The 72,089-nt window shown below is 34.9% G+C and overlaps 2 protein-coding genes across 2 annotated transcripts; both read right to left on the bottom strand.

Moving 5' to 3' along the window:
• Window positions 1-33,301: 33,301 nt before the first annotated feature.
• On the bottom strand, window positions 33,302-34,206 carry LOC139859995 (uncharacterized). The gene is made up of 2 exons (XM_071848766.1): window positions 33,850-34,206; window positions 33,302-33,598 (listed from the first exon to the last, which is right to left on the bottom strand). Exons 1-2 carry the CDS (start codon window positions 34,204-34,206, stop codon window positions 33,302-33,304), a joined length of 654 nt encoding a protein of 217 aa, XP_071704867.1.
• Window positions 34,207-54,536: 20,330 nt separating this feature from the next.
• Window positions 54,537-55,904, bottom strand: LOC139859994 (uncharacterized). Its single transcript, XM_071848765.1, has one exon. The coding sequence runs from the start codon at window positions 55,902-55,904 to the stop codon at window positions 54,537-54,539; it is 1,368 nt and encodes a 455-aa protein (XP_071704866.1).
• Window positions 55,905-72,089: the final 16,185 nt, after the last annotated feature.

Raw genomic sequence — 72,089 nt, 5'->3', positions numbered from 1 at the left:
TAAATTAAGCTATCATGGCAATATCGGAACACATTATTAAACATAAAAGGTAAGCATACATGTTTAATACAAAAGACAAGCGTTTCGGATAAAAACCTGAAAAGGCCGAACAAATCTGCCCGAGATCGCAGGGACTCGCCGGGATATCCTCCGGAAAATAAAAGCTAAGCTAACTACTACTAAAACTAACTAAAAGATTGAAAATATAAATTGAATTGCAAGTTGAGTGTGTGTTGGAATGGATGGAGAAGGCCCTTTAAATAGACTAGGAATTTGCCAAAACACGGCTGGCAGGCCGTTTGGCAGCCCGTTTGGTGGCCCGTATTTGGCAGGCCATTTTCATGGCAAGCCATTTGGCAGCCCGTTTGATGAGCCGTATTTGGCAGGCCGTTTACATACTGGCAGGCCGTATGGCAGGCCATTTTTGGTGCCTGGTCAGTCGGATTCACTGGATCGTAACTTGATTTCTTGTCTTTCACCGTTTTCGCTCTAGAATCTTCGTTTTAGCTCCGTTTTGCTTGATTCTTTTTGCATCGCCTTTGTAATTACTTGATCAACAAAATCAACCGAAAAAGCAATAATTTTGCTGACAAAGTTTTAATCTTTATTGTTTTAGGGCTCAATTTAGGGGGTAAAAACGTGACTTTTTGCCCGATATCATTATGTTACAACCGTTGAAAATCCCGAAGTGGAAATGGGAGCACATTACCATGGATTTCATTACTAAGTTACCAAAGACAGCGAGAACCCAATTTGATACGATTTGGGTAATAGTTGATAGGTTGACGAAGAGTGCTTTGTTTCTTCCCATTCAGGAAACTATATCGTCAGAGACTTTGTCAAAGTTGTTTATCAAGGAGGTGATATCGAGGCATGGGGTTCCTATATCTATTGTTTCAGATCGAGATACTCGTTTCACGTCTCAGTTTTGGAATAAGTTTCATGAATATATGGGTACACAATTGAAAATGAGCACGGCGTATCATCCTCAAACGGACGGTCAAACCGAACGTACGAATCAAACGTTAGAGGATATGTTACGGGCGTGTGTTATTGATTTCGGTGGTAGTTGGGATGAGCACTTACCGTTAGTGGAATTCTCGTACAACAATAGCTATCATGCTAGTATTGGAATGCCACCGTATGAGATGCTTTATGGGCGAAGGTGTTGAACTCTAATTTGTTGGGGTGAATTGGGACAAAGGAAAATCGGGAGTACCGATTTGGTTTTGGAGACGAATGGCAAGATTGAGGTGATTCGGGCTCGATTAAAGGTGGTGCAAGATAGACAAAAATCCTATGCGGATAAACGTAGGTGACCAATTGAGTTCCAAGAAGGTGACATGGTGATGCTTAAGGTTTCGCCATGGAAGGGTATTATTCGGTTTCGAAAATGGGGAAAGTTAGCTCGTCGGTTTTTTGGGCCCTTTATGATTTTAGCTCGTGTTGGTGAAGTTGCGTATCGTTTGGAACTACCCGAAGAGCTTGCAGGGATCCATAATACATTTCATGTTTTCCATCTCCGTAAGTGTCTCGTGGATGATTCTTCATGGGTGCCATTAGACGAGATTGAGCTAAACAATAAGTTAGAGTATATTGAGGAGCCGATTGCTATACTCGATGAGAAGGTTAAAAGGTTGAGAAATAAAGAGGTAAGAACTTTTAAAGTTCAATGGCGTCGTAGTAAAGGTTCCGAGTTTACATGGGAGCCCGAAGAGTTTGTGTTAGTTTATCTTCCCTCATGTCATGCGGCTTGGATTGCAAGGACGCAATCCGATTCAAGTGGGGGAGAGTTATAAGACCCGGAACTAATTTGTACCTTTTGTATAAAATTAAATGCTGGCGGCATCAGTTTCGGCTTTGGGCCGCGGCGCGGCTGCGGCATGGTGAAGATACCTTGTTTTATTTATAATTTAAGAGAGAGGGTAGTTTGGGCTTTTCACTTAAGGTCGGATTTAACGCCACTAAAAGGCTGGTTGGAGTCATTACTTCACATCCACCAACCTTATCATCTTCCACTTTAAGTAGAGAGCGAGAGAGAGAGAGAGAGAGAGTAGTGAGAGAAAGTAGATCTTGAAGCTTTTCAAGCGGGTGTTGCTAGAGCGGGTCCAATTCTTCGTGTTTCTACCTTCTAGCTTCTTATCGAGTGTTGTGGTAAGTCTCTAAACCGAATTTTGTAAGTAATTGTGTTTAGAGTTCATATTTGGGTCTTGCAAGTAATCAACCCTAATTTTGGGTAAAATTTGGGGGTTTTGGTATGGGTGAAAGAGTAAGTAACCTAAAATTGGTGATTTTGTGTTAGTTGTGGAAATTTATGATAATATGAGTAAATCTTGGTTAAGGTTCACTAATGAACTTGATTTACTAGTGTATAACACCCCGCCAAATTTCCATCTGACGGCGTGTTAATCCAGGTCTCACAGTTAACAGTTACGCCCTCTATATGAGACGTTTAAAGCAATTGCATTTAATTTTATTAAAAGTTGACTTTCAAAATATAAGTCAATAATCCCAAAATAGAAACACTGTTGTTATCGTAACCACAAGCCAACAGTATTTAAATTGTTATAAAAGTTTCAAATGCGAAAGTAAATAATGTTCTTTAAAAGTATGCTGACTCCAAGGCCAGACCATGCAGCAAACACAGCGGAAGTCTACCTCTTAAGGACCTGAGAATAAAACACGCAAAAACAGGTCAACAAATAATGTTGGTGAATCTACATGTTTAAATAATGTGACAGTATCTAAAAAACAGTTATAAAAAAAATAGTTTAGTTTCCTTGACCACGAGATTTTACAAGTACAACTCCAAGTTGCGAAACGTTTGCATAATCTATGAGCACCTGAATACTAGCAATGACCCGAGTATAGAAATCACTATACCCGCCTTTACCTTATAAAATGTTATACACTTGTTCGAGTGTATCCAATGTTCAAAGTAAATGCACCACAGTTAATATTGTAGGGTGAGGTTGTCAACCTAACGGATCCATCCATCTAAATTGTGCTTACACCGATGGTATAAAAAGTATTCAAGCTAGAGGCTTTGTGAACAAACTCAATATGCATATATAGTACTCGTGCCAATACAAAAGCATTTGATAATGTAAGTATAACAGCGTGTATTCTCATCCCTGAAAACATGTAAAAAGCGGGACTGTAGACTCACCTTTGAATAAAGCTTGGATGACAGACAAAACTTGTACGGATTATAGCCGAGTAATGTAACCTAAGTATACGTATTTAGGTTGGTCAATAAATATGTCTTAAACAAATGTGGTTTCATTGTATAAGTTGTCTTATTGCTCGAATCGACGCGTTTCAAAGTAAAAGTCAACATACAATCAACTAGTTCATGCAAGTCAAACAAAGTCAACTGAAGTCAAACCGAAAGTCAAACTTGGTCAAAGTAGTCAACTAAAGTCAACATCAGTAGGTACATGTCAAATGTTGGTCAACATGTCAAAACTAAGTCAAACAACACGTTTTGGATCATAAATAGTCAATTTCACAATTTCAGTGTATCGTTGTGCACAAAGTTCATGTACATGTAGCAAACTTAGCATATTATCTCATAGTACAAAATTCAAGTAAACATGGAAAACTCCAGATCATAAGTATACTCAAAATCGGAGCTAGGGACATGAAATTGACATAAGACCAGTGGACATGGTTCTAGGACAAGTCAAACTAACACATATCAAAAGTTGAGCAATTTTTGTTTAGCCAATTTGTACAGTTTATTCGTGCAAGTTGAATGTTCAGTTTTCAGCTCAATTCAGAAGTTACACAAAGTATGACACTAGTGTGCCCAATGCATAAGGTTTCGGAGGTTGCAATAAACTGAGCATATACCACATAACATATAAAGATTCATATTCCAGATGCATACATGCTATTTCAATAAACATAAACCACAGAGTATAACACAGAGAGCAAGTTGCAGATTCGATTCTAGTTTAGCTAGTCACATTCGCACGCAATTATCCGAAGATCTAGATACAATTACACTATAATATCTACATGAAAGGTGAAGTAATTTTTGTGTAAATTTCAAATATGTAAAGCTTTAAACACAGAAGTTAACACATTTTATCATACAAGGCTGTTTTCATGCAAGTGCTGTATAATTCCACTTTTACACTAAATCAATCATATCTCGAGTTATACATAATAAAATGACATGATATCCTAGTGTAACTTGAGTGTTTTTAATTATATTTCTAGTGGTATAAGTTTCACAATCCAATTCGTGGTATATCAACCCAGATTTCTGATCAATTACAAAAACACAACGTTAATTTCAATTGGCCATAACTTGATCATCCGGAAACGAAATCAAGCGAATCCAAAGCCTAAAATCAATAGTTTTTCGCAAGGAATCTAATTAACACATAATATCATGCATTTGAAAAATTAAAATTCACTAATCATGCAATAAACAATTCGGTTTTAAACCCTAACACATTAAACGATCAAATTAACGATAACGATTAACATGTATGCGTATAGACTTGAGCAATTGAAAACATAACTATGAAACATTAATAAAAATCAGATTTTTAAGATTAGGGTTTAGCTAATTATACCTTTGATCACAAAATTGTTTATACAAATGGATAGAGAAAAATAAGATGAACGCGATTCGTGTAGAACACTTTTGCTAATTTTGAAAGATGAAGATGTGATGGTGATGGTGATGGTCGACGATCAAATAGGGAGGGAGAGGGATCGGCTGGAAGCTTTTTTTGGTGAGGGTTTGTGCCAAAATTAGGTTTACACTCTAAATTATATTAAGCCCTAATTCCACAATTAACACTTAAGTCCCTAAAGTTAGAAAAATTAAAATATAAGGGGGGAGGGGAGTGGGGTTGGCCGAATGGACCATGGGGGTGACTCCCGGGCTCGTGTTTTGCAAAAGCTTGTACTCGTGGCTCGTTTCAAGTGCCGTTTAGTCGTACTGAAGGCCCGGAACGCTAAATCGATCGTTAAAATGCAACCAAATATTAATTTATTAAAACCCAATAAATTAATTATTTTTAAAAGGTTAATAAGTACTAATAAATTAATTACTAAAATAAACCCGAGCATTTCGTTGCTCAAAAAACAGTTATCAAAACCGTATCGTTTTTATCGTATCATTATCCGAAATATTTATTCGTATTAATATCAACCCATATTAATTATTGTAACTCTCCAAGGATCAAGTATGTATTTATTACACATAAACACATAAAAGTCAAGTAATCGTCGTTAAATAAACTAACAGAAGGTTAACGAAAGTAACGGAAAAAGCAGGGTTTTACATAGTGATTTGGAGAATGAGACTACAAGTTTAGGGTTTGACCCATTATTAGGTCAAAATGGTTTTTTGGGTCAAAAGTGCACTAGCACGAATTTAATGACCTAGTGATGTGTGGATGGGTGGTTTAATGCAATGGTCACTAGCTTTAGTGATTAGTGGTGATCCGGACCTATGATTGGTGTTGTGGGTGCTAATGGTGGACATTTGCACTAGGTGTCTAATTGGGCAGGTCGAAAACTCTCTTATATAAGTGATGATTTTATGCTAATGTAATAGGTAATTTTTCATTGACGGTTGAAGAGCTTGTTGACTTACCTTCGTTTTGGATACAAGGTGAGTGGAATAATTATATGCGTAGGTATATAATGTATTTATTTGTTTGCTATGGTATGAACCAAAGAGCCGGTAGTGCCATAGTATGTGTGAGTGTGCTACGATGTGATCCAAAGAGCCGGTAGCATCGTAGTACGTGTGTTGTTAGTGTGAACCAAAGAGCCGGTAGCACTTAAGCGCGAGTTTGACTCGAGTTGTAATGTGAACCAAAGAGCCGGTAGCATCATGGCTAATGCGTATGGTGTGAACCAAAGAGCCGCTAGCACCATGACGCGGGTATGGTTAACCATATGGTTTGTGTATGCGTTGTAGTGTAACATATTGTATTGTTCGATTATATGCTCTTGATTATACTAGTTGCGGTATTGGAGGTTATTAGCTTCGTACTTGCGATGGTATGCTAATTATATTGCTAGCGTGTATGCGGTATGTGAGTAAGTGTTTGCAAGTAGGTATATTATATATGTATGTGTATAATTATTGTATTCACTAAGCGTTTTGCTTACCCTCTAGTTATTTACCTTTTTAGGCTCCGACGTGGATAAAGGCAAGGGCATACATTTGGACTAGCGGGCTCCCTATATGATTACGCTAGAGATTTGCTTTTGAAGTTCGACCTAGGATTTGGCCCAAACACCATGCTCGGGTTATTGTTTGGTATTTAAACTTGTCGATCGAAACTTATATTTTGAAGTGTAAATGGGCGTATGAAGCTTGGTGGCCAAATACTTGAATTAGAGTCTTTAAAACCTGTAAACTTTATTTAGTTATGTGGCGGGAAGCCTTGTGAAAGGACCCGTTCATATACATTATAAACGATTCATAATAGTTGATTACATCGCGAGGTATTTGACCTCTATATGATACATTTTACAAACATTGCATTCGTTTTTAAAAGACAAAGTTTCTTTACAACGAAAGTTGACGACATGCACACCATTTCATAATACATCCAACTATAATTGGCTTAATAATAATCTTGATGAACTCAATGACTCGAATGCAACGTCTTTCAAAATTTGCCATGAATGACTCCAAGTAATATCCTTAAAATGAGCTAATGCACAGCAGAAGATTTCTTTAATACATGAGAATAGACATGCTTTAAAGTGTCAACCAAAAAGTTGGTGAGTTCATAGGTTTATCATAACAATCATTTCAATATATTAATAGACCACAAGATTTCCGTTTATAAATATATGTACACTCGCAAGTGTATAAAAGTATTCTATAAGTTGTAGGCACCCGATAACAAGCCTTAACATTCATGTTTTACCCTCTGAAGTACACCAGATCAGGTGTGTTTAAAATAACCTCGAAGTACTAAAGCATCCCATAGTCAGGATGGGGTTTGTCAGGCCCAATAGATCTATCTTTAGGATTCGCGCCTACCGTACATAGACAAGTAGTTTAATGTTACCAAGCTAAGGGTATATTTCTGGTTTAAACCCACATAGAATTAGTTTTAGTACTTGTGCCTACTTCGTAAAACATTTATAAAACAGCGCATGTATTCTCAGCCCAAAAATATATATTGCAAAAGCAATTAAAAAGGGAGCAAATGAAACTCACAATACTGTATTTTGTAGTAAAAATACATATAACGTCATTTAACAAGTGCAAGGTTGGCCTCGGATTCACGAACGTATCAATATTGAGATTCAATATTGCAGGAAAGTACGTAGACGCAACGGAGATGAAAAACACTAGATTGACCTCACGAGCATAACCATGAACCATACCCATCACCTCCATAGCTATAACCCATAATTTCCTTATTTTCGACTCATTCAAAAAAACTATTTTGAAATCACTCGGACAGCACTCCGTCGTAATATTTTATGTATACTAATAATATCTTGAAATAATACAGAGCAAATATATATATATATATATATATATAAATCGATTGAGAGAGTTTAGAGAAATATATTTTCAAGTTTCTATGAAATAATGAAACCTATTGAATTCTATTTATAATAGATTTTTAAATTATTAAAGTATGAATTATTAAAGTGAATTATTAAAGTATGAATTATTAAAGTGAATTATTAAAGTATGAATTATTTAAAGTGAATTATTAAAGTATGAATGATTAAAGTATGAATTATTAAAGTGAATTATTAAAGTATGAATTATTAAAGTGAATTATTAAAGTATGAATTATTAAAGTTAAAGTGAAGTAAAAGTAAAGTAAAGGTAAAGTTAAAGTATAGTAAAAGTATAAAAACTATGTATGTATAACACGTGTATAAAAATATATAATAATAATTTAAATCGTTATATATATTTAATGAAATAAAATATAAATATCGTTATATTTATTATACTGGTTAAGTAATGAGTTGTAAAAAGTGATTCTAGATATTTATAAAAGTTATATACGTTTTAATAATAAAGTTCTTTTTAAACTGAAAACATCTTTGTACGTTTGAAAATAGATTAATAGAATATTATGGAAACCAATTCTCCACTAACTTTTGTCTAACTTTCGTAAATGACATTTTTTGTTTTTATTTATAAATAGCTTTACAAATTATTCTGAATATCGTTAAGAGGAATAGATTTTCTCAAATCATAGTGGACCTCTCAACAGAGACTTGTAATCATAATTCAATATTTCTGATAATTCAATCATTTAATATATTTTTTAATTTCGTCGAAAATCATATTGAAACAAATACATTCGTGTAAAGTATTATACGTTTAATACTTTATTAATATTCTCAAGTTATAATATATATATACATATACATATCTATTTATATATAACGGTTCGTGAATCGTCAGAATTTGGTCGAGGTTATAATGAATGTATGAACACAGTTTAAAATTCTTGAGATTTAACTTAACAAACTTTGCTTATCGTGTCAGAATAATATAAAGATTAAAGTTTAAATTTGGTCGGAAATTTCCGGGTCGTCACAGTACCTACCCGTTAAAGAAATTTTGTCCCCGAAATTTGATAGAGGTCGTCATGACTAACAATGAGAATGTTATTATAACGATTATAGAGTTTTATCATGTTCAAGAAGAATGGATAAAATAATTCGATTAATCGAAGCGTGTGAGTGAAGTTATCGTAAATGAATGAAATAAGATAATAGTGATTCGTCGTATCTTTTGACGTCATCACGATTGATCTCCGAAAAGAAAATCTTTGTAATCTATATTGGATTTGATTATTCGGTGATTAAGGAAATTATGATCCTCTTCGAATTAATGCGATAATCCATTTTGATTTCTCTGTTGGATATTTCACTATAAATCCACCTCCTTTGTTTTCTTACAACTCACACCTTCTCAACTCATATTTTAAAGTATTTGTCAATATGCTTCATCCAGTGCTGATTCTTGATATACTCCTCACTTTCATATCTGTCACTCTTCTTTTTCATCTGCCTCCAGAAGAATCTATTTACTTCTACTATACTCTTGGTTTTATAGTGTTTTTAGTTCTCCCGTGTCTTTATATTGCTATATGCATTGATATATACGGTTTGTGATTTCTGGGTTGTTGTTGGGTTTTATATCTTCCCTTATATTTCAAAGTCCTTGCTTCTTCTATAATCATTGTCATCCACAGTTAATGCTCTCTTCTATTTGCTATGATTTATACTCCCATTTCTAGTTCAGAGCTTTGTCCTTTCGTTTCTTCTTCTTGCGATTAAGCACCGCTTGTAATGGTCCAGAATTCGCAGATATAAATTTCGGAATGAACATTGTTAATGTTCTAGGAAGGAAATTGTAATGACACGATCTTGACTTGTCAAATTACCAGAATACCTCAGAAAAGGCCGAATCATCAAGAAATATATTCTTGATATTTAGAGATCAAAGAGAATACAAGAGTCGTGTAACATAGCACATGATGACGTTATGATCTGTGAATCATCATGTTCCATTTAGAAACTCAGCATGAATTACTGTAATATAATCACGTTGATCAAGTGTCATTATATTATACTAACTCATGCTTCAGCTCCCAACACTTCTTCAAGAATATTCATATTTTAAACTCGAATGTTTCAGAATTTAGAAACTAAAATAGTTTCTTTTATGATATAATACAGATAGCGCAAAGAGGTAAATGATTTCAGATAAGAATAATTATAAAAATATCTTCAGAAGTATGGATGATATTTATAATGAAAGATACGATGATATCTTAGAATGTCTAATATCAGAGGATGATGAAGGATATTGTCCGCAGGGGTTTAGAGTCAGGAGCAAGGTATTCGTTAATGACTTCAGCAAGTACTGAATCATTTGGATTCTTTGAAGGCAGGTTCAGCCTTTGTGATTTGTCCACAGCCTCCTTCATACTTTGCTCAATCCGTTTTCCAGTTCCAAATCTTCTCTTTTTCTGAGCTTTGCCAATATACTATCCTTTATCATTCAACTTTTTACTGTTAAGGTCGTTTACAGTTTTTGCTGCTTCATCAGCATTTTTCAAAATTTCGAGAACTGGTTCGCAGTTTAGGGTGTTTTTCAGAAATTTCTCATTCAAAGAATGTAAGTCTTAGAGGTAGACGTTGTGTGTATATGTAATTGTTGATGTAGACATGCTGCGAGGTTTCAAAATACTGATTGCTGATTCTCAATAATTGGTATGGAAATTCTTGTTATAAGGTACGAATGAGTATATGATAGGGTTTCGATAATTGTAATGATTTTTTTTTTTTTTTGGAAAGTCAAAGATCAGTGAAGTTGTTGGTAAGTTTATTACTAATGTGGTGAATATAAACGATTCCCCGGTAATGTTGGCGAAAGGGCAACGTATCTATCGAGGTTATAATAAGACTGTTTTGATTGAGAAGTCGAAGTTGACTTGTTGGAGCTGTGACAAAACTGTCTATTTTGAAACGGAATTGAAAAGTTATTTTAGCTAGTAAATGCCAAAGGGTCTAACACGGATACGTGTCGAACTATGACTTGGGTTTTGAGAGTTTTTCAGGTGTATAACTGTGGGTAACATGTGGTTGGATCATCATCTCGATTGTTCCTTAGTTGAAGTGTCTTCAGGAATTTCGAAGGGTTTGAGCACATATTGTAATCGTTAATACATATGATGTTCTAACACAGTTTTGAAGTCAAAGTATAGCTTTGAAAGATATAGGAATCTAAGAGTGATGATACTGGTTATATTTCGAATTGAATTATGCGATTTCAAAATCAGAATATGTAATTGAATTTGAATGAGTATGATTGTTTTGATTTATATGAAAGAATAGATATTGTTGTGAAAGTAGGGAGTATAGTTGATGATTGCTGAATCAGTTTCGAAAAATGTAATATATTAATTGTGATTTTATATATCTCTCGGGTATTACCTACCCGTTAAAAAAACTTTCACAATTAATATTTTGTACAAAAGAAGTTTATTACAGTCTTTATGAAAATATATGTGTATATTTTCTTTAGATGTAATATAGATTTAATGAGTTAATATTAAATTAAACTCATTTGTTTTATGGTTGGAACTAGAATTGAGTAATCTCTAAAACTTTATAAATTGCATAAGTATTTCTTCAATAATATTGAAATTATGAATCATTACTTTGTTATTTGTTAGTTTTCGTGAAATTCTTGTGAACTTCGCAAGGTACGAATGATGTTATTTGAAAAGTTTCGAGTACATCGATGATGAAAGTGTAAAATCAAACATATATTCGAATAATACACTTGATTTATTATGAATTGGATTTTTATTGAATTGAGACAGAGATTGTAATTAACGATCGTTAAGTTGCGGACGAAGGACGTACATCATTGCATATTTGTAATATGAATTAACTGAGTAGTTAAGATTCACACATATTAGCTTAGTACGGGAAGATTTATTATGGTTTAAAAATTTATACATATAAAATATACATATAAATCTTTCGATTGGAAATGAGTTAATACTTCATAACTCGTTGATATAATATATTTGTTGTTGATTCGTAATGATGTCCACAATGATTCTTGAACTGACAGAGTTTGTGATGTTACAGGTGCTGTTGATTCTGACGATACTGACGGCACTGACTGTGTTAATGATGCTACGGTCCTGTTGATGCTGTTGGTAAAACAATTCTAGCTTGTAAATCGTACACCATTTTCGATCAAAGTTCTACTCTACCATCTTCGTTCACTCATCCGATCTACGGTCAGAATTAAATAATCTCTAAGATTTTGGAGATTACATAACTGCCGCAGAGATATCTCTTCAATGAAGTTTATGAATTAATACTTCATCGTTTGTTGTTGTTGATATTCATGGATATTTACAGGGCGTATGACGTTGATGTTTGAGATACAGATTGTGATGTTGCGGTGTGAGATGTGGATGTTGTTGTTGGTGGTGGTGATGGTACTGTTGGTGTTGCTGATGGTGGTACTGTTTATGCTGCTGGTGCTGCTGCTGGTGTTTGTAACCTTTGCACCATATTCTCCAAAGCCACTACCCGAGCGCGAAGCTCGTTGACTTCTTCTATTACACCGGGGTGATTGTCAGTTCGGACGAGCGGATAAATAAAATCTAGAATTTAGTGTAGTATGTAATCGTGACGAGATACTCTAGAAATAAGAGAAAAAATGGTGTTTCGGATAGGTTCGCCGGTAAGTGCTTCAGGTTCTTCGCCAAGAGGGCAATGTGGTGGATGGAAGGGATCACCTTCTTCTTGTCTCCAATGATTAAGGAGGCTACGAACCCATCCCCAATTCATCCAGAATAGATGATGACTAATTGGTTGATCCATTCCGGTCACACTGCTTTCGGAACTTGAGTGGGATTCCATTTCGGAATCCGAGGGACTTGAACTAATGACGAATTCCATTTCGTACGATTGAATAAAGAATTTTTCGATATGAAATGATTTTCCGGCTATCGGGTGGTATTCTAATTATATAGAGCAAAAGGTTTCGTAGATTACGGAGGAATTTACGGAATATGTCAGGCAAAGTTTACAGTAACAGATACGCTAAGATATGAATTAGCAGATACGCTAAGATATGAATTTTGTCTATACACTATTCATGCAATCAATGCAATAAGATGTGTCTAGACTAAGAATGATAAGCAGGTAATTTCCAACAAGAATGATGAGCAAAACTTTTGAAATGCAGACACGGTCGAAGTTCAGACTCACTAATGCATCCTAACGACTATCAGTTAGACACACTAATGCAGACCTGGTTCGCTAAGACCACCGCTCTGATACCAAATGAAAGGACCCGTTCATATACATTATAAACGATTCACAATAGTTGATTACATCGCGAGGTATTTGACCTCTATATGATACATTTTACAAACATTGCATTCGTTTTTAAAAGACAAAGTTTCTTTACAATGAAAGTTGACGGCATGCACACCATTTCATAATACATCCAACTATAATTGGCTTAATAATAATCTTGATGAACTCAATGACTCGAATGCAACGTCTTTCAAAATTTGCCATGAATGACTCCAAGTAATATCCTTAAAATGAGCTAATGCACAGCGAAAGATTTCTTTAATACCTGAGAATAGACATGCTTTAAAGTGTCAACCAAAAGGTTGGTGAGTTCATAGGTTTATCATAACAATCATTTCAATATATTAATAGACCACAAGATTTCCGTTTATAAATATATGTACACTCGCAAGTGTATAAAAGTTTTCTATAAGTTGTAGGCACCCGATAACAAGCCTTAACATTCATGTTTTACCCTCTGAAGTACACCAGATCAGGTGTGTTTAAATAACCTCGAAGTACTAAAGCATCCCATAGTCAGGATGGGGTTTGTCAGGCCCAATAGATCTATCTTTAGGATTCGCGCCTACCGTACATAGACAAGTAGTTTAATGTTACCAAGCTAAGGGTATATTTCTGGTTTAAACCCACATAGAATTAGTTTTAGTACTTGTGCCTACTTCGTAAAACATTTATAAAACAGCGCATGTATTCTCAGCCCAAAAATATATATTGCAAAAGCAATTAAAAAGGGAGCAAATGAAACTCACAATACTGTATTTTGTAGTAAAAATACATATAACGTCATTTAACAAGTGCAAGGTTGGCCTCGGATTCACGAACGTATCAATATTGAGATTCAATATTGCAGGAAAGTACGTAGACGCAACGGAGATGATAAACACTAGATTGACCTCACGAGCATAACCATGAACCATACCCATCACCTCCATAGCTATAACCCATAATTTCCTTAGTTTCGACTCATTCAAAAAAACTATTTTGAAATCACTCGAACAACGCATCTGTAACGACCCATATATATAATATATCAACATATTTTCTTTTTAAGTAATCGTTACATATATATATATATATATATATATATATATATATATATATATATATATATATATATATATATATATATATATATATATATATATATATATATATACTTTTAATACTTTTAATATTTTCTTAGTCCGTAGTTAGCAGTCCGATGTTAGTGGTCCACAATTAGTTGCTTAAATAAAATAAATAAAGACCCCATCGTATTCGTATTGATCAGAATTAATCTCGACCCATGGTACCATGTTGTCAAGTGACGTGTTACGTACATAAAGTACCGTGTTGTCAAATGACGTGTTGCGTACAATCATGAGGTCTTATGATTAATCTTCTCGTGTTGTTTACGGGTGGTCCTGAAATATATAAAATCAAATCATAAGTAAATATATATTAAATATTATGTTAATTAGCCAAGATATGATTAATCCGATTTTGTCATAATATGATATATTACAGGTCTTGAAGTGTTTTTTTAAAAATCAAATTAGAAGGATCTATTTAGTTTGCGAACAAGTTTGAAATCACTCAAACTATGTTCTTGTTGTTAAAATTTTACAACACAAAATAAGATAGCTATATAAATATGAATCGAATAAGATTATGAATAAGATTACTACCTCAAGTTACTTGGACAAAGCTACTGGAAAAGGTAAGAAAAATCTTGGAATCAAAAGAGTGGTGGAGTGGGATTGAAAGATTGGAAGTAATCTCCTTGAAATCGGATGACTGTATTGATACGTTCTTGAGTAGGTAAATGAAGAGAGATTAGGGAGTGAATTAACTTAAAAGAAAATTGGAAATAAAATTGTATGTGTGTGTACACAAAATAGCATGATTATGGGATGGATATATAGGAGATTTAGTTTGTTTTCTTGCACTAAAGTCACACATGAGGTTAAATGACTGGTTCCCACATGTAACATCATGTCTAGTGGCTGATCATTGAAGTTTATTGTTGGTATATACCAATAGTAAATACGTATAGAAGCTGGGTATGATACGGTTACATATACCCTAGATATACTTGTAGAAATTTTGAGGAATCGGAACGAGAATTCAAATATGGACGGGTTTATAACTGTAAAATAGGCTCAAAACTGGGCTTTTATTTTTGGGTCAAACCGGGCCAAAATAAAATTTTAAGACATTTTTAATAAAGCAATGTTAGCCCAGCCAGGGGCTCTGCCCCTTGGACCCCGCCAGGGGTTGCCACCCCTTGGACCCCGCTTATCGGGGGCGCTACCCCCGAACCCCCGTCATAATCAAGATAAGTTCAAACAAGTGTGCACTCCACACTTCCCCAAACTTGTTCGATATTTACCAAGATTATTTTGGTTACAAATTAATCCCATTACACTTAAATCATATTGGTGACATAGATCACCAACACAAATATAGATTGTAAATATATATGTCAAAGAACGTTACATATAGTTATCGTTTTGAAAACTTAAGTTAGTGGTCTCAAAGTATACTTATAACTCATTGTTGTTAGTTCACAATGAAATGTTAAACCATCCTTAAATCATGTTAAATATGTATAGATATGTACATATACATAATCGTATAATTATCGTGTGTTATATAGTTCGTGATATCATCGGTCAAATTGGACGGTCAAACGTTGTGTGAAACTCTTTTCAAAAACATAAGTCTCAACAGTTTGGATTGCTTATCATGTTGGTAAGGTTTATTTTATGTAAATATTAATCTCATAAGTATAAAACGATCGGAAAAATCCAGGTCGTTACAGTACCTACCCGTTAAATAAATTTCGTCCCGAAATTTTAAAGTTGTACCTATTTTGCGTTGTCGGGAAACAAATGTGGATACTTTTGTTTCATCTGATCCTCTCGTTCCCAAGTAAACTCGGGACCCCTTCGAGCATTCCAACGAACCTTGACGATTGGTATGTTGCTCTGCTTGAGTTGTTTAACTTCACGGTCCATGATTTCGACTGGTTCTTCTATGAATTGTAGTTTCTCGTCGACTTGGATTTCTTTAAGAGGAATGGTGAGATCTTCCTTTGCAAGAAATTTCTTGAGGTTTGAGACGTGAAATGAATTATGTACCCCGGCGAGTTGTTGTGGTAACTCGAGTCGATAAGCTACCGGTCCGATGCGTTCGATGATCTTGAACGGGCCTACATACCTTGGGTTCAGTTTACCCCTTTTTCCAAAACGTATTATACCTTTCCAAGGTGACACCTTTAGCATAACCATGTCACCGATCTGAAATTCTAATGGTTTCCTTCGGACATCCGCGTAGCTCTTTTGGCGACTACGGGCTGTTTTCAATCTCTCCTTGATTTGCACTATCTTCTCAGTAGTTTCATGGATGATCTCGGGACCAGTTAATTGTCGATCTCCTACTTCATTCCAACAGATAGGGGATCTACACTTCCTTCCATACAGTGCTTCGAATGGTGCAGCTTTAATGCTCGCATGATAACTATTATTATACGAGAATTCTGCTAATGGTAGATATTTATCCCATCCGTTTCCAAAATCGATCACACATGCCCTGAGCATGTCTTCAAGAGTCTGAATTGTTCTTTCACTCTGCCCGTCAGTTTGCGGATGATATGCGGTGCTCATATCCAAACGGGTTCACAGGGCCTCCTGTAGTGATTGCCAAAACTTTGATGTAAATCTACTATCACGATCGGATATAATGGAAATAGGTATTCCATGCCTTGAAACAATTTCCTTTATGTACAGTCGTAATAGTTTCTCCATTCTATCTGTTTCCTTTATAGGCAAGAAATGTGCAGATTTGGTGAGACGATCAACTATTACCCAAATGGTGTCATAACCCCATACAGTCTTAGGTAACTTTGTGATGAAATCCATGGTAATACCATCCCATTTCCATTCTGGGATTTCTGGTTGTTGAAGTAACCCTGACGGCTTCTGGTGTTCTGCTTTAACTTTAGAACAAGTTAAACATTCCCTAACATACGTTGCAACGTCTGTCTTTAAATTAGGCCACCAATAATGCGTCTTAAGATCTTGGTACATCTTTCCAACTCCAGGATGTATCGAGTATCTTATCTTGTGCGCCTCATTCAATATCAACTTCCTTAATCCACCCAACTTCGGTACCCAAATACGGTTTGAAAAATATCGAATTCTGTCTTCTCGTATAACGAGTTGCTTCTCATACTTTTTCATTATTTCATTTCCTATGTTTTCTTTAGTAAGAGCTTCTCGTTGAAGCTCTTTGATTTGTGAGTTGAGATTCATGCGAATTTTTATGTTCATCGCTCGTACTCGAATTGGTTCTCGTTCCTTTCTGCTTAAAGCGTCGGCCACTACATTCGCTTTCCCGGGATGATAGCGAATCTCACAATCGTAGTCGTTTATCAGCTCGACCCACCTACGTTGCCTCATGTTCAGCTGTTTTTGATCGAAAATATGTTGAAGGCTTTTATGATCAGTAAACACAGTGCATTTAACTCCATATAAATAGTGTCTCCATATCTTCAATGCAAACACTACTGCCCCCAATTCTAGATCATGCGTCGTATAATTCCGCTCATGAATCTTCAATTGTCGGGATGCGTATGCAATAACTTTCTTTCGTTGCATAAGAACGCAACCAAAACCTTGTCGCGAAGCGTCACAATATTTCTCAAAATCATCGTTCCCTTCAGGTAATGATAAAATAGGTGCCGTGGTCAACTTCTTCTTGAGTAATTGAAATGCACTCTCCTGCTCAGAGGTCCATTCATACTTCTTCCCTTTTTGTGTTAACGCTGTCAATGGTTTAGCTATTCGGGAAAAATCTTGAATAAACCTTCTATAATAACCGGCTAAACCCAAAAATTGGCGTATCTGCGTTGGTGTCTTAGGAGTCTCCCATTTTTCAATGGCCTCAATTTTAGCTGGGTCAACCTGAATTCCTTTGCTACTAACAACATGACCAAGAAATTGCACTTCTTTTAACCAAAACGCACACTTAGAAAATTTGGCGTATAATTGTTCTTTTCTTAACAATTCTAATACCAATCTAAAATGCTGCTCATGCTCTTGCTCACTCTTGGAATAGATAAGAATATCGTCAATGAAAACGATAACAAACTTATCTAAATACGGACTACAAACTCGATTCATGAGGTCCATGAATACAGCTGGCGCATTAGTCAACCCAAACGGCATGACCAAAAATTCATAATGACCGTAGCGTGTCCGAAAAGCAGTTTTCGGAATATCTTCTTCTTTGACGCGTAGTTGATGATAGCCCGACCTTAGGTCAATTTTCGAGTAAACACATGATCCTTGCAATTGATCAAATAAGTCATCAATTCTCGGTAGTGGATACCGATTCTTGATAGTTAACTTATTTAATTCACGATAATCTATACACATTTGGAAAGATCCATCTTTCTTCTTGACGAATAAAATTGGAGCTCCCCACGGTGAAGTGCTCGGTCGAATGAAACCACGGTCCAGTAATTCTTGTAACTGGCTTTGTAACTCTTTCATCTTAGATGGTGCAAGTCTATATGGAGCACGAGCCACTGGTGCAGCTCCTGGTACTAGATCTATTTGAAATTCTACAGATCTAAATGGAGGTAATCCCGGCAACTCTTCCGGAAATACTTCAGGAAAATCTCTTGCCACAGGCACGTCGTTGATGCTCTTCACTTTTTCCTTCGTTTTGACTTTATTAACATGTGCTAGGATAGCATAGCACCCTTTCTTCAAGCACTTTTGAGCTTTCAAACAACTAATGAGTTTTAGCTTTGAGTTACCCTTCTCTCCATAAATCATTAATGGCGTTCTATCCTTACGAGGAATGCGAATTGCCTTCTTGGCGCACACAACTTCAGCTCCTATTTTGGACATCCAGTCCATGCCGACTATTACATCAAAACTTCCTAATTCTACGGGTATCAAATCAATCTTAAATGTTTCTCCGGCTAAATTTATTTTACAATCACGGCAAATTTTATCGGCTTTAATTAGTTTACCATTAGCTAACTCAATCATGTACTTAGCATCTAGAGGTAATGATGAACAATTCAATTTAGCGTGAAAGTTTCTACACACGTAACTTCTATCGGCACCAGTATCAAATATAATAGATGCGGATAAGTTATTAATGGTAAACGTACCCGTAACAAGCTCCGGGTCTTCATACGCCTCTCTAGCATCAATAACAAATGCTCTTCCACGTGCAGATCCGTTATTCTTCTCTGGATTCGGGCATTGACTCTTATAATGACCCTGTTTCCCACACCCATAACAAGTAACAGTGGCCAAGGCAGTTCTATTTGCATTGGTGGCAGGAGTCTTGGTACCGTTTGTATTTGTAGCGGGAACCCTACAATCTTCAGCAAGATGACCTTTTCGATTACAATTGTTGCACACCACATTACAATAACCAGAGTGATGTTTGTGGCATCTGTTACATAAAGGATTTCGTCCTTTGTAACCTGAGTTTGAACCGCTACCCGCACCTTGCGTGGTTTCTTGTTTCTTGTTGGATTGTTGATGATTACCTTCCCACTTTCTTTTATTTCCCGATGTCTTGACATCGGTGTTCTTATCCAGAATAATCTGGTCCATCAACTCGTTCGCCATGGTGATAGCTTCATGAATAGTCTTGGGTTTGGATGCTGTAACATTTGCCTTGACCTTTTTAGGCAAACCGTCTTTGTATAGTTCAATCTTCCGTTTTTCGGTTGGTACCAATTCGGGACATAGCAAAGCTAATTCCATGAATCGCTGATTGTAGTTGGTGAGTTCAGTACCAACAACTTTCAGGCTTCGTAATTCAGCTTCCAACTTCCTAACCTCGTTCCTTGGACAATATTCATTGATTAGCATTGTTTTGAATTCTTCCCAAGGAGTATCATAAGCTACATCTCCTCCTACGGCCTTCACATAGTTTTTCCACCACGTGAGTGCACTATCTTGTAGGGTACACGATGCATACTTGGTCATGTCCTTCTCAATACAACCACTGATTTTAAACACAGACTCAATCTTTTCGATCCACCGGGTTAAACCAACCGGTCCTTCTGTTCCACTGAATGATGAGGGCTTGCAACCTTGAAAAGTTTTGTAAGTGCACCCCACACGAGGATTTGGGTTAACTGCAGCACCTCTTGCAGCCTCGACCCATAACATTCTGTCGTTCACTCGCTGATTGATGAGTTCCTGGATTTCTTGTTCCGTCATTCGGTTCAATCGCGCCATAATCTTCAACAAGAATGAAAAAAAATAATTATTCACATGGAATATTATAGATGTAGTATGTATTTACAGTACATTTTAGCTTATTAATAATATGAACCAGTTATTATTATAAAAGCCTTTTCTTCTTATTAGCGTTTTATAATTATATCTAGGGTAGTACCTACCCGTTAAAGTTCATACTTAATAGCTTAGTACGAAAATCAATTACTACCACCCAAATAATACTTAACCATGGAAAATTATTGCATTTCACACTTCACTATTTTACATATGCTTATCTTACATCAAACATTAAGCAAACCACACTAGTAATATTATACAAAACATTATATGATCCCATGGTTTAAAACAACAGCGCATCATTTAACCCAAAGCGTTTGTGTTCAAAGAAATCGCTTAAAGGTTATCCTGTTTGTCTCCCTGCATTTTGGCTGAGGAACCGAAGAACTGGATGTCGGGGTAGAACTAATAGGAATAGCGGGAATATGTGTGGAAGTATCTGGTGGAGTTGGTGCCACAACATCCTCTCTAGACTCGGGATTTGGATTTTCCATTTCAGTAGCCTTTCGTTTCTTTCCTCGTTCGAACTTGTCTTTCGTAATTTCCTGTATTTCTTCCTCCTCAGTATCACTTTCTGGTTCCTCTTCAATTGATTCATCCGGAACTTGTGAGTCTTCCCCAAAGGTGTCGTTTTCATCATCGGATAGGTTAATGACTGGAACACCATCTGAAGATTCTGGTTCGGAGTCGCTGAATGTGATAATAAGTTCTAAGCCAGACATCTATCACATAACAACTAGCACGTTAATACCACATAATATTTACATATTAATTTTTAACCAACAAGGATAAGTAATAGTTTTCGAAATCAAACACGGTCAAAGTCCAGACTCACTAATGCATCCTAACAAACTCGATAAGACACACTAATGCAAATTTTCTGGTTCTCTAAGACCAACGCTCTGATACCACATGTCGTAACCCGACCTTAACCATAAGGACGAATACAATAACATATGATTTCATCGTGAGGTATTGACCTCTATATGCGACATTTTTCAAAAACTGCATTCGTTTTTACAATACAAACCATAGCTTTTATTACAAATACAAGGTTTAAACAACTTAATAATGATTATCGTTTAGCGATAATCTTAGACTTACAAACTTTACATGTGATAATAACAATACGACCTCCAACATATTTTACATTATAAATCCTCCGATATGCAGTTTTATTTTTGACACAAATATGCATACTCAAGATCTTGCTTAAATTCAACATGTTGCAGCGGAAGCTTTTAGTTATCACCTGAGAATAAACATGCTTAAAACGTCAACATAAAGTTGGTGAGATATAGTTTTAATGCCGGCAGCGTCATAAATATAGACCACAAGATTTCATATATAAACGTTTTAATAAAAATATTCTAAGTTGTTGAGCACTTGATAACCATACTTAACATTTAATCAACGTCGCATATTCCCTTTATTATGAAATCTTACTACACCGTACCAAGTGTAGTCACCGAAACGAAGTACTGTGCAACCGTTGAATACTGGTCGTCCAGTCCGGTTGGGGTTGTCAGGCCCGATAGATCTATCAACAGGATTCGCGTTTACAATACCTCATGTAAATAATAGTTACCAAGTTACAGGGAAGTATGCCAGTGGTACAACTCAACGTAGAATATATATTTTTAATCACTTGTGTCCATAACGTAAATCATAAAATGCATGTATTCTCATCCCGAAATATTTAGAGTTTAAAAATGGGACTATATACTCACCTTTGTCTTGAAGGTATTTAACTCGACTTGGTCTCCGATAGATATCACGAACCTAACCATATATATAATATATCAACATATTTTCTTTTTAAGTAATCGTTACATATATATATATATATATATATATATATATATATATATATATATATATATATATATATATATATATATATATATATATATATACTTTTAATACTTTTAATATTTTCTTAGTCCGTAGTTAGCAGTCCGATGTTAGTGGTCCACAATTAGTTGCTTAAATAAAATAAATAAAGACCCCATCGTATTCGTATTGATCAGAATTAATCTCGACCCATGGTACCATGTTGTCAAGTGACGTGTTGCGTACATAAAGTACCGTGTTGTCAAATGACGTGTTGCTTACAATCATGAGGTCTTATGATTAATCTTCTCGTGTTGTTTACGGGTGGTCCTGAAATATATAAAATCAAATCATAAGTAAATATATATTAAATATTATGTTAATTAGCCAAGATATGATTAATCCGATTTTGTCATAATATGATATATTACAGGTCTTGAAGTGTTTTTTTAAAAATCAAATTAGAAGGATCTATTTAGTTTGCGAACAAGTTTGAAATCACTCAAACTATGTTCTTGTTGTTAAAATTTTACAACACAAAATAAGATAGCTATATAAATATGAATCGAATAAGATTATGAATAAGATTACTACCTCAAGTTACTTGGACAAAGCTACTGGAAAAGGTAAGAAAAATCTTGGAATCAAAAGAGTGGTGGAGTGGGATTGAAAGATTGGAAGTAATCTCCTTGAAATCGGATGACTATATTGATACGTTCTTGAGTAGGTAAATGAAGAGAGATTAGGAAGTGAATTAACTTAAAAGAAAATTGGAAATAAAATTGTATGTGTGTGTGCACAAAATAGCATGATTATGGGATGGATATATAGGAGATTTAGTTTGTTTTCTTGCACTAAAGTCACACATGAGGTTAAATGGCTGGTTCCCACATGTAACATCATGTCTAGTGGCTGATCATTGAAGTTTATTGTTGGTATATACCAATAGTAAATACGTATAGAAGCTGGGTATGATACGGTTACATATACCCTAGATACTTGTAGAAATTTTGAGGAATCGGAACGAGAATTCAAATATGGACGGGTTTATAACTGTAAAAGAGGCTCAAAACTGGGCTTTTATTTTTGGGTCAAACCGGGCCAAAATAAAATTTTAAGACATTTTTAATAAAGCAATGTTAGCCCAGCCAGGGGCTCTGCCCCTTGGACCCCGCCAGGGGTTGCCACCCCTTGGACCCCGCTTATCGGGGGCGCTGCCCCCGAACCCCCGTCATAATCAAGATAAGTTCAAACAAGTGTGCACTCCACACTTCCCCAAACTTGTTCGATATTTATCAAGATTATTTTGGTTACAAATTAATCCCATTACACTTAAATCATATTGGTGACATAGATCACCAACACAAATATAGATTGCAAATATATATGTCAAAGAACGTTACATATAGTTATCGTTTTGAAAACTTAAGTTAGTGGTCTCAAAGTATACTTATAACTCATTGTTGTTAGTTCACAATGAAATTTTAAACCATCCTTAAATCATGTTAAATATGTATAGATATGTACATATACATAATCGTATAATTATCGTGTGTTATATAGTTCGTGATATCATCGGTCAAATTGGACGGTCAAACGTTGTGTGAAACTCTTTTTAAAAACATAAGTCTCAACAGTTTGGATTGCTTATCATGTTGGTAAGGTTTATTTTATGTAAATATTAATCTCATAAGTATAAAACGATCGGAAAAATCCAGGTCGTTACAGTTAAATTATCAAAATTGCAAAATTTTATGCCTAGTTAGTGAGCAATATGTTGGACGATATTATGATGTCGATGCATCAAAGTTGTTAATACAATTTCATAATGTTAAATAAGTCTTCAAGAATTTTAATAATAAAGGATTTCAGATGGAGGGATGGGAAATGAGTGTATGATGGACTAATGGATAAGTAATTTCGATGGGACAAGCCGAATCATGTGGACCAAAATAGATAAGTGGGGATGCACCAAACATTGTAAAAAAATGAGAAGGCAAGGTATGTATTGTATGAATGTTGAGTTATGATTATTGTAATGTTTCTTTTTATGAATGTATAATGTTGTAGTTATGTGATGTCATGATGTATTACTTATGAAGGGTATGATGAATCATGGAGAATTGAACAAGGAGTAATGATTTACAACCCTTGTAAAAGAGATTAGCTACTATGTAAGCGGATCTTGGATGGAAATGATACCACATAAACATGTTTATCATTAATCGACCCCTATACTCTATGTACTCACTAAGCATAATGCTTACCCATATTCATTGTTGTCATATTTGTAGGATTCTTGGGAAGAAGGAAAGGATTTAAAAGTGGGCTTGCACTAATGCAATGAGTGAAGCGATGATTTTAGCGCTAGTAAGTTCTCTAAAGGTTTTGACAAGCGATGAGAAAATAGAGAGTTGCAAAGAAATTAAAGTAAGAAGCTATCTCGAGTAAGTGAACACAATTATCTAAATCTTTCTTTTATTATTATTATTATTATTATTTAAAGGTGCGCTGCATCTTGCTTTTTGGTGCGCCGCACCATCAGGAAATGCACCGCATTTTGTTCTGTAAAAAAAATAAATTCGTTTTCTGGTACGAGTTTTAGGACGTTTCACTACTATAACAAATTTTTTAACAAATTGATATATGTTGGTTAGTAATCCAATATTAATATTCAAATATTAAACACTTTGTTTTGATGATGACACCAAGTCTCGTGTTCTTACACCAAGGTATATAACAACACACGTTCATAAGCCTACATTATCTCTAGCAAACGACCAATACACAAAACCGATAAGTCAAAAGAGTCATTTGAAAACACACTGAAGGAGCACGGTCGGTCCACGGTCGACCGTAGGCCAGACCGTGGATACCCTGTACCTTTGTTCTTCGAAACAAGGTACACGATCGACTCCACGGTCAGCCGTGGGTCGACCGCAAGACGCCCACACTCTGATTTTTGATTGAAAAATGTTTGATTACTTTGGGGCATCTATAATATACAAAACTTGTTTAAACATGCTTAGAATAGTTCCCTTCTTCATATTCAAATGAGTTTTGTTCACTAAAACACTAATCTTGGTTAATCACACTTAATGACACTTTTAGCTTATGATAAATGTTAAACATTCAAGTATGGCTAAAATTTCTTTTTCAAAGTGTATTTTTTACAAGTCTAATTAAAATAGTGAAACGTAAATATGGTCATTAAGTCCCAATTAAAGAGATGCTCTCCATTTAATTAACCATTAAGCACTAATTATGTGTTTAATAAGAGTTTAGTGCAAACCCCCCAAAAGTATTCACATAAAAACAAAGTAGTCTAAATTGAAAGCTTGCAAGTAACAAATAAGAGCACATACTTGCAAAACTAGTAGTGACAAAAGATTTAAAGACTTGTGACTTGAAGGTTGGAAGCACATGGTTGTCATGGGATCAAAATTATGTATTTACCTTTAAAGGAAATCAATGACACCCTTCTAGTACAAAGTGACTTACCCCTTTCAAGCCTAGGTCATCTTCAAAGAATGCCTCCAAGGCAAAAGGGGTAATGCAGGCCTTTTCAGATATTTTTGGCATCTAATTGCAGCCATCTAATAAGGGAAAAAGCCAAAGTAAAATATCTCAAACGGCTACAAAATTCAGAGAACAGAGCTGCACGGTCGACCGTGGGGTGAGCCGCAGTTATCCGGGTTTGAATTTCTCTTGCCTATAAAAGTCAAACCTTGGAGCACTTGAAGACTCACCTCTTGTACCTACATTTCAATATATTTACTGATATCATTCAAATCTCATTGTAATCAATTTAGAGTGATTCAGGCAAGAGTGTGTGTAAACTTAGTTGTGAGTTTACTTGTAAATTATCTTCTTAAAGGGATCTAGAGATAAGTGAGGTTTCACTTAGTGATAGCATTAGGATCTTTTGGTAAGAGCTTTTGGTGTTTGTAAATTCTTCAATGGGACGTAAGGGTTCATAAGTTGCGGCTTATCAAGGAGCTAGTGTTGTATCCGGATACTCCACCGAGTTTGGAACATCATAGTGAAACTAAGGAAGATTAGTTAACATCTTCCCGAACCACTATAAATCTCTGTGTTTGTTCTCTTATTCCTTATTTTTGTATTTATTATACTTGTGAACAAACTATTCAAATCACACTATGGTAATCTCAAGTTCTAAATCGAAAAAGTTTTCAAAATTATACTAAGTAACTATTCACCCCCCTCTAGTTACTTACAATATATAATATATATTGAATATATAAGCTTTAATTTAGTTCAATGTAATTTCTTTTAACACAAACACACACACACTCTTTTTGTCTACAACATATGTTGAACTCACGATTTAAAAGTTGATAAGTTTCCTTTATTCCGCTAGACCATAAGTTTGTTGATAGTTTCGTCCAATGTAATTACCAAATAGTATATGCTTTTTTTTTTCAAAAAGCAAGGAATTTATAAACTCCAAAATGGGCAAAGCAAAGAGCCCAAACCAGTACACGTGATCTCGTGATCTATAACCCAGTTACAGAGACATTCTGGAAGCTATAGAATATACTGTACATAAGAATGTTGCTGAGTATGCAACTTAATCGACAAATCACGACATACAATACATAATTGGATTGGTTAACTAAACTAGTCAATCTAACTTTACCTTTTTGTAATGCGATGCAATCTATTCAAATGACTTTTGTTGGATTTCCATAAGTGTTGTTGCTCCGCTCCAAGTCTTGTTTGAGAAAATCTTATGATTGCGAATACGCTAAATAAGATAGGCACATGTTCACTCCAATGCTTGCCAAATGCATGTACCCATTAAAGATAGAGAGCGATTACATTTACCTTGGAAGGCTTCATTAACACTTAGATTTGAGACTACACCCAAGTTCCGCCACTTATAAACTCTTTTCCAAATATCCATCGATAAGCGACAAAAAATCATTGATTGATCAGCCGATTCAATATCGTCATCACATAATGGGCATCTAATGGAGTCAAGGACAATACCACTTTTATCATTGATTGATCAGCCGAATTGTTGCTTGTCTCGTCCTATTGTCAAGAATCGTATGATTATCGATAATTCTCGAGAGCTTTTTAGTGGTAAAAATACCGTTTGTTTCGAACCTCTATTGCCACGTATTTGATTCTATATTCTGTTTCGCATAAGAGTTTAACTGTGAACATAAGTCTTGTAATTCTCAGCTTGCACGTCCGAAAGGATCACGAACCCAATTCCAAGTTTCCTATCACGAATTCTCTTCACATGATAACCTGTCACTAATCACAACTTACTGATCCATATCCAAGCCAAATAGTAGATCGAACCTGTTCTTTGGAAGGTGATCTCCAAGCCAAGGGTCATCCCAGATGTAGTGACCCGAACTTTTCTGAACCTTTCTATGATTATATGTTTAATTAAAACTATATTTACATGATTAAATGTTTCCAACATGTTAAGCAATCAAACTTGTTAAGACTTGGTTAATTGAAACGGAAATTTTGTAAACGTCTGATTACCCAGTTTGACCAATGATTCACGAACGCTATAAGTTGTATATGACATGATGATACATAAATGAATAAATATATATGTTTAACATGATATAATGATCATCAAGTATCTCATTAAAAATAGTAACAATAAGTTATATACTTAAAAAGGAGACTATTGACGTATGAAACTCGAAACGATACATATAACGATTATCGTTATAACCACGTCTTACTAAATACATATGAAGCATATGAATACATTGTTATATTATATATAACATGATAATATGATAATTAAATATATCATTAAGTGTATTAACAATGAACTACATAAGTAAAAATAAGACTACTAACTTAAGGATTTCGAAACGAGACATATATGTAACGATTATCGTTGTAACGACATTTAAATGTATATATCATATTAAGATATATTAATATATCATAATATCATGATAATATAATAATTTAAAATCTCATTTGATATTATAAACTTTGGGTTAACAACATTTAACAAGATCGTTAACCTAAAGGTCTCAAAACAACACTTACATGTAACGACTAACGATGACTTAACGACTCAGTTAAAATGTATATACATGTAGTGTTTTAATATGTATTCATAAACTTTTGAAAGACTTCAAGACACTTATCAAAATACTTCTACTTAACAAAAATGCTTACAATTACATCCTCGTTCAGTTTCATCAACAATTCTACTAGTATGCACCCGTATTCGTACTCGTACAATACACAACTTTTAGATGTATGTACTATTGGTATATACACTCCAATGATCAGCTCTTAGCAGCCCATGTGAGTCACCTAACACATGTAGGAACCATCATTTGGCAACTAGCATGAAATATCTCATAAAATTACAAAAATATGAGTAATCATTCATGACTTATTTACATGAAAACAAAATTACATATCCTTTATATCTAATCCATACACCAACGACCAAAAACACCTACAAACACTTTCATTCTTCAATTTTCTTCATCTAATTGATCTCTCTCAAGTTCTAACTTCAAGTTCTAAGTGTTCTTCATAAGTTCTACAAGTTCTAGTTACATAAAATCAAGAATACTTTCAAGTTTGCTAGCTCACTTCCAATCTTGTAAGGTGATCATCCAACCTCAAGAAATCTTTGTTTCTTACATTAGTTTATCATTCTAATACAAGGTAATAATCATATTCAAACTTTGGTTCAATTTCTATAACTATAACAATCTTATTTCAAGTGATGATCTTACTTGAACTTGTTTTCGTGTCATGATTCTGCTTCAAGAACTTCGAGCCATCCAAGGATCCGTTGAAGCTAGATCCATTTTTCTCTTTTCCAGTAGGTTTATCCAAGGAACTTAAGGTAGTAATGATGTTCATAACATCATTCGATTCATACATAAAAAGCTATCATATTCGAAGTGGTAAACTAGTAATCACTAGAACATAGTTTAGTTAATTCTAAACTTATTCGCAAATAAAGTTAATCCTTCTAAATACACTTTTAAAATCAACTATACACATGATCTATATCTATATGATATGCTAACTTAATGATTTAAAACCCGGAAACACGATAAACACTATAAAATCGGATTTACGCCGTCGTAGTTACAACCGGGGACTGTTTTGGTTTGGATAATTAAAAACTATGAAAAACTTTGATTTAAAAGCTATACTTCTGGGAAAATGATTTTTCTTATGAACATAAAACCATATCCAAAAATCATGGTTAAACTCAAAGTGAAAGTATGTTTTTCAAAACAGTCATCAAGATGTCGTTCTTTCGACGGAAATGACTACCTCTTTCAAAAATGACTTGTAACTTGTATTTCCTACTATAAACCTATACCTTTTCTGTTTAGTTTCATAAAGTCAAGTTCAATACGAAACCGTGGCCGCTTAAATCACTCAAAACGGATTAGAAACGAAGAAATGGCGAGCAAAACAAAATTGGTAAAAACTACTCATTTTAGCTACGTGAAAATTGGTAACAAATCTATTTCAACCATAACTTAATCAACTTGTATTGTATATTATGTAATCTTGAGATACCATAGACACGTATACAATGTTTCGACCTATCATGTCGACACATCTATATATATTTCGGAACAACCATAGACACTCTATATGTGAATGTTGGAGTTAGCTATACAGGGTTGAGGTTGATTCCAAAATATATATAGTTTGAGTTGTGATCAATACTGAGATATGTATACACTGGGTCGTGGATTGATTCAAGATAATATATATCGATTTATTTCTGTACATCTAACTGTGGACAACTAGTTGTAGGTTACTAACGAGGACAGCTGACTTAATGAACTTAAAACATCAAAATGTATTAAAAGTGTTGTAAATATATTTTGAACATACTTTGATATATATGTACATATTTGTTATAGGTTCGTGAATCGACCAGTGGCCAAGTCTTACTTCCCGACGAAGTAAAAATCTGTGAAAGTGAGTTATAGTCCCACTTTTAAAATCTAATATTTTTGGGAAGAGAATACATGCAGGTTTTATTAATGATTTACAAAATAGGCACAAGTACGTGAAACTACATTCTATGGTTGAATTATCGAAATCGAATATGCCCCTTTTTATTAAGTCTGGTAATCTAAGAATTAGGGAACAGACACCCTAATTGACGCGAATCCTAAAGATAGATCTATTAGGCCTAACAAACCCCATCCAAAGTACCGGATGCTTTAGTACTTCGAAATTTATATCATATCCGAAGGGTGTCCCGGAATGATGGGGATATTCTTAAATATGCATCTTGTTAATATCGGTTACCAGGTGTTCACCATATGAATGATTTTTATCTCTATGTATGGGATGTGTATTGAAATATGAAATCTTGTGGTCTATTATTATGATTTGATAATATATAGGTTAAACCTATAACTCACCAACATTTTTGTTGACGTTTTAAGCATGTTTATTCTCAGGTGATTATTAAAAGCTTCCGCTGTCGCATACTTAAATAAGGACGAGATTTGGAGTCCATGCTTGTATGATATTGTGTAAAAACTGCATTCAAGAAACTTATTTCGTTGTAACATATTTGTATTGTAAACCATTATGTAATGGTCGTGTGTAAACAGAATATTTTAGATTATCATTATTTGATAATCTACGTAAAGCTTTTTAAACCTTTATTGATGAAATAAAGGTTATGGTTTGTTTTAAAATGAATGCAGTCTTTGAAAAACGTCTCATATAGAGGTCAAAACCTCGCAACGAAATCAATTAATATGGAACGTTTTTAATCAATAAGAACGGGACATTTCACCAGAAAGATGTGCCAGTGCCGCTACCTACGTGCTTGTGAAAAGAACTGCCGAAATTGATCCCCATTGACTCGATATGATAGCCTACACGAACAATGTTAGACCACATACCACTTTTCCCTATAGGCTTATTAAGGCCCGAGGGAGAAAGTAGCCCGTTAGCGCCATGAATACTTTTAATTATTTTAACCTAAAGTGAATTTGGTTCCGTTTTAATTCGCCAAATCCACTTCCCTAGAAGTGCAAACTTTTTGGCCCGAAGGGATCCATTGTTTAGACCTCCTTCACCATACGGTAAAAGAGAATCTATCCACTTGTTCCATACTAGTTTATTACTCTCACCTGACCCGCTCTAAAAGAAATTTCTACGAAAACACTCAAGATTTTTAATAACACTCAATGGAGCTCGAAAGAGGGAGAAATAGTATAGTGGTAAACTACTAAGGACCGATTTAACTTGCGTTAACCTTCCACCAAAAGAGACCGTTTTTGCTTTCCTGTCCCCAAGTTTTGCATTGAATTTATCTATCACGGGCTTCCAATTCTCAACTCGGTTCATATTACGCCCAATAGGCATTCCAAGATACGTGAATGGAAATTCTCAAACTTTACAACCTACCTGACTAGCCATTGTTCAATTTCAGTCAAAGGTACCCCTAACCCAAAAATAACACTTTTTTGGTAGTTTATTTTCAAACCAGACGCCTTCTCGAAGCAAGAAAACAACTTCATAAGGTTACAAACATTTTGACGACTCCACTCTCCGAGAAAAATAGTATCATCGGCATATTGAAGATTCGAAACCGATACACCATTCACCCTAATTGAAACGCCTTTATACAAAGTCTCACTTCTTGCTTTTTTGGTTAAGAGGTTTAGACCTTCCGCCGGGATTATAAATAAGAAAGGTGACAATGGATACCATTGGCGCACCCCCTCTTTCAATGGAGAATTCACTTATGGGAGAGCCGTTTACAAGAACAGAGATGGTGCTCGATTTTAAACAAGCGTGGATCCATTTCCTCCACCGTTCGTCAAATCTCATTCTCTTCATAATTTCTAGCAAAGACTCCCAACTTAGGCTGTCAAACGCCTTTTCAAAGTCTACTTTAAACACAACACTTTTCTTTCTACATTTGATAAGGTAGTAATAGCTTCGTTGGCGATAAGTACGCCATCGAGTATGAACCTTCCCTTTATAAATACATTTTGCTCAACACCGATGAGATTAGGGATTACCTTTCTAATACGAATTGAAAGAACTTTTACAAGGATTTTATAGTAACTCCCTATAAAACTTATAGGCCGAAATTCATTTAATCCCAAAGGGTCCGAAGTTTTTGGAACGAGTGTGATAAAGGAGGCGTTGCATACATTTGAGATATTACGCTTATCCCAAAATCAATTGAGGGAATTAAGGAGATCATCTTTTATTATCTCCTAATGTTTTTTTGTAGAATTTAAATTTAAATCCATCCGGCCCCGGGCGCTTTCGAAATACTACACTCGTTAATGGCTTCAAGAATCTCCTTTTCCGTAAACTTTTTTTAGAACGACCGTTTCGTAATCAACAAGAGATTTACTAACCACCTTCGCGATCATGTTCCACATACATGCTTTAAGGATGTTCTCAATGACCACATGGAGATATCAATCCATACGGGCATGTATTTATTTATTTATTTATTTATTTATTTTTTAATTATGGACCTATGGTATATCTTATTAACGGGAAAATATGAGTTTAATTACTTAAGTTCTTCACGAATTCGTTAGAATATTTTGTTACAATAAAGAATCTAAATAATTTATGAGTAAAACGTTTAACAAATTAATTGTAAAAGAATAGAATAGAATGAAGCAAGAAATAGTTTTGACGGTAATGTCAAAAATTGAACAGTTTAACAATAAACAAATGCACCACATTAAAATTTTAAAAGCGTAAACAAAACGTATTTTATTTTCCATCATTAATTTAATTTTAACTTGAATCGCCAATCGCTATTCATGCAACAACCGACTACTTCTTGGAAATATTTTGTGTTGAAAATGACCAACTACTTCCATAAATATTGCAGCTTTTTGTCATTTCAAGGTAAAGTGTAAATACATATTCCAATTTGAAATTATTACTCTGCGTAATTACAATGACCATATCTTTCTAAATAAAAGTATAAAAATACGAAGTAAAATATATTAACATCACAAAGTAAATAATCCTCAGTCTCATGTTAGTAATTCACGTATAGAAATATACAATTTAAGAAATACTATAATTATACTATATTTTTTTTTTTTTTGGTAAAGGGTTACCCCGATAAATATTATTAAAAATAATAAAAGAATGAGTACAATGAGAGTTCAATGTTGTAAGCGCGCCTTACAACCAAACAGCAAACCAACTAGACTAAACATAAATTATGCAAAATCTAGACCCACTACCAAAACAAGATTATGTTATGGCACTTTCCAACACTCCTTCATTACTTGAACAAAGGCAGAATTCCGAAACTTGATAGACAATAACTTCATTCGAACTGTTGAGAAGATAACTTCATAGAGCTGGTCCACCGAACGAGCTTTTTGGCCATATAACCGGTTGTTTCTTTCCTGCCACACGTAGTAAACCAAGGCACCAAAAACGAGTTTAGCAACAACACCACGAGCAACATTGTGGTTCGCATAAGGGATTAGAATTTCCCGAAGATTTTTCCAATCGCTACTCCAGTTTGCAACCGCAACCACATGCGTGAACTTCTCGCATAATTGTTTCGAAACGGGCAATCAAAAAATAAATGATCATGCGAGTCAGGTTGAGACTTACACAAGGCACACGTCAAATTCACATTCAATTGTAAATTTCGTTCCCATGCCTTTAATTTATCCTGGGTTCGTTCTCCCATAAGAAGCTAAACAATAAACGCGTGTCGGGGAATGCATTGGCTATACCAAATCACGCTACACCACGGGATCGTAGGAGCATGGGGACGAATTGTATCCCATACCACACTAACTGAAAAATCTATCCAATTACCACTACAATCTCGCCATTGAACTATATCAGATTGATCTGTAAGAATGGGAGGCGCAACATCTTGGATAGCATTAAATTCCGTATACCACGTACTCGGCCATGTCAAATCAGAACCATGCATTACATCACACACCTTCTCATTTAAATTGTACCCTTCACGAACAATGTTCCGACGAGAAACAATTTCTACAATAGTCCCGTGCGGGTGCCAACGATCAAACCAAGCATTAGTGGTAGTCCCATTACCAATCTTATGAACAACATGTATATGAATAATGTCTCTAATATTAAGCATTTTTCGCCAACTCCAACTAGCATCATTAGGCATCACCACATCCCAAAAATTATGATTAGCTAAACGGTAAGTGTGCACCCACTTCACCCATAATGATTGCTTATGGGATAACAGACGCCAAACTTGGGAAGATAATAACGCCACATTCCATAGTTTGAGTGTAACAACCCAAACCAAACCACGAACAACCCGTGTAAAAATACAAAACAAAAAAAAATTTGCTCGTTCAGCAAATGGTGCGGCGCGCCTTAGGGCCGCGCGGCGCGCCAAACTGGTCTGTCCCAAAAAGTTTGGAATGCGAAAAAGATCGACTAGTTCCCGACATTTTTAGACGAAACGCTTTTAACCACACATTCAAATATGTAAAACTACCACGATTCAAACATAAAAATGATGTTTTACAAGCGGGTCCCACACGACCCAAAATACAAGTTTAATACAATTTATGAGTTTCGACCACCAAAAAGTTTAAGTACCAAACTACACTATGAGCATGGCGTTTGGGATTAAACTACCCACGTCTCGGTCAAACTCCCAAAAGTCAACACATCCAAAAGCGTGCCCTACAATAAAGCGGGATCTCTAGTCCAAGGTAATGCCCTTACCCTTGTCCACAACCGAACCTATAAAAATAGTAAACAACGAGAGGGTAAGCAAAGCTTAGTGAATGCAATAATTATACGTAAAAATATATAATTATACCTACTTGCAAACACTTACACAAACCGCAAACATGCTAGCAAACACAATTAGCTTATCGTCACAATAACAAGCTATAAATCTCCAATACCACAAGCTAGCATAACAACCGCATATAAATATAACTCGAATAATATAATATGCTTACAACACAAATAACCATGGTTAACCAATAGTACAAGGGAACGGCGCTCGCGAAAATGCCATCGGTGTTCATAACATCCGTTAGGGCACTTAACACCTCGCACCACTAACCCCTAGGGTGGCACCTTAACACCTCGGCACATCACCCCGAGTGGCATCTTAACACCTCGATGCATCACTCATTATTTTTACGGAGTGGTGTCTTAACACCTCGACACTACACTCCTAGGTGGCATTTTAACGCCTCGATGCTACACCCGAGTGGCATCTTAACACCTCGATGCTACACTCTTCACGTGAAACGTGGTGTCTTAACACCTCGACACTACACATTTCACGCTACAACAAATAGATACATTATATACCTACACATATAATTATTCCACTCACCTCGAATACTTGAAGAACGGATCCCGCGATCTTAACTTCTTCCTCTGACTTCACGCAAATCACCTACGCAAAGTATAAATGCAAATAAGCTACACACAATGCTTATTCGACTCAAACAACACTTATGTTCTTCTAGAACATCCTACTTGACCAACTTTGACCAATGACCATTTTTCGCTCGAAAACCTTCATAATCCCAAATGACTTGTGATTATGCCTCAACAACATCATTTAAACATGGTTTGGTCAACCGATCACTCATTTAAACACACGACCCGCCCATTTGGTCCTAAAGTGTGTTTTACACCATTTTATGCATAAAACGATACTCAAAAGTCCAAAACTTATGAAATCACATCCCGCGTTCCCGAAATAGTTAATCTTAACTCTTATAGCCATTAAACGAAATTTATAGGGCCGTTTACTCAAAAACCCATATTATGAACTAAACTAGTCAAACTTTCAAGTTCATGAGTTCTTTCATCAATCCTTTAATAATAAGACTCTTAGATGAATTAAACTCTTTAATTAAGTTCCTTAATCAACTAATCACCTTTATCAAACCCTAATCTCATTAAAACAACCATTTTCATCATCACTAGTTTAAACCTTCATGTTCATGACTAGTGGGGTTCTTTAAACTAACCAACAAGATCATTAACACAAATTAAACCCCAAATCATATGAGAAATCAATCAAAAACGGATCTTGAAGTTAACACTTACCGTTTGTACTTTCGTGTAGCCAAGAACGAGAGGAACGAGAAACCTTCACGCGCCGAAAGTCGAATCACGAGCCTTGAGCCTCAAATCTCCATTTGAATCTTGAGTGTGTTTAGAGTTTAGAGAGAAAATGGAGAAATAAATGGAAAAGAAAATGAAATAAAAAGATATGTGGAGGTGAATGAGTCCCCCAAAATGCCTTTTGTGGCCTAAAACCGTCCATATGCGAAAGGACCATAATACCCTTCATTTAAACACTTAAAATGCTGAAAAAAACGCATCTGACGCTTTTGGCGCGCCGCGCCAAATGGTGGGGCGCCGCTCCAATATGCAGGTCAGATTTCAGAAACTTGTTTTGGCCATAACTTTTTTACCGTAGCTCCGTTTTTGATGAATCAAATATCGTTGGAAACGTAATAAGATATTCTTTCCAATGGTAAGGCTTTGAAACATCAACTCAAACTTTATTTGGGGTCGAAAAGATACGTACACACCTTGTCACTTCAGACAACGTCCAGTTTCCTTCGACGTTCGAGCAAGCAACACGTACACTTCATACACGCATCATACACCATAAATACATTATGTACAATAAATATTTGGGTCTTAAATTGAGACGCCTAATACCGAGACCACCCTATGTTTTTGGAAGGCATACATCATCCCACTTAACCTTAGCTTTACCACGTTTCATCTCGCCTTGACACCACAAGAAACCCCTTGTCATTCTCGATCCCTTTGACTACCGAATCTGGGATAACAAACACCGAGTACCAATACAGTTGCATAGACTCGATCACCAATGTAATCAGTTAGACTCGACCTGCAAACGATAAAAAATTATTTCTCCAGTCATTAATACGATTTTTCACCATCTCAAGCAACGGTTTACAATCACCTATGAGCGAAAGCACTTCCATCACAAGAGTAAATAAATAAGGAGACATTGGGTCCCCCTGTCTAAGACCCCGTTTGCCCTTAAAGTACCCACATAAGTTACCATTAATGCATAAGAAGGAAGCAGATGAAACACACTTCATTATCCACTTTATCATTATTTTATGAAAACCAAAATGCCCCAATATAGCCCTCAAAAAACTCCAATCAACCGTGTCATAAGCTTTTTGGATGTCAACCTTGAAAGCACACCGAGGAATCCCACTTTGCAAGTGATAATTCCTCATTAATTCCTGGGTTAATAAGATATTATCGGCTATACGCGACCCGGAATAAAAGCCGATTGGTTTTCCTGGACAATATCACCCAAACACGAAGTAATACGGTTCGTAATAATTTTGCTAATGCATTTATAAATAACATTACAGCATGAAATTGGGCGAAAATCAATAACCTTATGATAATGCTAAAAACGAACATATATTTCATAGCATTATTCCTCAAGAAAGACAAGCTTTTAGTTGCAATTGTTCTATTTACAAGTGATATTCGTTTAAATAATAAAAGGTGAAGACAAAAGACAGATTCGACGAATTGAAGACGCAAACGACCAAAAAGCTCAAAAGTACAAAAGACAATAAAAAAGGTTCCAATTATTGATAAGAAACGTCTCGAAATTACAAGAGTACAAGATTCAAAACGCAAAGTACAAAATATAAAATTGTACGCAAGGACGTTCAAAAATCCGGAACCGGAACCAGAGTCAACTCTTAACGCTCGACGCAACGGACTAAAAATTACAAGTTAACTATGTATATAAATATAATATAATATATAATTAATTAATTATATTAATTATATATATATATTATATATATATTATAAAACCGTCGGCAGAGAAAGACTCCAAGGGTGTGAGCTGTAAACTCATTCTCCGCGACTCGCGGAGTTTGAAGAGGATTTTGCCGCGAGTCGCGGAGCCCCAAAAAACGACTCTGCCTATAAAGCAAACCGAATTCTGATCATTTTTCATAATCTATTTCTCTCTTCTCTCATATATACGATATATATATATATAATTTATATTTTAATTTTAATTTTAATTATAATTCTAATAATAAGGGTATGTTAGCGAATGTTGTAAGGGTGTAAGTCGAAATTCTGTCCGTGTAACGCTACGCTATTTTTAATCATTGTAAGTTATGTTCAACCTTTTTATATTAATGTCTCGTAGCTAAGTTATTATTATGCTTATTTAAAACGAAGTAATCATGATGTTGGGCTAATTACTAAAATTGGGTAATTGGGCTTTGTACCATAATTGGGGTTTGGACAAAAGAACGACACTTGTGGAAATTAGACTATGGGCTATTAATGGGCTTTATATTTGTTTAACTAAATGATAGTTTGTTAATGTTAATATAAAGATTTACAATTGGGCGTCCCTATAAATTACCATATACACTCGATCGGACACGATGGGCGGGGTATTTATATGTACGAATAATCGTTCATTTAACCGGACACGGGAATGGATTAATAGCCACTAGAATAATTAAAACAGGGGTGAAATTACATTCAAGGGTAATTGGTGTAATTGTTAACAAAGTAGTAAAACCTTGGTTTACACGCAGTCGATAACCTGGTGTATTCATTAAACAAAGTATTAAAACCTTGTTACAATTCGAATCCCCAATTAGTTGGAATATTTAACTTCGGGTATAATAATAATTTGACGAGGACACTCGCACTTTATATTTATGACTGATGGACTGTTATGGACAAAAACCAGACGGACATATTAAATAATCCAGGACAAAGGACAATTAACCCATGGACATAAAACTAAAATCAACACGTCAAACATCATGATTACGGAAGTTTAAATAAGCATAATTCTTTTATTACATATTTAATTTCCTTTATTTTATATTTAATTGCACTTCTAATTATCGCATTTTTTATTGTTATTATATTTAATTGCATTTTTAATTATCGTACTTTTTAATTATCGCAAGTTTATTTTATCGCACTTTTATTATTCGTAATTTCATTTATCGTTATTTACTTCATGCTTTAAATTAAGTCTTTTATTTATTTAATATTTTACATTAGGTTTTAACTGCGACTAAAGTTTTAAAATCGACAAACCGGTCATTAAACGGTAAAAACCCCCCTTTATAATAATAATATTACTTATATATATATTTGTATTTTTATAAAAGTAAACTAATATAGCGTTACGCTTTGTTTAAAGATTTCCCTGTGGAACGAACCGGACTTACTAAAAACTACACTACTGTACGATTAGGTACACTGCCTATAAGTGTTGTAGCAAGGTTTAAGTATATCCATTCTAAAAATAAATAAATATCTTGTGTAAAATTGTATCGTATTTAATAGTATTTCCTCACCAAAAATAATACTATTTCGTACCCTCACGCTACATCATCAAGTATTTTTGGCGCCGCTGCCGGGGAAACTCTTAAACGCCGGAAGCGCAACGCTAATATTAAAAAAAAAAGATTTTTAGTTAACTTTTATTAAAATTCGTTTTTATAAAAGTACGTTTTAATTATTCGAAAATATAAAAAGAAAAACAAAAATATAAGTATTTTTAAGATTTTGTTAAATATTTAAGTTTTATAAGTTTCTTTATTTCTATTTTAGTTTATAAAAATATAAGTTTTATTAACTATCTTTTATTTATAGAAAAAAATTAAAAACAGAAAATAAAAATAAAAATAAATAAAGAAAAAACGCGTCGAATTTAAAGCTGTCATCTGAATTTTTGAACCCCGCGACTCGCGGGGTTTGATGCAATAATTGCCGCGACTCGCGGAGGGTACCTGACACACGGACAGAAGCCCTAATTCAGCATTAATTACGGGTTTTAATTAATTATTATTATTATTTAACCCTAATTATTATTATTATTATTAGTTTTATTTTAAGATTTACTTTTTATTTAATTTATGTATTTAGTATTAATTAGTTTTAATTAAATTGTAAAATTAGTAGTTTTATTAAATAAATAATATAAAAATAATATTTTTATAAAAATTGTACTTTTTACAACTTTTTGTATATTTTTATATTTTGTCCTTTTTAATCATTGTAGCGTAATATTTGTATTTTTAGCTCATAATTAATTTTAAACTTAGTTTTTGCTATAGTTATTTTTACTCCTAGATTTTTAAGCTTTGCCGTAGAATTCCTTAAGTGCTTTTTCTTTAGACTAAGATTTAGGTACTTTAGAATTTTGCGACGCCTTTTTAAGTTTTAGTTTCTTTTTAAGTTATTTCCATTTGGGATTTAGTTTTTCCTGTAAGCTTTAATATTTTTAGACCTTTTACTATGTATCAATTATCATTCCAATTAGTAATTTTAATTTGCGATTATAATTTTAAGTTAGTTGTAGTAATAAGATTAGGTTAGTCAAGTATTTTTAAGTTTTTATAAGTTTCTTTTATTTTTCCGTCACCTTTTATTTTTCAACCATTTTTTTTCTTTTTCGATTTTTTTTCGACGAACTCTTTTTCTTTCTTATTTCTCGCTATTCTAGTTTTTAGGACATAGATTTTTATTCTACTTCTTATCTAAATTTCTTAAAATTACGAAAATTTATTTTGAGTGGTTAAATTGATAGACATCAAAATTTTCTGGTTCGTAGTAATAGTTGGATTTGTACGTGGACCGGGTTATTGGAGCCAAACAGTCCTCAATTATATTGAGACCAAACGAATCCTGCCCCTCTGCTGCATCTTTTGGCTATTCGAAACGTGGGCAAAATCAGAAAAGTCTATTAATTGGATAACTTATTATAATTTTTCTTTCCTTTTAAAAACTAATAGGATATTCAGTGAATGCACCGAGCAAGACGTTCATCACCTTTTGTACGTTCACCACCTGTAACTAGATCAAGACATTTAGCAAATATAACCGCCGTTGATTTTTCTTTAGAATCGTCATCCAGTAGACCAAGTACTTCAGTTCAAATTTCCGATAATCCATTTTTTGAACCCGACCTCACAATTGAGAATCCAGAGAATATTCAGGAACGGTTTGTAGATCCTGAACCATTAAACTTTCCTCCGGAGCCACCAATCATTCAAACAGAGATTGTTGAGGAACGAACCATTAAATCAGAATCATCTAGTGATACCTATTCAACAAATTCAATTATGGAGAATCTGGAACCTTTAAGTATGGAAGACCGAATGAGAGCTAAACGCACTGGCCAAGGTCACGCAATTACTCATCCAGACATTAATGCGCCAGATTATGAAATCAAAGGACAAATTCTACACATGGTGACTAATCAATGCCAATTTAGTGGTGCGCCGAAGGAAGATCCAAATGAACATCTACGTACCTTTAATAGGATCTGCACACTATTTAAAATCCGAGAAGTGGAGGATGAACAGATATATCTCATGTTATTTCCCTGGACTTTAAAGGGAGAAGCCAAAGATTGGTTGGAATCGTTACCTGAAGGGGCGATCGATACATGGGACGTTTTAATTGACAAATTTCTTAAACAATTCTTTCCTGCATCTAAAGCCGTAAGACTTCAAGCAGAAATTGTTACGTTCACACAGAAGCCAAATGAAACTCTATATGAGGCGTGGACAAGATATGGAAAGTTGTTAAGAGGATGTCCGCAACATGGTTTAGACACCTGTCAAATAGTACAAATATTCTACCAAGGATGCGACATCACTATAAGAAAAGACATAGATATAGCAGCTGGTGGTTCTATTATGAAGAAAACCGAAACTGATGCTTACAAAATTATTGATAACACTGCTTCCCACTCACATGAGTGGCACCAAGAAAAAGATATCGTTAGATCATCTAAAGCAGCTAGAGCCGATTCTAGCCATGACTTAGATTCCATTTCCGCAAAGATAGATGCTGTGGAGAGACGAATGGAAAAGATGACTAAAGATATTCACTCAATACGAATTAGTTGTGAGCAGTGTGGAGGACCACATTTGACAAAAGATTGTCTCAGTATTGAATTAACAATGGAACAAAGAGAGAATATTTCATACATAAACCAAAGGCCTGGAAATAATTATCAGAATAATTATCAACCGCCAAGACCAATTTACAATCAAAACCAGAATTATAACCGAAATATTCCATACAACAACCAACAAGGTCCTAGCAATCAACAAGTATCCAATAATACTTACAACCAGCAAAGACCGAATTTTCAAAACAAACCACCACAACAAACCGATGATAAAAAGCCGAATTTAGAAGATATGATGACAAAGCTAGTTGAAACTCAAACACAGTTTTTCACATCTCAGAAACAAACTAATGAACAAAATGCTCAAGCATTTAGAAATCAACAAGCTTCTATTCAAAATCTGGAACAAGAAGTGAGTAACCTAGCAAGGTTAATAGGTGAAAGAAAACCGGGAAGTCTACCTAGTGATACAAATGCTAACCCCCGGAATGAAACAGCTAAAGCTATTACCACAAGAAGTGGTACAACACTTAAACCACCTGAAATACCTGTAACTTCTGATGAAACCATTCCTACTCCACAAGAACCACAACCTGATCAAGATAAGGAAAAGGAACCGGTAGTTGAAAAGGTTAATGAAGATAACACAGTTAAGGATAAACCTTATGTTAAACCATATCAACCACCACTTCCTTACCCGAGTAAAATGAAGAAAGAAAAACTTGAAGCCGAGCAATCCAAATTCTTGGATATGTTTAAACAGATAAATGTAAATCTTCCTTTCATTGATGTGATTTCAGGAATGCCAAGATATGCTAAATTCTTGAAAGATCTAATCTCAAATAGAAAGAAAATGGAAGAACTCTCGGCTGTTACTATGAATGCTAATTGTTCAGCAGTGCTGTTGAATAAGATACCAGAAAAATTATCTGATCCAGGAAGTTTCACAATTCCATGTTTTCTGGGTAGTCTTAGTTCAATAGAAGCATTGGCAGACTTAGGTGCTAGTATAAATCTAATGCCGTATTCACTATACGCTAAACTAGACCTTGGAGAATTGAAACCAACCAGAATAAGCATACAACTAGCCGATAGATCAATAAAATATCCTAGAGGGATAATGGAGAACATGCTAGTTAAAGTTGGTACTTTAGTATTTCCAGTAGATTTTGTTGTTTTGGACATGGAAGAAGATTCTCAAGTTCCTCTCATATTAGGAAGACCATTCTTAAACACGGCTAAAGCAATGATAGACGTGTTCGGTAAGAAACTGACCCTAAGTATAGAGGATGAGAGTGTTACCTTTTCAGTTGATAGAGCAATGCAACAACCACAATCTGCAGATGATACATGTTATTATATTCAAACTATAGATGCACATGCAGAATTATTAGAAGAATTTCCAGAATTACAAGGAACAGGAGAATGTTCTTTAGGAGAAGGTAATGAACCAATTGATGAAGCTGAAATGTTAGCTACACTTATAGCTAATGGATATGAACCAACAACAGAAGAAATTCAAATGCTAAAAGAAGAAGACAGATATCGATATAAATCATCGATAGAAGAACCTCCGAAATTAGAGTTAAAGCCACTTCCAAACCATTTGGAATACGCTTATTTACATGGTGAATCTGAATTACCTGTAATAATATCGTCTTCTCTTACTGAAAATGAGAAATCACAACTCATTTCTGTGTTGAAAGCTCATAAACCAGCCATTGCATGGAAGATTCATGATATTAAAGGAATAAGTCCTTCGTATTGCACACATAAAATCCTTATGGAAGAAGGTCATAAAACGTATGTGCAACGCCAACGAAGACTAAATCCTAATATGCAAGATGTAGTTAAGAAAGAGATTATTAAACTGCTAGATGCAGGTTTGATATATCCAATTTCTGATAGTCCATGGGTAAGCCCAGTTCAATGCGTACCTAAGAAGGGTGGCATGACTGTCATTACAAATGAGAAAAATGAGCTTATTCCTACTAGGACTGTAACAGGATGGCGTGTATGTATTGATTATAGAAAATTAAATGACGCCACCAGAAAAGATCACTTTCCCTTACCTTTCATAGATCAAATGTTGGAAAGATTAGCCGGAAATAGTTACTATTGTTTTCTAGATGGATTTTCCGGATATTTTCAAATTCCAATAGCACCCGAAGATCAAGAGAAAACCACATTCACTTGCCCTTATGGTACTTTTGCTTACAAACGCATGCCATTTGGACTTTGTAACGCCCCTGCAACCTTTCAAAGGTGTATGATGGCGATTTTTCACGACATGATAGAAGAATGCATGGAAGTATTCATGGATGACTTTTCAGTCTTCGGTGATACATTTAAATCATGTCTAGTTAATCTGGAACGAATGCTAATTAGATGCGAAAAATCAAATCTAGTACTTAATTGGGAGAAATGCCATTTCATGGTTAAAGAAGGCATCGTTCTTGGACATAAAATTTCAAAAGAAGGAATTGAAGTGGATAGAGCTAAAGTAGATGTAATTGCTAAACTTCCACATCCCACAAATGTTAGAGGAGTTAGGAGTTTTCTAGGGCATGCCGGTTTTTACCGACGTTTCATAAAAGATTTTTCTAAAATTGCCACTCCTATGAATAAACTCCTAGAAAAGGATGCTCCATTCATCTTTTCAGATGAGTGCATCAAATCTTTTAATATTCTTAAAGAAAAACTCACTAATGCGCCGATCATGATAACACCAAATTGGAATCTACCATTTGAACTAATGTGCGATGCAAGTGATTTTGCAATGGGAGCCGTTTTAGGACAAAGGATTGAAAAACGATTTCAACCTATATATTATGCTAGTAAGACATTACAAGGAGCACAAACAAACTATACAACTACTGAAAAAGAACTCCTTGCTATTGTCTTTGCTTTTGACAAATTTCGATCATATCTCGTTCTAGCAAAAACGGTGGTCTATACCGACCATTCTGCTCTTAGATACCTATTTTCAAAACAAGATGCTAAACCAAGATTAATCCGTTGGATCTTACTCTTACAAGAGTTTGATATTGAAATCCGAGATAAAAGAGGAGCAGAAAATCTCGCCGCTGATCATCTTTCTCGTCTTGAAAATCCCGAGTTAGAAGTTCTAAATGAATCGGCCATACAAGACAACTTTCCTGATGAATATCTATTGAAGATAGATTATAAAGAAATCCCATGGTTTGCAGACTATGCAAACTACTTAGTTTGTGGATTCCTTGAAAAAGGATTATCGTACCAAAGACGAAAGAAATTCTTCAGTGATATAAAACACTATTTCTGGGAAGATCCACATCTGTTTAAAAGTTGTCCCGATGGAATAATACGCCGATGTGTATTTGGAGATGAAGCTAGTAAAATTTTAAACCATTGTCACACAGGACCAACAGGAGGGCATTATGGGCCTCAACTAACAGCAAGAAAAGTTTATGAAGCTGGATTCTATTGGCCTACAATTTACAAAGACGCACACCTTCTTTGCAAATCTTGTGATGCATGTCAAAGGGCCGGAAAAATAAGTCAACGTGATGAAATGCCACAAAATGTCATCCAAGTATGTGAAGTATTTGACATTTGGGGTATTGACTTTATGGGTCCATTTCCAAAATCTCATAATAATCTATATATACTCGTAGCCATTGATTATGTATCTAAATGGGCGGAAGCACAAGCTCTCCCAACTAACGATGCACGAGTTGTAGTCAACTTTTTAAAACGTCTTTTTGCAAGGTTTGGAACACCGAAAGCTTTAATAAGTGATCGGGGTACTCATTTCTGTAATAATCAACTTGAGAAAGTTCTTAAAAGATATGGAGTAACTCATAAAATCTCCACCGCATATCATCCACAAACAAGTGGACAAGTTGAAAATACCAACCGAGCTTTAAAACGTATTCTAGAGAAAACCGTAGGATCAAATCCGAAGGAATGGTCCATTAAATTGGAGGATGCACTCTGGGCTTTTAGAACAGCCTACAAAACTCCAATTGGAACCACACCTTTTAGACTTGTTTATGGAAAAGCATGTCATCTTCCAGTAGAAATTGAACACAAAGCATTTTGGGCTTTGAAGACATGTAATCTTGATTTACATGAAGCCGGACGTCTACGATTAAGTCAACTAAATGAATTAGAAGAATTAAGACATGAAGCATACGAAAATTCGTTAATCTATAAAGAAAGAACGAAGAAATGGCATGATAAAAGAATCAGAAGTTCAAAAGAATTTAAAGAAGGAGACAGAGTTCTTCTTTTCAATTCACGATTCAAGCTATTTCCTGGAAAATTGAAATCAAGATGGTCTGGACCATTCATAGTCAAAAGAGTTTTCCCATACGGAACGATAGAATTGATAAATTCAAATGGGATTGAATTTAAAGTTAATGGTCACAGAGTTAAACATTACATACATGGTCCGATGGAAGTCGACAACGAAGTTAATCACAATTTCGACACCACAGCTAACTAAGTGTGGGGAGAATCAAGTCTTTAAAGGATAATATGTATTTCTGTTAGAGTTAGATTGTCTGTTTTCGTGTAGTTCTCGAAAATGGAACCCGAATGGTCTTTCCCTAGCAGACCCTAAAGAACTAGTCTTCTCCCCCCATTCTGAATTTTTTTTTTTTTTTAGGTTTTTACAAAATGAAGACTGCCTGTGAACTAAACCATGGTCTAATGCTACACGCTTTGATCACTAAAAGAAATAATGACATACTACCGAGTGAAATAGTATCAGTAATCAGAGAAAGAATGGACGGAGTTAGAAAAGAATCCAGATGCGAAGATAATAAGTTACAATTTGGTAAAGGAAAATCAAAATCCGCAGCGAAAAGAAGAGCACGACACCTAGAACGATGTCACAAATGCGGAAAATGGTCACATGGAGGTAAATGTTCAAATAATCAAACCTATTCAAATACCGAATTTGTTACTTTATGCAGAGACGGACCGTTCATATGTTTAGAAGAAAAGATACTGAATGCTCGAGGTTACGCCTATGTAGCCATGGAAAACCAATTAAACCGACTATCTTATGAATGGGATAGATCATATAACTAAGAAATCTATTTCACAGGTATGTCTGTACAGTTTTTATTTTTATTTTTATTTTTAACCTTTTGATAATAAACGCTAATTTGTTCGCTAAAAAGTATTAAATTGGTATTAAATAAAATTAGGTTTGGCGACCGAAATTATTGATATCATTCAAAAATTTATTACATCACTGCGAAATTTAACGTTTATTCTTAAGGTATAAATATCTTTAAACAATCAACCCAAAATATTTCAAAAATTCGTCATGAGTTAAATTAGGTCTTGGAACCGAAATTACTTTACCGAAAAGAGGGACGCATATTTTTGATAATATTTGATTGATTAAAGTGGGATAAAAAGACAAAAAGATTTTTAATTTTATTTTTACCATATTTTTAAAATTAATATTTAAATCTTAAATTAATATTGTAAACTTTGTAAAAACAATATATTTAAAATTGTAAATATTTGAAAAATTAATATAAGTTTAGTATGAATTTATAAATTTTTAAATTAAGTTTGGTGTGAATTTTTAATTTTTAAAATATTAATTTTTAATTTAATGCATTTCAAATTTTAAGTTTGGTGTGAATTTTTAATATTAATTTTGAATTTTATATTTAAGTTGTGTGAATTTAAAAACAAAAATTTACTTTATCTCATTAAGTTAAGAATATGATTTTTAAAATTCGTCGTAAGTTGAAGACTAGGTCTTTGAACCGAAATTGCTTTACCCGAGGGAGGGACGAGAACTTTTATTATCATTATTTTTAATCTTTTTGATTTAAAGTATGCCAAAAACATTAAAAAACCCAAAAATCTTAGCTTTTAAAACAATCGCTACAAAAAGACAAATTTTAAAATTTTGTCGAGGGACGGACTAGGACATCGATCCGAAACGACCTCGTCCTAAATAATAAGGGAAACAAAATTTTAAAATTAATTTCTTAATTGTTTTCAAAAGTTAATGATTATAAAAAAAAAAAAAAAAAAAAAAAAAAACAAACTCCGCGAGTCGCGGAGTTTGAAGTGCATTTCGCCGCGACTCGCGGAGGGACCAATTTACAGAAAAAAAAATATACCCGCAGAACAGATCAGTCCCCAACCCAAAACAAAAACATACTGCGAAAATAGCTGCGAAAAACCCGAAAACCACCCCCAAAAATCCCAATTTTTAACCGTTAATCACCAAATTTTTTGCTAAAATCATGTTGAGAAGGATGCTATCTAAGAATTACTCAAGAAAAATGGTAAATTTCTACACCTAAACACCATTTAATCCGAAATTTGGTGTTCTTGAGCTATTTTTTTCCCCAATTTGATTTTGATGCTTTTTAGTGTAATTAGGCTTAAATTGTTTATGTATTATGCTTGTATAACCTAGATTGATGCTGTTTAACATGATTAGAAGCCTTAAACTTCAAATTTTGAATAATCTAGGGTTTGTGTTCTTGAGCAAATTTGGGGCTTTTTGATATAAACAGGTTATGGCCGATTTTTGTCATGAATTGTAGCTAAATTAAGTAGTGTAACATGTTTAGGTAGTTAAATGATCCAAACTTTGAGCCTAAACATGATTTTGAGAATTAAAGTGGACTTTTTCAAGTCTAAAATTCATGAACTTGATTTTTGAAAGATAATGTCATTTGAGACTTGTTTAATTGCTAGTAATGATTATTTTGACATGTTATTTGAGTTGAATGCTTATGAACTTGGCGAACATTTTCGTATATGCTTATTTGAAAAAGTGTAGATTTGATAAAAATGTGAAAATGAGCTTAAGTTTGATATAAATTGATAATGTCATTGTAATTATTTTGATTGATGATTTTGCTGACACTAATGCATATTTGGATGCACAAAAATTGTGTTTGATGTGTTTTGCAGAATGAAAGGGGTGAATCTTCATCCCAAGCCCGCAATGCTCCTGCTGAGAATTTGGAACAACAGGAGGTGGATAACTACTACAAGCAAGATGTACCTCATCCAGTCATGACCTTTTCCGATATGCACTTGGAAGAGTTGCACCCGAACCTGAGATTTGACAGACTTTGGATAGATTATCCAAAATATCAAAGGGGTTTGCATACTCTTCATTCTAAGGTTGTTGAGGTACCAAGGGTCATAGAATGGGGACCCTTAGAAGCTGTAGAATTGGCCGGGCCAATTAGGGAATTACTTGTACAGAGGTATGGTAATTCTTCTTTTAATGACTGGATATGTTTATTCACCATACGTAAACCTGTATATAAAGTATGGTGTGAAGAATTGTTATGTAGTATAGAGTTGAATGATCGGGTAGCTAGTTTAACCGATCGTTCTTTTATTAGATTTTTGTTAGGCGGTTCGATGCGCCACATGTCTTTACTGGACATGGCTCAGGCTTTACGTATATATACGCCTGAGGAGTTAGCGTCTGCCGATTGTAGAGGATTGATACTAAACGGTAGAAAGATAGATGAAAATTTTGATACACACGGTGGTGGAGTCAAATGACAAGCCATCACCGTTTCAAAGGGGGAAATTACTCTTATTTGGATATAGATAGAGCCGAATTAAGAGTGATACATAGGTTTTTAGCTAATTCGATTACACAAAGGGGTAAGAACAAGGAAAAAGTAAATGAACAGGATTTGTTTTACCATATGTGTATTCGAGACCCACAAAGCGCTGTAAGTATACCATATTGTGTGGGTTATTATTTATCAGCTATGGTTCGGGGGATGCGACCACATAGCATAATAGGAGGTGGTATTTTTATTACTTTGATTGGTGAATATCTCGGTGTGGATATAAGTCGGGGGGGATTATTACTAGAAGAGCCGGAACCCCGCGATACTATAGGTTTAAATGTATACCATGGTGCGAAAGTTTTGAAGAGGCGAAATAACGCCGCAGTACGATACCATGGTAGACATCCACAGGTGGAGAGAAACCAGCAGCAAGGTAATGTAGGAGGGGGGAATGAGATGCAAGAAATGCATAGGTTTATAGCTTCTCAGGAATACGAAAATGCTAGACAGAGAGCATTTGAAGATTGGCAAGTTCATCAGAACCAAATCATAGCTCATTGCCAACATATAGGTAGAAACTATATTCCTACACCGAAACCCATCTTCCCTCCTTGGTCTATAGAGATGCAGCCACCATATCCTACGTATGACCCTGCCGAAGCATTCTATAGCACTTATGGTTATGCCTGGAACCCCTATTGGTACCAATATCATCCTTAGTTTACTTATTATTTTTTTTTATTTTGTAATTTGTAATTATTGATACGTTTAATACTTTTGTTAATATTGTAATCATTTTTTATAATTATCTAACTTTTATTCTTAGATTTAAATAATTTTTGAATGTGGGGTAATATACCAAACTTCAAAAATATGTATATATGTTTGCAGTTTATCTTATGTACACAACAGGGTAAAACAACGCATTTTCAAAGACTGGCATTAAGTTCAGCAAAAGCAACTAATTTTGATGACAAGATGCAAAATATATGTGAAATAACAACAAGACGGAATGAACAAATGATGTGCACCATTTATCATTCAGCAAACAAACGCCAATATATTTGGAAACTTTGGTAAAATTTAATCATTTTCACACTAATCACCCTCAATAATTTAAATTGTTATTGATTTCTTGCAAATGAGGGCATTGCAAGATCTTAAGTGTGGGAAGGGGTTAAATTCTTTCGGATTTTAAAAATTTTTTACTTTATACACTTGATTACCATTAAAAATACTAGTAAAGCAGTAGTTGTATTAGAATCTAGTGCTCTCTGATAAAAAAAGAACAGCCCTAGTCTTATATACTGACTACCCAATTCTAGTAAAATTTTTCAAAATTTTCAATTAAATGAATTCAAATCATGTTTATACATATTTATGAACGATAAAACTAAGTTTTAACACCGAAATTATTGTTACCTCGGAAAGGACATAAATTGAGAAACAAACCAAAATGTTAAAATTCATTTAAAATGGAATAGAGGACGATAAAAAGGAAAATAAAAGCCAAGTGTGGGAAAATTTACCAAGTTATCTTAACATATGTCACATATATCTGTAACAAATAACTGAAAATACTTTTGCTTTGGACTAAACTAAACTGTTTTACCCGATGAAAGAAAAGAAGAGATGGATCTACACGATGAATCAATTCCATCACTAAAAGGAAGTAAAGTCTTCCGAAAAAGAAACGCGCTTCTTGATTTAGGTCATGAAGTTGTCGTCCAGACCAGCTGTAGGTTGACGAAAAATCTAGAAAAGTCATCACTAAAATCAGCAGGAAATCCACGGACCTCAGCATTAAACAGGGTCGCCAAGTGGTCAGATTTATCCTAACCATGAGAAGGATTTATCTCGTACAATGGGGGGGCACCATGCAAATTAGCTGGATAAGACTAATGAATCAGATCCCCAGAAAGGATAATCTCCTTAAAGATTAAAAATCAGCTTTTAAGACTGATATTACTCAATCCTAGAGATTGACCTTAAAGATTGAGAATTACAAACTCATGGAATTCAATGATATCTAAACTCGAGCTTGAACGAGAAAATATTTTGATCAAAATTACAAACCGATTTGTTTTCTGAAAACCCTATTTTCAATGCGTTCATTACCATTAAACGTAAAATCCTAGGAATTCACCTGGAATTCATTAGGTCACCTGAACTAAATCGGGTGTCAACCGTAAGAACGGTGGTTGCATAGTGGTCAAAGACAGGACCTTGTGCCAGACCGAAAAATTATAAGGGTGAGCTTTACTATTGCTCCTACCAAGGATAGTAATTGCGTCCGACACGTTATAGACCATAATTAAAAGCATGTCAGGGGACATTGCCTTAACAGTTGCTTGTTCAACGCTTTCCTTTACAACCGGACGGTAGTTTACCGAAAGGTAATATACGGGACAAGTAAACTGGACGTGTTGCTTTCCAAATACAAGGTTAGCAAGTGGGTGACACAAAACCGCAAGTTTTGAGCTAAAATTTTCAAATCTAAAACCCACCAAACCCACAAAAATATTTTGCAAACACCGGTAAAGGGTTATTCCGGAAAACTTATCTAGGGTAAAAACTAGATTTCAAAAGATCAAATGTTTTCATAAAGATCCAATTTCCTTAATGGATCTAAATTTTTATAGTCATGTGGGACTGTAAACCATATCGTTACTACCATTGTTTATACCGCCGTATAGAAATCACTGATGTACAAAGTGTGAAGAATAAAGAAGTGATTCTAATATTTCAAGAAGATATTGCTTGAGGACAAGCAACGCTCAAGTGTGGGAATATTTGATAATGCTAAAAACGAACATATATTTCATAGCATTATTCCTCAAGAAAGACAAGCTTTTAGTTGCAATTGTTCTATTTACAAGTGATATTCGTTTAAATAATAAAAGGTGAAGACAAAAGACAGATTCGACGAATTGAAGACGCAAACGACCAAAAAGCTCAAAAGTACAAAAGACAATCAAAAAGGTTCCAATTATTGATAAGAAACGTCTCGAAATTACAAGAGTACAAGATTCAAAACGCAAAGTACAAAATATAAAATTGTACGCAAGGACGTTCGAAAATCCGGAACCGGGACCAGAGTCAACTCTTAACGCTCGACGCAACGGACTAAAAATTACAAGTTAACTATGTATATAAATATAATATAATATATAATTAATTATATTAATTATATATATATTATATATATATTATAAAACCGTCGGCAGAGAAAGACTCCAAGGGTGTGAGCTGTAAATTCATTCTCCGTGACTCGCGGAGTTTGAAGAGGATTTTGCCGCGAGTCGCGGAGCCCCAAAAAACGACTCTGCCTATAAAGCAAACCGAATTCTGATCATTTTTCATAATCTATTTCTCTCTTCTCTCATATATACGATATATATATATATATATATATAATTTATATTTTAATTTTAATTTTAATTATAATTCTAATAATAAGGGTATGTTAGCGAATGTTGTAAGGGTGTAAGTCGAAATTCTGTCCGTGTAACGCTACGCTATTTTTAATCATTGTAAGTTATGTTCAACCTTTTTATATTAATGTCTCGTAGCTAAGTTATTATTATGCTTATTTAAAACGAAGTAATCATGATGTTGGGCTAATTACTAAAATTGGGTAATTGGGCTTTGTACCATAATTGGGGTTTGGACAAAAGAACGACACTTGTGGAAATTAGACTATGGGCTATTAATGGGCTTTATATTTGTTTAACTAAATGATAGTTTGTTAATGTTAATATAAAGATTTACAATTGGGCGTCCCTATAAATTACCATATACACTCGATCGGACACGATGGGCGGGGTATTTATATGTACGAATAATCGTTCATTTAACCGGACACGGGAATGGATTAATAGCCACTAGAATAATTAAAACAGGGGTGAAATTACATTCAAGGGTAATTGGTGTAATTGTTAACAAAGTAGTAAAACCTTGGTTTACACGCAGTCGATAACCTGGTGTATTCATTAAACAAAGTATTAAAACCTTGTTACAATTCGAATCCCCAATTAGTTGGAATATTTAACTTCGGGTATAATAATAATTTGACGAGGACACTCGCACTTTATATTTATGACTGATGGACTGTTATGGACAAAAACCAGACGGACATATTAAATAATCCAGGACAAAGGACAATTAACCCATGGACATAAAACTAAAATCAACACGTCAAACATCATGATTACGGAAGTTTAAATAAGCATAATTCTTTTATTACATATTTAATTTCCTTTATTTTATATTTAATTGCACTTCTAATTATCGCATTTTTTATTGTTATTATATTTAATTGCATTTTTAATTATCGTACTTTTTAATTATCGCAAGTTTATTTTATCGCACTTTTATTATTCGTAATTTCATTTATCGTTATTTACTTCATGCTTTAAATTAAGTCTTTTATTTATTTAATATTTTACATTAGGTTTTAACTGCGACTAAAGTTTTAAAATCGACAAACCGGTCATTAAACGGTAAAAACCCCCCTTTATAATAATAATATTACTTATATATATGTTTGTATTTTTATAAAAGTAAACTAATATAGCGTTACGCTTTGTTTAAAGATTTCCCTGTGGAACGAACCGGACTTACTAAAAACTACACTACTGTACGATTAGGTACACTGCCTATAAGTGTTGTAGCAAGGTTTAAGTATATCCATTCTAAAAATAAATAAATATCTTGTGTAAAATTGTATCGTATTTAATAGTATTTCCTCACCAAAAATAATACTATTTCGTACCCTCACGCTACATCATCACCTTACTTGAGTGCTGAGTTTTTGGAATAAGAGCAATAATCGTGTGGTTCAGTTTCGAAAGCAACTGACCATTAGCAAAGAAAGCTTTAATAGCCGAACAAACATCCTCTCCAACAATATCCCATGCCTCTTTGAAAAACATCGAAGAGTACCCATCTGGCCCCGGCGCTTTATCTACCAATATTGAACATAGCCTTCCGAACTTCCTGGCTCGTAATTGGTCTCACCATATGAACAGCTTTGACCGAACTAATGCGTGAAGTAAATAATGAATCAGGATCATCGATGCTATCATAGTTGGCTGCCATACCAAGGAATTGTTCATAATGTTGCGTAAAAACATTAGCAACTCCATCACCTTCAACGACATTATCATTATTGTCAAAAATAGCGTGAATATGGTTACGATTTTTCCTACCTTTAACAACTTTGTGGAAGTAACTACAGTTTGAATCACCAACTCGAAGCCACTCCACCTTTGCCTTTTGTTTTAAAAAGCGTTCTTCCTCAATCAATGCTTCGTTAAACTCCTGCAATTTGTTTTTCTCAGCTAATCGAAGAGGCACCGAATCAGGATTAACATCTAGAAGAACCTGCGTTGAGTCCAATTCAGCCCTTAGTTTAGTAACTCGATCATGAATATTTCCTTTAGACCACATGAGTTTTCTAAAGGCTTTCTTCATCAATCGAACTCTTTTAACAACACGAAACATTAGATGACCATGCACCTCAACACCCCAACCATCCTTAACCACCTTTTGAAACGCCTCATTATGAACAACAAAATTGCCAAACTTAAACGGTTTTGGCTTAGAACCACTAACATCAGGCAACTTTAACACCATGGGACTATGATCAGAAATTCTATAAGGTTGAAAAATAACATAAGCATCCGGGAAATCCCCTATAAACATATCATTAGCCATAACTCGATCAATTTTCTTTAGAATACCAGTTTTCGAGTTAGGACGCTGATTCCATGAATAATGTAACCCAGAATAATTCACATCCGCCATGTTAATTGCATCTACACATTCTTGAAACTCACGCATAGCAATAGTGACATTTGAAGAGCTAGCAGTGGACTCCTCAAGACTAAGAGATGCATTAAAATCCCCCATAATAGTCCAAGGGTGATCACCCACAAACTGCTTATGAACATACAAATCCCTCCATAGTTGTCTACATTGTATGTAGTAATTAGCTGCATAAACAAAAGAGACATAGAATTTCTTACCACAATGAAACGAGAGTAGACAATGAACCACCTGATCAGTAGCTGTAACCACCATAAGTTGAGCTACAGATGGATCCAAACCCAAAATAATACGAGTACCAATAGCACACATATTACTATTCGATGTCCAACTCCAATGAGGAAACACGGAATTACAAACATTATTAAGTTTACTAAGAGCAACGTGAGACTCTAAAATAGCAAAGACACTTAACCGGTTACTAACAACCACCTCGTGAACCTCTTGTTGTTTAGGGATTCGGTTCAAACCCCTTATATTCCATGAAGCGATACTAACCATGATGACCGTCCTTACCGGGAATGCTTGCCCCCTCAGAATTTGGTGGAACCATAAAGTTCACAGTCTCGTTATTCCCAGGTTCTACATCACTAGGTTCATCAATAAGTTGATACCCTGTTGTTCATCCTTCTTCCACAATGTTATCTAGAACAGCATAAGAGTTACTAATCGAAACATGGTGCTTATCCTTCCTTGGCTTTTCCACTGGAACGTTCTTACTTGGAGCACCACTTGTACTTGTAACATTTGTTGGGTTAATCTTTGGCCTGTACACCATAGTAGGCCCACGTTTTGCCATTTTAAAGCCGTCATTCTGTTTCTTATTCAGCGTGACCACCTTCGAAGGTTTTACAGATTGAAAACCATCACTATCGATAACTTTTGTAGCTGGCTAAACCGGGATATTTTTCGGGCATTGCGCATCCCTATGACCAAACACTTTACAGCCCGAGCATCTCGGCGGCTTCCACTCATATTCAATAGTAACCGTATCGACTGAGCTGCTAGCACCATTAATCCCAGGCATTCCAACTTTCAAGCTAGTCCTTAACTCACTTTCAGCACTAATTTCAATCATAGCCCTAGCGTAATTCGGGCGACCCCAAGTCTCCACACACATCGTGCTTGTGTAAGAATCCAACATGATTGGCTTTCCAACCTTCGACGTTATCATACTAAGACCATCTTCAGTATAACCTGTAAGGGGAACATCAAACAACTTCACCCAAACCGGCACTTTAGACAAGTTCTCTTTCGTCAAAGAAACATTAGCCGCCCATTTATTCAACATTATTGGGACTGTACGTATCATCCATAGGACTTTTTCAGGACATCATGCATACCTTTAGACGTTGCAAACTTGAAAAAATAAAATCCTTTCGAGTTTATCATAGTTTTCTCAATGCCATACTTGGCCGACGTATTCATCACATAGTTCTTAACAACCGGGTAAGTGACCCTTTTCCCGATAAAGTAACCGTATAATGTATTACTATAATGATCACAAGCTTCCATAATCGAAGAGATAGGTAACTCAACGTCAACTCCTTCATTCATCACATTAGAACTCTCCATGAGCCTAAAGTTCACCTTTTTTGTTACTGAAGTACCAACCGTAGCATTCAAGTAAGATACCTTTGGTGTTTCAACATTTAACTTTTTAACAATTTCAACAGGATCACTCACCTCTGGTATACCACCATTCTTCAACGTATCATCTTCCCTAGTGGCCACCTGAGCAACAGAACCACTCACCTCTGGTACACCAACTGGATTCGAAGTAACATCTTCCCGAGTACCCACCGGATCAGACACGATCTGAGGTTCAACCGAATGACCATCATTACGTTCAAGAGAAACGTACTCCGGATAATCATCGATTGAATCAGAGTCTTCCGAATGGACACTAATCCGATCATCATTATCGTTTGCATTATCAGTGGGTTCCGGGATCTCTTCCAATGAACCAGTCGATTCCGACCCATTATCTTTGGTCGTATCATTCAAATCAAACTCAATTTTACAGTTTCTCAAAACCCTAGGCGTTGGATCAACGGTTTTTTTCTTCTTTTTCCCACTCGAGTTCTTTCCCATGACAAACTCTAACCGGAGAAGAACAACGACAAGAAGATTAGGCGTGTAAGAATCAGATGAACAGCTTGAACGTAGAAGAAAAAACGTTATATTATATATCTGAATACATGATTAGGAGATTAGGAGATATTATACTATATTTTTTATTTACAATTGCCCTTTATTTTTTATTTTTTATCTTATATGCAAAAATTAAGAGAATAAAAAAAATTTATTTTATTATTTTTTATCAATTTTTATATGTGAACTATTAAATTAAAACAACTCAAAATTAAATAGTGAACTATAAATATGAGAGATATAGAGTAACTTAAAAGTTGCAATGATGTAATCAAGTATTCTAACATTACCAACCATAGTTAATATACATGTTGAAGATAATCGATTCAAAAAGACATGTAAAAAATAATCGATTTAAAAAGGACGCAAATCATTTCACATCGAAAATTGAAAAGAAATATATCAATAATATGTTTATAAAAACTTCTTATCAAGACATGTAAAAAATAATCGATTTAAAAAGGACGCAAATCATTTCACATCGAAAATTGAAAAGAAATATATCAATAATATGTTTATAAAAACTTCTTATCATCACCAATTCGTTTTAAACTACATTATACAAATATATTACACCTACAAGATAATTGAGATAACCTTAGACCTATAAACCACACAAAACATCAAAGTTCATAATTCACTAACCATACATATCATAATAATAATATAAAATTCATGCAATAGCTTATGATACCTTTAGTTTAGACCTTTCCTTAATGTAGTGTGATCGGACAAATTTTGCCACCATCACACCACCATGGCGCCGTAATGCAGCGTGATGAGCCGGAATTGTTGTAGGCGTGATGGCTGCTTCACGGAAAAAGAAGGTAGCGTGAGGGATTCTTGGCCCAATCATAACATGCCACCTCAATTGCTTATCTTGTTTTTCTTTTCTTTTTTCTTTTCTTTTTTGAAGTCATCAACTCGCCATGGATGGATGCTGGTGATGTTCTTTAACTTTAGTTTTTTGTACAGCATTAAATAAGATGTGAAGATGATAAAATCTTACTAATATACAACTTCAGTCCCTGATTTATTAATAATAGTACTCCATCCGTCCCAGATTAATTGTCCAGTATTCCTTTTCGGGTTCTCTCAAATTAATTGTCCATTTCCAAAAATAAAAAGTAAATTTAACGAAGTTTACCATATTGTCCCTAATAAATTAATTAAATTACAAAAGTGAGAGACATTTCTAATTAATTGATTGAGGGTAAAACTGTAAAGTAGAAAAAAAAAAGTATAGAAAATGTACAATATGATAATGATATTTCTTAAAGTGTGTATTTTTTGTCTGAAGACAATTAATCTATGACGGATGGAGTAATAACCTTAGAAATAAAATACGTTATAGCCCCTAAAGTTTTGTTCTTTTTTGTTTTGAACTTATATCTTGTTTTTATAGTTACTATAAGCATGTGATTTTAAAAATTGAATATTATATACATGTATTATATATATTATATATAATATAATATATAATGTATAGTTAATAAAATTAATAAGTTAGTAAAAAAATGAAAAAGAAAATAAAAAGATGAAACATTCCTATTACACAACTATCACGTCATATCATTACAAATTTCACCATGCCATCACGTCATCACATTTGTTACATCAGCACCATTATCCACAAATAACACCCCATCGTACCCTCACCATCTTAAATGGTCTTAGGGGGTATTTGGTTGAAAACTAATTATTCGTTTTGAATAATTGTAGTCAAATAATCAACTGCATCAAAACGTGATTTTCGTTATTTAGTGTTTACCGGCTCTAGTTATTGAGTCGACAACAAGCGTCGATTTATTGATGACTTGACTGACTCTTAGACCCTAAATTAAATTTTATGCAGGATTTAAAACCCATGGAAATTTGATTTTACAATTTTAATGGCATCTCAATTTTATTTTTATTTTTAATTTAATTTTCTTTCTTAAAAACTTTTTTTAATTTATTGGCCGATGGTCCACTCGGAAGCAATCTATCTATTTGTCAAATAGAAAGAGAGATTATTTTCTCTAATTTTGAGAGTGTTTTCATTCAAGGTGAAGAAATGACTTATTTTTATTTTCAAATAAGGGAATGATTGTCTACATCTCACCTCTCTCATACACCACTCATATGGTATTAGATTTTATTGTTATTGTAATAACGTACATTTTAATTTGTTAGGTTTCCTAGTCAATGTACTCACCCAACATTCTTGTCACTGCCTCTACAAAAGTTAGCCAGACTTTGGTCCTAAATTTGTAGAAAATATAGTCAAGATCTTTAGACCTAACACGTCAACATAAAAAAAAAAATAATAATTTATCAACACACCCTGTACTTTTACCAAATTTTGTAGGAAAAATTGTTTAAAAATCATCGAACTTTTACCAAATTTCTATTGTATGCATCATACTTTCAGATCTCCTATTGTATGTATTCAATTATTTAAATTGTTCTGTGGTATATTTTCAGTCACCATAATTCCAAAATTACATAATTAATCCCTCATATTTGACAAATATTGCATGATCTATTTTTTCTTGACAAAATTACATCATATGGTCCCTTTTATCCTTGTTCATCTTTTCCTAAAACTGATGCATACAAGTTCTTGATTTCCTTTCCACATAACCCCCATAAAATTGAACTCACAAAAAATGTATATGATCCCAATCAAAATACGACCCTAAAAATCAAAACCTCCAACAATTTATACCATTCTAATTATCACATCTTGACTTTATCAAAGCCAGAAAATAAAAAAATCAAGGATATTTCTATTTGTTTTGCTACAGTACGTTCATAATTTCATATTCAACATTAGAACTTCAAATTTTCAAAGGTTGTTTATAAGCATAAATTAGACTCAGATATGTGATTCTAATCTTAAACTTAACGCTTGAAAACCTTTAAATTGAATTAAAAAACACTCTTGAATCTCAGATCTGGAGGTCAAAGTTCGATGGTATTTGGTCAACGAATCGATTGAAGTGTTTGTGTTGATTTCAGGTATTCAAACTGATGATCGAGCATTCAGTTACGGATTTCAAGCAACTTTGTGTTGATTTCATCATCTGAAACATCCCAGATCTCAAAATTAAATTTAATGTTCATCTTTTATGTGACGTCAATGTTCTTCATGATTGAAACTTGTTGATGTTTTTGCTCTTAAATTCTTTTCTATATGGTTATGTAGCTACTACAGGATGATATTCAACCGATTTTGATTCATAACTTTCGAGATTAAAAATAACCTGGGTAAATTTATCACAACTTGTTGATGCTTTTGCTCTTGAATTCTTCATAAACGTATGACATGCCTAAACCATTCAATAATAAAGTATACGGACCATTTATAAACCAATATCACATACTTGATTTTTGATAACTCATACAAAATCTCTAGGGCTAACTTATAATTTTCACTGATGGGTATTAAAAGTAACAATGGTGAGTTGTTAAACATGCATATAAAGGTGGAAAAAAGAATAATTAACTGGAATGTTGATTTAAAGGTGGAAAAAAGAATAATTAACTGGAATGTTGATTTAATTGTAGCGGAGAGAACAAATTTAATTAAGACAATGTTATTGTTTCAGATTTATGTTTGAAAATTTTAGGTGCGATGAACAATTTTTCCTTTTAAACAATATTGAATTGTTAGATTTATGTTTAATTTGAAGGTGCTGATTTTGATTTGGAGAAAAAAAAAAAAAAAAATTAGGGTTTGTGAATGAAGATGATGAACTTCAAGAAGAAATGATGAACATGCAATAGTTACATATTTAACTAACAGTCGTTATGTTGAGGGACCAACTGTGTCAAAAATTAATGTTAGTAACCTGCTACCTGATGTATAAGTAATGGTTTGCATACAATAGTAGATATTAATAGTTGAAAGCATATAATAGAATATTTTAAAGTTGAATACATACAATAGTAATTTGGTGATAACACCTTCTCGTACTTAAAATTAACAAGGTACTAAAACTCAAGTTGTGCACCTATTCTTTATATTTTATAATCATACAGTTAGTCATAAGGAGAACTAAAAGTTTGTTTAGACAAATATAGCATGAATACAATTGGAATTATAAATTACTTGGTTAAAAGGGTTAACATCATGCTATTATCTTCGGATTAAACTAAAAGATTAGTAGTACGGAGTAGTATTCAATAGCAAAACACAATAACATTCAACATAAGAGCAGTTAATAAGATCAAATTTGTGACGCCCCGTACAAAATCAACGTGTACGGATCGTCAACAACAGGTCCATTACACGGTACAATACTACATGCTGTTTTAAAACAAGTTTTGCATTCATGAAAATGTGACGTCTTTACCAACGTCAAATGTTTTATAAAGATAACGTGCTTCTATGAATAGAAAGCATTAACATAAGTACGTGACACAAAGGTCATTACAAAGCCATTGTTCTAATGTAACATAAGTTGTGAATGCAAAGTAAAAGTTCCTTGATTGAGACATCTCTAAGTAATGCAGCGGAAGTCTAACACAGCGAGTCTGTAACAGCAAGTCTATAACACCAAGACTATAACAGCAAGTCTAACAGCGGAAGAAACAACGTCTAAGCACCTGAGAAATACATGCTTAAAAAGTCAACACGAATGTTGGTGAGCTATAGTTTGTTTGTAATCATTAATGTAATGTAGACCACGAGATTTCAGTGCTTCAACCAGCAATTCAAATCAGTATGATAAAGTATATGCTTATCCGTGGGCACCCGGTAACTAACTTAACGTAATATTACCCCCTAAAAGTACACTTGACGAGTGCGTCTATTTACGAAGTATTAAACACCCGTTGAATGTTAGCGCGACTAGCCCGAGTGGGGATGTCAAACCCTATGGATCCATATCTAAGATTCGCGTTCACCAGTTCATAAACCAATGACAAAACGTTACCGAGCTAAGGGGAATCTTTGTGCCGTTATGTCACCCACACATATATAAAGTTTAAGTACTCGTGTCTAGTATGTAAAACATAAAAAGCGCATGTATTCTCAGTCCCAAAAATAGTAAAGTAAATAGGGAAGCTATAACTCACAGTGAATGTGCGGTAAAATCGATACGAAAATGTAAGCAAGTAATAAGTCGGTCCAAACAAGTAAGTTGGTCGATCTAAAAGGTCCTCAACCTAAGTCAAAGGTTATTAGGTCAGTAAATTGTCCCCAAAAGTTTAAAAGTGAATAAATTAAGTCTTAAGTATCATCATCATCATTCGTAAAAGATAAAGTAAGTTTTCAACAAGAATAGAGATCGAAACAAAAGGCTGACTTAAGACAACTGCTACGACCTCTATATAAAACGAAAAGACGCGTTGTCAGTGGCCAAGGCTCCGTATGTGAGTCCTCTAACTTCTGTCCAATTTTCAGATCCTAACTCGATATCGTTTGGCCGTGGCGACGGTTCAAGCGTGTGTAGGTCAGAATTTTCAGCACGTCGTTACAAGGGCGTAGTGATTTTCGGAAGGCTATAAATCCTAAACCGTATATCGGATTTAGGCGAGTCCTAAACGAAAAGTCATCTACTCGAAACGAACTATCTGAAAATTGATTTTCCAGAAGTCATAGCAGTCTGATCAGACCCCGAAAAACAGCAAACAAGTGCTCCGGTGGGTTTCTTGGTGCTTGATGCTCATCACGGTTCTCATCCTTGATGCGTGTGAGCTTCAAGTGTACAACTCTTTGATGTTTTAGCATCACTTTGACCAAGTTTCAACCATCAACACATAACTAAGAGTAAAAGCTAATATTCTATAAGTTTTGAACATCAATGTTGTCTCTTTATTGCATAAACACAATAAAGCTTCAACCTTTGTCCTTTTGGCACAAGTTTATGCATCTTCATCATATGAGATGATGAAGACTTGATTTTTATCACCATAAAAATCATAAAAAGGTTCCAATCAAGTGAGATCTACAATAATAACTTAGATCTCAAGTATTAAGAAACTCTAAGCTAGAAAGCTTGGATCTTTACAAGATTAATGAGACCATAAGCTAGAAAGCTAAGATCTAGTAAAAGTAATGAGACCATAAGCTAAAAAGCTAAGATCTTTAACAAAATAATGAAACCCTAAGCTATAAAGCTTGGATCTTTAATGTTCTTGAAGATCCTTAAAGCAAATGGCTAGATCTTCAAGTTTCATGAAGATCATAAACACAAGTTTTGATCTTTTTAACAAAATAAAGGGATCATAAGCTAGAAAACTTAGATCCAACAAAGTAATGAAGATTCGAAGCTAGAAAGCTTGAGTCTTTCATGTTCTTGAAGGATTCAAATCAAAGTTTGAATCTTCAAGTTATAACAAGATCAAGAAGCTAAAAAGCTTGATCCTTTAATGATGATGATGATTTCGTGTAGAAGAAGAGAAGAAGAAGAAGAAGAAGAAGAAGAAGAAGAAGAAGAAGAAAATTTAAACTTACAATTTTTAGTGTGAGAAAGACTAGAGAGGGAATTATAGAGTAAGTGTGTGTAAAATGAGAATGAAATCAAGTGTAAAATGGGTGAATAAGCTTGTTATTTATAGTGGGGAGGGTGTAAGACCCTAAACCCAAGTGTACAGGTGTACATGAACGTCGAATAATCAAACTGAAACTGACAGCTGAGATGGAGCTTGTGCGCGTCGCACACATATAGTGGTGCGCTCAGCGCACCTAGTCTGTGACAGAATCATGCTTTTTGATAGTTTGAATTAAATGAAGGGCATTTTGGTCTTTTCACTTGAGTCCGGATGTGTGGCCATATTATCAGTTTTGGATCTAGTTTGAACCACATTTCAAATCCACAAACACTCTCATTTCATTCTTAGAGAGAGAGAGATTTGGAGATTTGGAGAAGAAGGAGCTTGAATCGATCAAAAGCCCAAGTGTTAAGGTTGTTCATCTCGCTCTTGGCTATGTTATGGTAGTATTGGTAAGTTCTAACTCCGATTTTTCATAGTTTGATTTACTGTTCATAATTGGGGTTTTGATTTGAGTGTTCTTGAGTAAACCCACTAGTTGGTAATTGGGTGATTGAGTTAGTAAATGGTGTTGATAACCATTGTTGGTGGGTTTTGGATTGGATGATGAAACTGATTAGTTGATAATCATGTTTGGATGTGAAATCACTTGTTAACTTAGGTTATAAGTGATTATTAGTGTAAACTTGCAAATGGGTGTTTTGACTTGAGATTAGGTCAAAATGGGTTTTGTGTAAATTGATGCAAGTAATGCGTTTTGATGATGAAACCTTGAGTAAATGGGTTGTTGGAACATAATCACTAGTCGATTGTGATTATGGGTGTTTCGGGTGAGATTTTGACTTAGTGAAATTAGAAGTAAGTGCAATTGGGTTAATATTGCACTTATTGGTATTTTAGTTATAAGCTAGATTGTTTGGCTTATTTGTTGTGAATTACTTAGGTGATTTGTATTTGGACGATTAGGAGCTCAAGCGGGATTGCTTTTCAAGTAATCAAGGTGAGTGGAATATTTATACGTTTATGTATATAATTTGGTTGCTTGCGTGCGAAGTGGTAAGTGACATCCGTTAGGATTCACTTTTCGTGGACCACAATTGAGTTGGGAAAATATAGTGAGTGATATCCGTGTGGATAGCTCTTCGTTGGCTATATTCGGTTTGTGAATGTGGCGAGTGATTAACATTTGATCTATCGCTCTTTGTCGGCCACGTGTGTATGTGTGTGTTTGGAATGTGGTTAGTGATATTCGAAAAGAATGACTCTTTGTCGACCACAATTGGAGGTGAGCATGTGATGAGCGATTAACGTTTGACCTATCGCTCTTCGTCGGTCACCTGTGAGTATTTGGTTATGTGGCGAGTGATTAATGTTTGACCTATCGCTCTTCGTCGGCCACATGTGTGTTTGGGTAAGTGATGAAACATGACTAGGAACTTCGAAATCAACAGGTTTAATTCACACAAAGGAGGAATTAGTGAATCAAACCAATCTAAGTGAATATTAGGAGCTTTTTGGGATTAAATTAGTCAAACCACAACAAGGGTGTGATTAGATTAATGCCTAGAGCTATTATTCACTACCTGGAGTGATTTGGGTTGAGAGAGGATCGGATTCAGGGAACCAGATCTAAGTGGTGTATGTGTGTGAGAGGCTTAACCTAAAATGAAGAACATAACCCTTATATACCTCTGCTGTTGACTCACCCGTACGAGTCATCCATCACACGTACGAGTTGGCTTCATCAGCCGTACGGGTGATCACTCACTCGTGTCATCTCATTTAGGTTATAATTGTGACTTAGTTCAGCATCAACCGTGCGTATGAGCCTGTCAGCCGTACTAGTGAGACTTTACTCGCACGTCTAACTAAGTCTAATATAGTCAAACATCCATATCGTGTTTCTGCAGTACCTGTAACCACATACAAACACAGATAGGATAATAACGAGCCATCATGGTATTCCATAAATTGAAGTACCTACAATGGACGTAGGTTAGATGTCTAGGGACTTACATGAAATGCATCAACAACTCCTCCTAGGACCTAGACCATCGATTACAATAAAGTAAACGTCCATGAAATACATATAAGTCCAAAAGTAACATCAGTTTAACATCAAGTACATATCCAGATTCTCTCTCTCGCCTAAATACATCATCATCAAAAACAAAATACAAACGAGCAACACAGTATCTGACATAGATCAGCTGGCTTGAACTTGGTTTGAGCTTTGAGCATCACTGTTTCTGTTGAGGTAAACAAAGTAGACATCGATCACACGTTGATATCTCATAGCTTCCTCTTTTCGATCATCTCTAAAAGTAATGTGATGGCGGTGAAGATGATGGAATTCAACATATCAACAAGTTCATAATGTTAACAAAATCATAAAACCCATTCAAGTAGAGTTAAAACAAGCGGAAGCATGATTATTAAGAAAACATGTTTATATGTTTAACCATTTGAATTGAATTCCATATATGTATCAAGTCATGAAATTATGCTTACATATAAAACAAGTAGAGAAGATGTATACCTCCTCAAGCTAGTTGAGGGTTGTTATCAACAAGCAAGATGATGATGATGAAGATGATGAAGAATGGAGCCTCTAACTTGAAGCCTCAAGCAAATAATACCCCAAGCAATAACCCCAACACCTTTGCCTTTAGTTAGGATTTGATTGACACTAGATGTGAGCTTGTAAAAACCAAAAAATGAACTCCCTTTCGAGCCAAGAAGCCCACGGCCAACAGCAAGCATAAGGATTCTGTGCAGTTTTTTAAGCCTTTCTCATCTATTTTCTCACTTGAAAGAAGTGGTCAAGCCTAGGTACAAGTATATAGCATGCACCTATGAAGTTGTGTATGTGTTGGAAGTTCCAAAATGAGCATGGGTTGTCTCCTAGGAGTCCCAAAAAAACTGCACACTCTCTTTATATTTTATAACAAGATTTAATTTTATAAAACTAGTAATAATTTTATAAAACTTGTATAAAATACACATGAATTTGTTACTTGCAATAATTTTATAAATCATTTTATAAAATATAACACAACATAATTATTTAAACCTATAAATAATTAAATCCACATCATATATAAATTATCCAAATAATTTATCTCAAGTGATTATAATTTAGAAAACCGATTTTCTAAAGTTCAAGTGTCGCGTATTCATTTAACAATCCAACCGTTAAAATAAATACATATAAAGTGTTGGTAAGCTTGTTATTGGGTATGACCAGACTTGGATCATAACATAGTGGCCACGTTAATTTAATATGTCTCTCGGGCATACGAAATACCTTCAATCTCCCACTTGCACGAGAAACATAAGAAATTAATGCAAGTGATGGATACCACCTAACGACCGTCCATCACCCCCAATATGTTATGACTTTGTGCCATTCAATAACATCATCCTTTTCGAGTTCCCATCTCGAATATGAATAGGTGAATCTTTCATCACATCCTTTTGTCCTAGATGTCATGTTAAATCCAAGAGACACAGAGTGATCACTCTCTTCTAGATTTAACTTTATCAGGCCTTAGACATCTGACTCTCAACGAATAAGAGGGACAAATTCCATCTTGATTACATACGTCCTAAACATGTACCTTGCATTGTACCTGGGCTCTTCCTTATGAACTACCATATTTCAGAATAGCGAAGGAAAGAATCAAGGCACAATACTTGGTAAATATCTGAACCCAATATGTATCTCAGGTCAGAGGATACAATGATATTTGCCTTTACTCAAGATTACATGTGATCAACCACAAAGGCTCCATTTAGCAAATCTTGAGGGCGGGTCTTCCAATATTTGCATCCCACAAATATCTATGAACCTTGGTAGCAACCTTGCCCCACATTCAGTCCGTGAATGTATACCAATCCAAGTTCATAATAGTCTAAACCTTACACTCGTTCCCACGAATGTGATCGACTACGGAATTTAGAATAATTACTTATTCATGGATAAAATATGCAAAATAGGAACATGACTCAAAATAAATTAATACCATAATTATATTAACGAGTTTGAACAATTTCGTTCCGTTACAACACTTAAAATAGATCATGACCAATCACTAGAATATCGAAGCCCTAATGCACAAACATGTCCAGCATGTTTTGCTCCATGTAAGAGCTTCGTGAGAGGATCTGCTATATTAAGATCTGTGTGAACTTTGCGAATACATATCTTTCCCTTTTCAACTTCATCCCTTATGTAGTTGAATCTTCGCTCAATGTGACGTGTCTTTTGGTGAGCACGAGGTTCCTTGATTTGAGCAATCGCACCCTCGTTTTCATAAAAGATCTCAAGAGGATCCTGAATGGAAGGGACTACTCCTAAGTCGTCGATGAATTTCTTCATCCATGCAGCTTCCTGAGCTGCTAATGATGCGGCAATGTATTCCGACTCTGTAGTGGATAATGCAACAACATCCTGTTTTGAACTCTTCCAAGAGACCGCACCTCCATTTAACGTGAAGACATAACCGAACTGTGATCGAGAATCATCTCGATCAGTTTGGAAACTCGCGTCCACGTAACCTTTTACAGCGAGTTCCTCCTCACCAGACCCATATATTAGAAACATATCCTTAGTCCTCCTAAGGTATTTCAATATACTTTTAACCGCAATCCAATGACTGTTTCCTGGGTTATTCTGGTATCTACTTGTCAAGCTTAGGGCGCATGACACATCCGGTCTAGTGCATATCATTGCATACATTATTGACCCAATAGCAGATGTATAAGGGACTCTCTTCATTCTCTCTTGTTCATCTTTCGTGGTAGGGCACTGAGATGAACTGAGAGACGTTCCTCTTTGAATAGGTACCAAACCACTCTTAGATTTCTCCATCTTGAACCTTTTCAAGACCTTTTCAATGTATGCACTTTGATTCAAACCTATCAGTTTCTTGGATCTATTCCTGTAGATCCCAATCCCCAATACGTATTGTGCTTCTCCAAGATCCTTAATGGAGAAGCATTTACTTAGCCAAGTTTTGACACCTTCCATTTCCGAAATATCATTTCCAAATAACAATATATCATCCACATATAGTACAAGGAACATGATAGTACTCCCACTAGCTTTCTTATATACACAAGCTTCATCACCATTTTTAATGAAGCCAAATTTCTCGACTTCCTCATTAAAGCGATGATTCCACATTCTAGATGCTTGTTTCAATACGTAGATTGACTTCTTTAACTTGCATACCCTTTTAGGATATTTTGGATCAACAAAACCTTCAGGCTGAACCATATAGACATCTTCCACAAGATATCCATTTAGGAAAGCGGTCTTGACATCCATTTGCCATATTTCATAATCATAATGAGCAGCAATGGCAAATAATATCCTAATAGACTTTAGCATTGCCACAGGCGAAAAAGTTTCATCATAGTCAACCCCTTGAGTTTGAGTGAAACCTTTTGCTACAAGTCTAGCTTTATATGTATCCAAGTTTCCATGTATGTCGGTTTTCTTTTTGAAAAGCCATTTACAATCAACTAGCCTTGAGCCAGCAGGTTGTACAACAAGTTCCCAAACTTGGTTGTCATACATGGATTGCATCTCAGCGTTCATGGCTTCCTGCCATTTATCCTTATCAATCCTTGATAAAGCATCTTGGTAGTTTGTTGGTTCATCTAAATCAACCACATAGCAACCATCCATGAGAAACCCATATCTCTCAGGAGGATTACTAATCCTACCAGATCTGCGAACGTCTTGTGTATTTTGATCATCCATTTGATCATCCTCAACATTTTCATGTTGAGTTCTAGTGTCAACCAATTGTGTATCATCTACTTGATCTTGAATCTCTTCAAGATTTATTTTCCTTTCACTTTCACCTTCCATTAAGAACTTAGTTTCAAGGAATTCTGCCTTCCGAGCAACAAATACATTCTGCTCTGAAGGATCATAGAAATAATATCCCATATTATCCTTGGGATATCCTATGAAGATACACTTCGTGGATCGAGCATTTAACTTATTAGGGACGTAACGCTTAGGATAAGCTTCACATCCCCATACCTTTAAGTATGATAGAGATGGAGGTTTTCCAAACCACATCTCATGAGGAGTTCGTTCCACTTTCTTGGTTGGGGCCATGTTTAAAATACGAGCCGCGGAGCATAGACAATAATCCTAAAATGATAGAGGTAACGTGCTTCTAGCCATCATAGATCGAACCATATCCATTAGAGTTCGGTTCCTCCTTTCGGAAACTCCATTAAGTTGGGGTGTTCCAGGAGGAGTAAGTTGTGAGATAATCCCATAACCTTTAAGATGATCTTGGAAAGCATCGCTTAGGTATTCACCTCCTCTATCGGTACGAAGTACCTTGATTGTCTTGTTGAGTTGATTTTGTACTTCGTTTTGATATTCCTTGAATGCTTCAAAAGTTTCGTCCTTATGTCTTAACAGGTAGACATATCCGAAATGACTGAAGTCATCAATGAAAGTAACGAAGTATCTTTCACCATTCCTAGTTATGGGCTTAAAGGGTCCACATACATCCGAATGTATTAATCCCAATAAGTCCTTAGCCCTTTCATAGGTCCCTTTGAAAGGTGCTTTGGTCATTTTACCTTGTAAACAAGATTCACATACATCAAACGAGTCTAGTTCATTTGATTTCAAAAGTCCATTCTTTTGAAGTGTATGCATTCGATTCTTGTTTATGTGACCAAGGCGACAATGCCATAAGTAGGAATCACTCAAATCCCTTTTGAGTTTCTTGGTGTTTGCATGGAACATTGAGCTATTGTATGATGTGTCATCATGAACCAATTCATAAATACCATTTGAAGGTGAAGCCTTAAAATAGAACACATTATCTAAAGAAACATGGATATCATCATTAATGAAATTAAGATTAAAACCATATTGTTTCAAACGAGATACAGAAATAATGTTTCGCAATAAATCGGGTGCATACAAAACATTTTTCAAAATAAGTTCCAAACCACTTGGAAGCTTTAGAATAAAGTCTCCTTGAGCTACTACGTGCACCTTAGCTCCATTTCCCATGTAGAGACTTGATGTTCCCGCTTCTTGTTTACTTCTTTTGAACCCCTGCATAGAATTGCAAATGTGAGTTCCACATCCTGTGTCTAATACCCATGTATTAGAAGAAGTAATACTAAGCTCAATGTATACCATATATACATTACCTGAGGATTGCCCTGCATCCCTCTTTTCCTTCAACTCCTTTAGGTAGACCGGGCAGTTGCATTTCCAGTGACCCATTTCACCGCAACCAAAGCACGGATCTTCCTTAGGGTTAGCCTTTCCGGCAACCTTTTGCTTCTTGTTGTTGTTGGTTGGGGTAACCATCTTCCCTTTTCCCTTGCCCTTGCCCTTGCCTTGGTAGGCGGGTCCTTTCCTCTTAGCCGCCTTCGGCTTAGAAGTGTTATTGCTTTTGGACCTGCCTTCATTGATCATAAACATGGGTGAAGCCCTTTTACCCATGTTCGCTTCGGCCGTCTTAAGCATGGCGTGTAATTTGCCAATGCTCTTATCCCATCCATTCATGTTGTAATTCATTAAAAATGTGTCAAACCTCTTTGACAAGGAATTAAGGATAAGGTCCGTGGCTAATTCATTAGACACGTTGCAGTTTAGACGATTCGCTCGATCAATTAGGCTTTTCATCTTAAGGACATAAGATGAAACGGATTGGGAGTCATCCATCCGACATGCATGAAGCGATCGAACTGTTTCGAAGCGCTCAACACGAGCTTGTTGAAGGAACACCTCCTTCAACTGAGTGATCATGTCATATGCACTATGATGCTCAAAATCCTTTTGGAGTTCGGGTATCATAGTCCCAATCATGAGGCAAGAAACTTGCAATGAATCGGTGCAATATTTCTCCCAATAAGCCATGCCTTCCGTATCATCCTCGTCCGGTTGATCGGGAATGGGGTCTTCCAACACATACGCCCTATCCTCTAGTTTGAGGACAATTCTTAGATTGCGGAACCAATCCATGAAGTTCGTATGGTTGAGTTTTTCCTTTT

This window comes from Rutidosis leptorrhynchoides, chromosome 7 (assembly GCF_046630445.1).
Source record: "Rutidosis leptorrhynchoides isolate AG116_Rl617_1_P2 chromosome 7, CSIRO_AGI_Rlap_v1, whole genome shotgun sequence".
Classification (NCBI taxonomy): domain Eukaryota; kingdom Viridiplantae; phylum Streptophyta; class Magnoliopsida; order Asterales; family Asteraceae; genus Rutidosis; species Rutidosis leptorrhynchoides.
The sequence above is the reverse complement of the archived record's forward strand: the minus strand, read 5'-3'. Positions and strand labels throughout refer to the sequence as shown.

Excerpts from the sequence above, each read along its gene's own strand:
- LOC139859995 (XM_071848766.1), bottom strand. The coding sequence starts at position 34,206 with ATGCCTAATGATGCTAGTTGGAGTTGGCGAAAAATGCTTAATATTAGA. Across the intron at positions 33,599-33,849 it reads TAGATTTTTCAGTTAGTGTG|TTCACGCATGTGGTTGCGGT; the intron begins GTATGGGATACA and ends TTATGCGAGAAG.
- LOC139859994 (XM_071848765.1), bottom strand. The coding sequence starts at position 55,904 with ATGGTTAGTATCGCTTCATGGAATATAAGGGGTTTGAACCGAATCCCT.